At 44.8% G+C, this 72089-nt stretch overlaps 1 protein-coding gene across 1 annotated transcript; it reads left to right on the top strand.

The window, feature by feature from the left end:
• Positions 1 to 18403: 18403 nt before the first annotated feature.
• CDK13 (cyclin dependent kinase 13) lies at positions 18404 to 64694 on the top strand. Its single transcript, XM_075586603.1, has 14 exons — positions 18404 to 20808; positions 35086 to 35682; positions 36589 to 36753; positions 37344 to 37483; positions 38226 to 38396; positions 41760 to 41949; positions 43943 to 43999; positions 46647 to 46748; positions 47261 to 47338; positions 51565 to 51681; positions 53006 to 53137; positions 55661 to 55866; positions 57997 to 58443; positions 59905 to 64694. Exons 1-14 carry the CDS (start codon positions 19820 to 19822, stop codon positions 60723 to 60725), a joined length of 4212 nt encoding a protein of 1403 aa, XP_075442718.1. The 5' UTR covers positions 18404 to 19819; the 3' UTR covers positions 60726 to 64694.
• Positions 64695 to 72089: the final 7395 nt, after the last annotated feature.

Here is a 72089-nt window from a genome sequence, read left to right as displayed (position 1 = left end):
AACACAGACAGTACAAGGGGGGGCAACCACAACTGTGCTGGTCTCTGAAGTGGGTATTTGGGAAGGAGTGTCTGGGACATCAGAAATGACTATAGATTCCAAGAAAAGGGATCTATGCTCAGAAGCAGGGATTTCAGCTCTCTGAGTGACAGACGGGGTCAGCGAAATACCTAGGAGTGGGGATTCTGCGAACAGGCTTAGGGAAACAAACGGTTCCTGAATACTTTTAACTGAGCCAGTATTCTTGCCGAAGGTTCAGGGGTTAAGGCAGATAGTACCAGAGAACCAGAAGGGAGACTTGTCTCCAAAATTGGGGACATAAGGGGTTCATCCTCTAAAGCTAAGGAGGTGTCCTTGACTGGCGGACTACAGGGATTTAAAGTGGGGGACTCATAGGCCTGACTAGCAGGGGTTAAGACAGGAATAACCTCTGGGACAGAACCCAGGGAGGTTAACTCAGGACTAGGGACCGTGGCAGCTTCTTTAGGCTGTAGAGACACCAAGACAGTAGGGCTATCCTGAGGTGCGGGAGAACCCCCAAAGGTTCAGCAAAAGGGCTTGAGGGAAAGTGGGTGTAATTAGAACGTGCGTAGGCAGCGAGGAGAGGATCCCGTTGTATAATGGAGTGGTTGAACTCTAGGCAAAGCATATGAAACGCATCACGGGCCTGGGCCAGTACCCTAAGATCCACAGTCTCCCAGTCTAGAGTGGAAGTAGAAGGGTACAGTTGGGGAGCCAGGCGCTGTTTCATCTCTCTATGGCGCTGAGCTTGAGTAAGGAGTTCATTACGAACCAGTCTTTTCGAAAGGGTTAAACCTTCACACATACCCACAGTTTCAGGCAAAGGCAGTCTCTCAAACAGTTATTGTTTTTCAAACAGGGACTGGTCCGCAGCCTGGGACATATGTTCAGTAAAACATTTACCGACCCCCGCCACGGTCCGGTTTTGTGGGGCCGAGCATACTGTTACGATTGTGCTCGCCACAAACCGGTACCGGACTGCGGGGCTGAGGTGGGGTTATATAATCACTGACCTTAGTCCGCGCAGACTGATCCGGAGTGAGCAGTTCCTATTCGTACATAGCAGGGTCAGGATTGGAGAAGGCAGCATCGTCGTTATTCAAGCAGGAGTTCGGCAACAGGTAGTCAGAAGTTCCCCGCTTCAGCTTAGGAGAGTGAGTGCGGGAGTGGCCTTTGCACCAGGAGCAGGCTCGGCCCATGACGCCGGTCTCAGCAGGGGGCAGCGTCGGGGAAAACCAACGCTTCAGCACAGAAGTCCAAAGCAGGTCTCTGCGTGGAGAATAGCAGCAGACCTCAGGAAACTATGGGTAACCTCTGCTAGGGGAGAATGCAGCAGGTACCAGGAACCAGTGCTGGCTAAACAACGCTTCAGCACAGGAGTCAGGATCAGGCCTCTGCGTGGAGAGTAGCAGCAGACCTCAGGATACTCAGGAAATACAGGCCTCTGCAAGGAGATTAGCAGCAGGCCTCAGGGTACTCAGGTCTCTGCATGGAGATAGCAGCAGGCCACAGGATACTCAGGCCTCTGCATGGAAAGTAGCAGTAGGCCTCAGGAACTCAGGAACTACTAACGAAAGTAGAGAGGTTAGTACACAAGGAGACAAGCCAGGTGGCTTGTGGCAGTGACACTAACGTCCAGAGAAGGATTATGCTCGGCAGAGAAGCATTGTGTGAATGCAGCATTTAAAAGGCAGCGGGCCAATCCCCGGAGGAGGGTGTGAGGACACTGCTCCAATGACTGAGTACAAGGCTAGGTTGCAGTGATAGCCCACACAGCTGCTGTTGATGGCAAAGAGGGAATTAGTGAGAACAACAGCACCCTGCAAGGCTATGAGAAAAGCCAGGAGTGGATTCCTTACAATTATACCAGTGTGTGTATATTTATTCCCTAACTGTATTGGGTCCTGTGAGGGGTTATTCAGCTGCGCTAGGATTTCTCCCAGGTGGAGGCGCTGTCACCAGGGAGAGAACACAATCACCCCAGGCTCCCTGTGGCGGATGATCAGGTCTCCTGTACGCCAGACAGGTACTCAGCACGCGTAGTTCCCATAGTCATGGGGAAGGGGGCTACACTATGTATTGGGTTTATGACGGGTCAAGAGTTTTCCTGGATCTGTGCTGGTCTTCAGAGAGGACTTAATTGGGGCGGCCTATCACGGATGGCCCACTAAAAGTGACATGTGTTGTATAGAAGGTCATAAATGATAACTACAGAAGACTCTGTCAACTTCAAACAAAACTAAACGTTTGTGATAGATTACTGGCCCATTGCAGAGAGAGGTGACACACAGGTTTATACCTCATTGGAGAACTTTATTAAAAATGAAAATATCATGTGATGTCATCTACTGTACATACTAAGCGTTACATATCTGTAATCGTGGCACAGAGTGGCATGCAATGAGACCACACATTGCATGGGTAAGAGGTGCCAAGGACAGATATCCATTTGTTACTCAACTTTAGAATCAAGACGGTGGTGATTAATCTAGTTTAGTCCGTCATGATCGCCTGAATCTGTTGATGCAACTCATGTGTGTCTAGGTATTAGAGAAGGAAAGTTATGAGTGCGTTTATATATTGAGGAAAAACTTAAACGTCGTTTGGTAGAAGTTTTTTCTCTGTCGTAAAACTGTCAATCTAGCAGCTGATTTACGACAGGGGTGGGCTTATGTTGTTTCAATGGGGAAAAAATAGTACATTTAAAACCAGAGACAGAACATGAAACACAGACAGAGCTCAGTGCTACATCCATTAACACAGATACACGGTACAGTGCATATATATATATATATATATATATATATATATATATATATATATATATATACAGTGTTCGACAAACCTATACATTTGCACGCCCCGGGCGAGTGGATTTAACATCGTGGCGAGCTCCTATTGGCCCAAGCAGCACACGTGTGGTACTAGGCGGCGAGTAGATTTTTTTGTCCGGCGAGTAGATTTTTGGGTGATTTGTCGACCACTGTGTATATATATATATATATATATATATATATATATATATATATATATATATATATATATATATATGTAACGGGTATTCCCCCCCCAATCGCAGATCTGATGTGGGTGCAAGGAACATACGGTGTTACCATAGGTGTGGTGCATTACCTGTTGGCTCGCAGGAGGGCTGAGCTTCCGCCACGGGGAACCTGGGGCAATTATACTAGGGGTAACCACTTACTCAATTCAGCGCCTCCACCTGCGATGGCTCCCACCAGAGGGGGAGTGGTTCCTCGCAGGACAATACAATAATCACATACACGGGTATATAATAACTAAGGACTTTACTAACATGCAAACAACATATCACGGCAGTACCACAATATAACCTGTGTCCCTCTCTCGAGGAGACACCTACTGCGTCACGCAGGACGCTTCCCCAACACCAGGTGATCCCACCCAGTGTCCCGAGAATCCCCACCCAATGTCCCGCACTCTTGCAGAGAGTCAATGGGTGACTGCGCAGTCACAGTTAAGCTAAGGGCCCGTTGGTGCACTTGTGTAGTAGATAGTACCTGCCGAGCACTCCCGTGCTCGGATCTCCAACGGACTTCACAAAGGATCAGTTGTAGGATGGCGTCATCTGATCCCCAACCGTCCTCCTTGCATGCGGACCGCCGAGGGCGATCCCACCCTGAAACAGTCTCTGTGGACCCCAACGTGGGTCCGAACCTTTTAGCAGGAACCGCAGCGTCTGCTGTGTCCCTGTCTAATCTAAGTGGTACTAACGTGACAGGAACCCTAACCTAGGGCCTGTCCCTGTAGTACAGCAATCTGTAGTGGCTTGGAGGAACTCCTATGGGCCTGCAGGGGTAATGACCTGTCCCACTCCCCTAACTACCCAAGTCCCTTCAGCCTCACTACTTGCTAACTAGTCCCAGCGCCTACAGCAGCAAGCTGTAGCTCACTGGAGGCTGCAGCCAACGTGCTGCGCAACAAGGTGCCTGCCTGTCAGACCTCACAGCACCAACGGCCGTGACTCTGACAAGGCAGCACTCTATGCTAAAGGGCAGCGTCCCTGTCTCGGGCCTCCCTAAGCACTTACCCACTAAACTAGTGGGGCGTTGGGGCCTACCTGGGGTGTAGGTACCTATATGGGGCAGAAGCTGCACTCGCTCCCCGCACCCTACTTCCCTACAGCTCCCTGACTCCAACTCTCTGTAACCTTCCTTTCCCCAGCTCCCACTAATGTAAGTGGCAGGGTCCCTAACCTGAGGGCTGCCCCTGGCAACACTCACCTTACTGGGGAGCTGAGCTATCTCGGGCCCTGGGGGGTGCTGGCCTAGTACAGGGAGTCCCTGACTCCTGTACCCTACCTCCTTCCCTTGGCTGCTCCGGTCTCTGACTGATCTAACGTGCTCCAAGCCCGCCAAATGTATCTCTTTTCCCAGGGGTCTCCTAAGCCCTATTGGCTCCCTGGGGTCACATGGGGCTCGCAAAGGCTCTTGGGATATGTAGTCCCAGCTCAGAGCCTTCCCTGGTAGGCTAGGGGTTCGCGGGCTTTTCCCTACCTTCACTGCGCTTGCGCAAGCTTTCCCGGGCTGCCTCGACCTTCCCTCAGCTTTCCCTGCTCTCGCGCGAGCTATCCCTGTCTCGGGGGCTGTCCCTGCGCCTACGCGTCCCTGCGCATGCGCAACAGTGTCCTCAATGGCGGCGCCCTGCTTGTCCGGCCGCCGGGACCTTAGAGACGCGATCGCGGCCTTAGCAACCGCCCGATCGCGTCCCCGGCAACCGGCCGCAGGCAGGAGAAGCCGCGCTGCTCCCTGCTCCAGCCCCCACCCTTGGAAGCAGCCGTCGGGTCTCTCGACACCCGCGACCGAGCTGCCCAAGGGGAGGGGGATCTCCAGGAGCCACGGGAGCTCCAGGCTACACTCTCCTCCTGGTGAAACTCCAACGACCTCGCTTGGATGGCAGACATAACCTGGTACACAGTTATACAATGAAAATGCAGGGCATATGTACAACCTATCACTGGTGACTTTAGACATCAGGTTACAATACAGTTCACATACCATACCCGAGGCCAGCTGAGCGTCAGCTGTTTGCTGAGACCATTTGTGGGGTGCCCCTAACTGATCAGGTGGGGGTACCTCACTTTTGCGTCCGTGAGCCTCCCCCAGAAAAATTTCCTGAAGAGCACACCGGAGGGCAACAGTCACTGGTTCCTCGCTACTTCCTCCCCCTGGTGGACGGAGTAGCACAATGTCTTTTAAACAGGCCTTTACCCGGTTATCCGCGGTTTGGATGCGGTAGACCAGGAGGCCAGGACCTTTCCCGCGGTCCACTACATGGTGAACGAAGCGTTCCTTTTTGGGCTCCAAGGAGAAAATTTTCACTAACTCCTTCGCTACACAGTCCTGGTCCCTACCGACTGGCAAGGCTTCCACTGGGAAGCTAGAAATGAACAACGTCTCTTTTCTCACAGTCTCTGTTTCACCTGACAGGGGGTAAAGGGTAGCTATCTTACCACTGCGGTGATTCACGGTGGCCAACAGGTCCTCGGGGACGCTGTCAGTTCCCACCTCGGCTATCTCAGGACCTGCCCCCGGCACTTCTGGGGCAGTCCACTTACTGGCTTGAAACTCGGGAGCGTTGGATTCCAGTCCTGGGATCATCATTTGGGTTAGAGCACACGGGCTCATACTCAGTTCAGGAACCATAACTCTGGCCTTTTTCACGACCACCTCCATCGGAGCCTGTGGGGGGCAAAGGGGTTCCTTACCACTCTGCTGGCTTGCAATGGTTTTCTCTTCTTCTGGAACACTGTCAGGTATCTTCTGTGCTTCACCTGACACCACGACAGAGCTGACTGTTCTCTTCAACTGAACGGTAGGCGGTAGATACTGGTCCACTCGCATGGCGGAACAGTTTTCTTCTAGGGGGGACACCTCCGCCAGGACGCGATGCAGAGGGGAACCCTTCGCCCAGGTAACCAGACTTAAGGAGCCATCGTGCTCCGCGGTCACCTGGAGGCTCACCCCCAACACCCCTGGGGCAGTCAACTCACCCTTGTCGTCGCTAACCGGTACTGATCCTACGCCTGGGACCGATGGTACCTCTGTGGGCCGGACGGGCCGTGGTAGGGCACACGGGCCCACAGCACCTGAATACACTGTAACCAAAGTAGGTGATTCTTTGGCCCCAACTTCACTGGTGTGGTCCGCCGGCTGGCGCATCACCACGAGTGTCTGGCGGCTGACTTCACTGAAAGAAAATGGGGGTACAGACACCTTACCCTCTGATTCCTCTGTCTCACTGCTGGGGTGGTTCGCCGGTAGGCGCATCGCCACCGATGGTTCGTCCTTTTCCGTAGCTGGCTGGGCCTCAGTCCTTCCCTCTTGGTTGCAACGGGGGACTAAGGCAGCCTTGTCTGTCAGCTCCTCCACCTCCGTGGTTGAGGTAGAGCAAGTAACAGCATCTTCATCTCTGTGTTCTGCCATCTGAGATTCCTGCTTGGGATCTTGGACTGTAGACTGCAGCAGCACAGGCTTTAGAAACTGTGCCCCGCAGCTGGCACACTTGGGGCCCCAGGTTTGTTTGCCACCTGGGAAGTCACACTGATTACAAACACATCGTATACACCCCTCGTCCTCCACCACAGCCACCCGATATTCTATTGGTAGCCTAAAATGGTTAAAGTCCATACCACCAGATAGACTCAAGTCCTTTTGTAGGCACGGGCACACCAGAAAGGATATTTTCCCTCCTTTAGACCGCCATGCTCCATATAAATGAGGGTGTATTTCTCTGCATTCTGTACTGTTTTTAATGGGAACAGCAGTTGCTGATGGTTGTTCACTTTGCTTGCTCCCCCTGGTGGAATGTAAAGGAGGGGCTCGCTCTATCACTGAGTCACTCACATTGCAGGGGCGGAGCTCTGGTTTTCCCGCCAGTCCCGGACGGATTTCTGCAACACAATTTGGTGCAGGCTTGCAGACAGCAGCACATGTGCTCTCCTGCTTTGGCGGGAGACGCCATTTTAGGTGTGACTCCCTTGATGAGGGAGCCTCCATTTTGATCACAGTTCTGGTAATCTCACTAAGGCTCTCTGAGTATGCAAGAGGGTAGCCTTCTGGTGGGGCCCCTGGGAAATGTAAGGTCGGAGGGACATTTTCCCGGCATATTTCCTGATCCGTTACTAGCCACAGTCTACAACACTGGTCAGTGGGGTCGTACCGGTGCTCTATCCTCTTCCACCCTTGGTCTATGCCCAGGAGTCTCCCTAGGGCCTCACAAATTTCCCTCAACTTCACGGCACTACTGGGAACATCCCCTACTACTAGCACATGTCGCGGGGATACTTCTGTCCTCTTGGTTCGTTCGTGGGCCTCATGGCTTACAGGCCCAAACATGGTGAAAAATCTAAATTGGGCAATTTGGAAAAAATGAAAACAGGGCACCCCAGGTCTATCTCAGCAGCGCCTCCAATTGTAACGGGTTTTCCCCCCCCCAATCTCACATTGGCCCGGGTAATCTAACCAGTCCCCATTACATGTTCGTGTCTGGTGGTGCACCTGTAGGCAACAGGGCTCCTGAGTCTCCCGCTTGATGGTATTAGGGGATGTCATCCAGACAGGCAGCTGAGGTAGTGTGTGCGAGTCCAACTTACTTCATGTGCAGCGCCTCCACCTCATCAGGATCTGTGCTTCCGCAGGGAGATGGTCCTGGTGAGGAACTCCTTCTTGGTGGTGCCATCCACTGCTGAGTAACTTCACACTCACACAGTGGAGGTATATTCGAACAGGGCATCTTTATTGATGGTTGGTATGGGCAAGCTGCCCCTCACAGATAACAGCTCAGCCACTCATCTCCTTGCAGCATTCCATTAGGAAGGTCCCTTACCCTAATAGATCTGCTTTCCACCTCTACTCTTAAAGAGATTCCCCAGCTTCTCTGGCTGCTGTAAGCTCCTCTCTTGAGCTGCTTTGTCTCTCTCAGCTCCTCTAACTGTGCTGCTCTGTTCACTGAGAGGCACGTGAAGGTCTGCAACATTGTTGCAGTGTCTCCTGCTAGCTGTGAGTCAGTGAGCAGAAGCAGCAGAGTTAGAGGAGCTGAGAGAGACAAAGCAGCTCAAGAGAGGAGCTTACAGCAGCCAGAGAAGCTGGGGAATCTCTTTAAGAGTAGAGGTGGAAAGCAGATCTATTAGGGTAAGGGACCTTCCTAATGGAATGCTGCAAGGAGATGAGTGGCTGAGCTGTTATCTGTGAGGGGCAGCTTGCCCATACCAACCATCAATAAAGATGCCCTGTTCGAATATACCTCCACTGTGTGAGTGTGAAGTTACTCAGCAGTGGATGGCACCACCAAGAAGGAGTTCCTCACCAGGACCATCTCCCTGCGGAAGCACAGATCCTGATGAGGTGGAGGCGCTGCACATGAAGTAAGTTGGACTCGCACACACTACCTCAGCTGCCTGTCTGGATGACATCCCCTAATACCATCAAGCGGGAGACTCAGGAGCCCTGTTGCCTACAGGTGCACCACCAGACACGAACATGTAATGGGGACTGGTTAGATTACCCGGGCCAATGTGAGATTGGGGGGGGGAAAACCCGTTACATATATATATATATATATATATATATATATATAAAAAGATATCTTTTGATATCCATGCTCACTAGCACTCCTCTTTGACACCTATACGCATATATATATATATATATATATATATATATGTATATGTATGTATGTATGTATATATATATATATATATATATATATATATATATATATATATATATATATATATATATATATGAGACAAACAAAACAATGAAGCAGCGCCTAGTGAGGGTGTCAATGTGAATAAATTATATGCTAATTAATTATAGCAAATATTGAATACAATTATATAAACATATAAACTAATAGTCTATACTAATATTAATTAAAATAAACAGTGAATAACCTATGAGTGATATACAATATATTGACAATTACTAAACAGATAAATATAATTAGATAAATAAAATAAAAAACAAAAAAGAGGGTAAAAACCAGTCCTCAAGGTATTAGTCCAATGATGAACAATAAAAATGGGTATAGGGGGTCTCCGGCTGCTCTCAAAGGATTAACCACATCCGAATGGAATCTGCAGAAAGGAAAGAGGAGAGAGCGCACGCCCCATAGCATAAAACCGTAAATTTATTGAAGGGGAGGGGGGGAGGGGGGTAAAAAATGCACTCACAAGGGTACAAGTATTAAAAGCATTTCGTGATCATAATCACCACCATCCGGTACTGCAATCGATTCTTTGAAGACCTTAGATCCCGAGGATGAAGGAACCACACTCTAGCAAGATCTCCAGTGAAATGGATAGTTCGAAATGAGTTCCAGAGATCCCAAAGATAGAAACCTTGCTTGCAGGTCTCTGTGGCGTCTGGCGCTCGAGTAGGTTGTCTCCTGCGCTCCGTGATGACGTAGTGTCTGTGCGTCTTGACGTGATGACGCTCCCAGACGCACAGACACTACGTCATCACGGAGCGCAGGAGACAACCTACTCAAGCGCCAGACGCCACAGAGACCTGCCAGCAAGGTTTCTATCTTTGGGATCTCTGGAACTCATTTCGAACTATCCATTTCCCTGGAGATCTTGCTAGAGTGTGGTTCCTTCATCCTCGGGATCTAAGGTCTTCAAAGAATCGATTGCAGTACCGGATGGTGGTGATTATGATCACGAAATGCTTTTAATACTTGTACCCTTGTGAGTGCATTTTTTACCCCCCTCCCCCCCTCCCCCTCAATAAATTTACGGTTTTATGCTATGGGGCGTGCGCTCTCTCCTCTTTCCTTTCTGCATATATATATATATATATATATATATATATATATATAGTGGTTATTTTGGGGGTTCAATATGAGCTTATTGGGGTTCTGTATGCTTCGCAAAAAAATAGTACATAAGACTTAGCAAAGTATTATGAAAATCAGATTTCAACAGAGGTTTGTTTTGAACCAAACACGGGAAGTCTCATTTCTGCGCCAGTGACCTCTCTGTGAGAAAATCCTGACATATGGTAACATGTATAAGGATTCCTATTTAATGTTTTATCCTGTTATTTTAAGAAACAGTCCTGCATTTACTGTAATTGTATGTTCTTGTAATCCTTTTTCTGTAATCTAAGCACTGTATTTGTATATACAGTATATATATATTAAAACATTTAATAAGTGATGCTTTTGGGCATCTGAATGAACTGTGTTTAATTCCAGTGCACAAATTCACTAACACACTAATACGCTGATGCATATGCAGTACATATACATTAATAAACTGATACACAGGTCTGTCGTCAGGTTTCCTGGTGCCCAGGGCTGAAAGACTTACCTGGACCCCGGGTCAAGCGGGGAAGTGGTGCATCTTGGCAGGGGTTAAGGTCTGGGTCATCTGGGCCAATTTCATGATGGAGGAAGACCCAGGCGGCAGAAGGGGGCCCAGCTGGCCAGCCACAGAATCTGACCCTGAAATCTGGAGTTGGCTGGCCAGGTCTCCTCAACTGTTGGTAGGCCCTGGAAGTTGGGTCTGAACTCTGGAGTTAGCAGGCTGGATGCCTTCAACTGCTGACCGGCACGGACGTCGGAGACCCTGTACATTGATGAATACTATATACCTGTGATGGTTCTCGTCTCCGATCAGGAAGCGGACCCGCAGGGCTGAGGTAGGGATGCAGAATAACCGACCAGAGCCCAGGGACAGAGACCTGTTAAGAGTATCCATAGTCGGTATGCAGGCAGGAGGTCAGGGCTGGTGGCAGTGGTGCACAGTCCAGTCACAGGGAAATGGTCAGGGCAGTGAAAAAAAGTGGTTTTTGGCACTCCTATACAGAGGGTGTAATAGCGATAAAATTAAAATAACAAACATACAATCACTAAGAGGTATAAAAATTGCACTAATTAACTTATCTAAGTGAAAGTGCAAATGTATGAAATAAATAAATTGAAAAAATCGCAGCTCAACCCTATGAAGAAAAGGTCCAAATTTTCCTCTAGACGATTGTGTAGGTAGCTTTGGGGAACGCAGGTATCACCATATATGGAATGAAGAAAATAATTTACATAGTGTAATATGTTTCAGAGATGTTTATAATATATATTGCTGAATCCTAGAAATTATAAACATCTCTGAAACATATTACACTATGTAGATTATTTTCTTCATTCCATATATGGTGATACCTGCGCTCCCCAAAGCTACCTACACAAAAGGTCAGGGCAGGCAGAAATCAGCGAGGTCGGGGTCACGGTCTGGGTTCAGCAACAGAGGAATCCAAACAGGTAACAGGGAAGCCACAGGAACAGGCAAGCCACGTGAACAGGCTAGCCTCAGGAACAAGGAAGGCTCAGGAACTAGAACCCAAGGTGGCCAGGAACATGAGGAAAAGCATACAATGCTCAAGACAGGGGTTGGAAGTCACTGACTGCTATTTAAGCTCTGGAACAGGTGCAGCCAATAACAAAGTTCAGGAGGAGGCTTGCCAGCAACCAAGATGTCCACAGCAGCCAGGTAAATGCAGGTTTCAGCCAAAGGCCGAGTCCATAGAAGGACAGGTCGCGCTGAGCCGTGCGGACGCTCCGCGCTGAGCCCCTGCATCCTCAATGAGGATGCCTTGAGAGGGGGCTCACGCGAGCGTCCGCAGGCGTGCTGAGGCGCTGGAGTTTTCAGCCGAGCGCCAAGCTGTTTTTCAGCGCGCTGTCGGCTGAAAACATCCAATCAGCGCGAAGCTGCGTCAACGTCACGGCGCCGTGACGTCGGCGCCGTGACGTCGACGTCAGTGCGTCGCGGGCGATTGGACCAGCGACGTCACTGCCCCGCCTCCCTTAGTCTCCCCCCGCCTCCGATCGCGCCCGCTGGCTCGCCTGCATGGGCATGAAATCGCACAGATTTCAGCAGGCGAGCCTCAGCGTCAGCGCGGCTCGGCTCAACCCTCTATGGCCTCAGCCAAAGCTTGGACTGGAACCCTTACAATACCCTGTAATGTATATGCTCAGACGTACAAAGAAATGCACATAGTGAGTCATGATAATGTCATGAGTTATTGGGTATTTTTAATCCCTTTGGTGCTTGAGGGGTTAATGAGCTACACGTGTGTACAAAATACCAAATGCTGAGTCTGAAACTGGGCAGGACTGTTTCTGTCTGCTCTGACTTTCAAAGTATTCTGTAGAAAGGGGTGGGCTTATGAAAATATTGTATCTAAGTCTGGGCCAGGTTGTTACTGGGCAGATCTGACCAGGGGCATGCTTGGATAGCATGTCAGACCTCATCCTCTGAACCAGTGCCTCTCTGGGGAAAATCCATAGCATGTGGTAACGTACTGTATAGGATTTTCTGTTTTACCCCTTTTATTTTAAGAAGCTGTTCTGCTTATATTGTAATTGTATGTTTATTGTTTAATACCTTTTCTGTAATTCAAGCACTGTATTGTTATATATATTAAACCATTTAATAAGTAATGCTTTGGGCTCTGAATGAACTTTGTGCACGCTGGAGAGAATTACTTGCTAAATTCAGGCACATGTTACTACAACTGATTGTGTGTTAAAGTGCATAGGTTTTCCTATAATAAACCGGGACCCGAGGCCCTGGCGGATATTTTAGTCTAAGATCTTTTATCCTATCTGCATAACCTCAGGTGGTGGCAGTGGGTGGTTATGATGTGCAATTGGGTAGGGGTTAATACAAACTCGCTGGTTCCTTGCAGAGGAGAAAGGGGGGTTGCTAGAGAAGCCTTTGTGTATTAACCCTGGTTGCATATCTAAAGTCACGTGCTCACTTGTGTGCTGTTCGTGGCGGTGGTATATTGGGACGGCTTGAGGAGAGATACAACTCATTTGAGGGACCCCTGAGTGGGTGAAGAGTGGGGCAGCTTGCGGGTTGTGTATTGATCCTTGATCCTGTAAGAGGGGATACTGTCCATTTGACGGACCTTTGCGGCGGTGAATAGTGGGTGCGCTTGCGAGCGTCGGTATTAACCCTTGTTCTGTATACAGGTCGCGTGCTAGCAGGAGGTCGTACGTGACAGTGACATAAACCGCTAAATCTGTAAGCCTGTGCCTTTATGTTCATATGCTATACTCCTGTTCTATTATTGTAAGGGCCACCAACAGTGGGGGAGAGCCGGGACAAGTGTCCCTGGCTCGCTGGCTGTGGGGGGCCTGGCTGGCTGGCATTGGAAGTCTGACCATGCCCAACTTCTTTGCTCGACTGCCGGTCCTCTCGTTGTTGCAGAGCCCCCGCTCTCCCCAGCTGTGGGCCTCCCTCACTGACATTGTCCCACGCCGAGCCTCTAACATTGGGCCTCTCTCTGACGTCGGCGCATGCTAGAAGCTGGGCCAGCTTCCGACGTATACCGGCATGAGAGAGTTCCAGCACGCACCAGCGTCAGAGACTCTGCATGGGACAGTGTTAGTGAGGGAGGCCCGCAGCTGGGGAGAGCCGGGCCCCAGGTCTCCCCATCTGCGGGCTTCCCTCACTGTCCAGTGTAGGGCCTCTCTCTGTCGCCGGCGCTCACAGACATGGGAGTGAGGCCCATACAGCGGGGGAAAGAGGGCACCAGAGACCTGAGACCATCCCCAAGGTAGGTAAGTGTATTTTTTATTTATTTGGGGGTGGGTGTTTTTTTGTGTGTATGTATTTGGCAGGGGAGGTTTGCATGTATTTGGGGGGAGGTTGTGGGGCAGGTTGTATGTATTGGGGGGGGTGGGAGGCGGGTTTATATGTATCTGGTGTGTGTTTGTTTAAAAAATGTATTTGGGGGGGTTGTATGTATTTGGGGATAGGGGATTGTATGTATTTGGGGTGGCTGTATGTATTTGGGGGGTGGGTTTGTATTTATGTGGGGGTGGGTGCGGAGGTTGTATGTATTGTTTTTTTTAATGTATTGCGGGATTGTATGTATTTGGGGTCTGGTGGGGGGTTGTATGTATTTAAAGGATGTTTTTTAAAATATATATTTTTGGGAGGTTTGTATGTATTTGGGGGGATTGTATGTATTTGGGGAATGGTAGGGGGGGTTGTATGTATTTGGGGGGTGAGGTGTTTTTTTGTATGTATTTAGGGGATGGGGGTTGTATTGGGGAGTTGTATTTTGTGTGGGAGGGGTTAATTATTGGGGGGGGGGTTGTGTATGTGTGTGTTTGTGTGTGTGGCAAGGGGGGGAGGGAGGGAAAGAGGATGTCCCTCCTCACCAGTTTATACTTTTAATCCACCATGTTGCAACATTCAGGGTCAGGTGCTGGCTATGTGCCCAGCCCCTGATAGGTGGGTAGAAATGCAACATTACAAAGAGCGACATACAAACGGTTACTTGGAAAGATGCAGACAATCTTTGCAACTTTCCAACTGAAACACAATGAACCATTATTAACAGGTAGGGGTAATGGCAGGATTGATCTGTATTAACAGCTGCTATATTTACCCCTACCATCACACTGACCACAAGCATATTGCTGTGTTTCAAATGCTTACTTTTCGATTTGAAAAAGGGAAGTGTTTCTGCTTTTATGCAAAGCTTTGGTTAGGCCAGTTGTGGAGAATGGTGTCTGGAGTTCTTATCATCAATTTACAGAAAATAAAAAACACTATAGAACTAATAAAAGTACAGAAATTAGCAACTGAATTAGTGAAAAGCTTTGAAATGTACCTTTTGCTAGGAATATTTAAAATGTTCTAAATGTATTTGAACAATACATAATAAGGGTAGTAGGATTATTTATGGTCAGTAAATATATGAATGTAAAACAGGCATTAAATGAATACTTGATCAAACATGGAAAAGAGGCAGGCATACTGTGACAAATACAAAAACAAAAGAAAAATATTAATTGTAAGAAATACCTTTTCAATAAGCAATAAGATTGTAGAAATGTCAAAATTGAGAAATTATTAAAATTGGGAAACTGTGTATACTGTGTAGGAAATGTAAATATTTAGTTGTAGAAATATGTAACTCTGTCTTATGATCCTGTATTAGTTATTGTGTTAGGGCACAGAGAGCAATTGTCGCGGCCTTATTTTGATCTAGTTCTCTACGAAGCAGCTCAGTAGTAAGTGAAATAGGTAGCACAAACACAGTACTCGCGCTCACGCTGGCCGCTCTGAAACACATTGAGGCAATGTGTGTGGCGAGCGTAAGCGCCTGTGCATGCTCAGCGCTTAGATGCTTGCAGAGCAAGTAAATTTGATTTTGCATCAACATCACGTGCCCAACGCACGTTTCCCTCCAGCTACGGAGCTTCGTCAGGGACAAAAAATAGCTGGAGGGAAACGTGCGTTGGGCACGTGATGTTGTCATTAGTCTCCGTTATGGAGATGTTTTAATACAGTGTTCTCCAGCCAGCTGATCAGTGCTATGGCCTCTATATACTACCATTTGTAACCTAACAGAGAGGGAAGTGTACCTGCCGTCCAGTTAGCAGTACTGGTTATTCAGTGTGCCCCTCATTGGTGCTGTTAATATGCTATATATGCATTTATACAGTGCAAGGGGGATATAAGACGGTCTGTCCGGCTGTGTAATTTGACTGCACCAGTGCTGCATTATATCTGTATACCTACATCTACTATTTACTGTAGGATAGTGTGGGGAGCACTGATTTGCCCTAAGGGGGTACTTATCAGTGTAGGCACTATCCCATCTCATTTGTTAGTACTATTCATACAGCATTTGAGCCATTCACTGAATTGGTGGGTTCTCTCACCCTGGCTGATTGCACTATTTAGCCTCTATCACCCTACTATTAATTGCACGTAGGAGTGTTTATATATGAGAGGAGACCTCGGTGCATGTGTTATTTGATTTAATTTATTTTTAACTTTGTTACACACACTCTTGGTTATATATGTTTTAAGTAATTAATAATAAAAGTTATATCTTAACTATTGGTGTGCATTTAAGTGAATTTTCTTTGGGGTACAATCATTTTTGTACTCCTCATTTTTTACTTTTTATAGGTTCAATTGTTGCACCCATTTCACAATTATCGATTGGATTTGTTTATTTATCATTTATCATCACAATTAGTATGGTTTAGTTGATCACTCCCTAATCCTCTCCCCTTTTTTAACAATTGAACCTAGCAGCTGGTAAGATATGCAATTAGGTAGATATTTAAATGCCTTTATCCACCATTGGGACCAGGAACTCTGCGTGAAGTTTTTCTTTGAAACAGCAAAGCTCCCCACACTCTCCAACCGTTCCAGCAACTGGATCCCTGCGTAGTTATGGTTAACCTAGATACACGGCTTCCGTCTCAAAGACGGATCAAGAAAAAAGATAAAAACAAGCGTTGAAATAGAACCCGGTACCGGCAACCTGCTGGATCATCCACCGTCAGCTGGAGTAATAGGAAGTCAATGTTCGCAGACATATTGTTAGGCTACGGCCCCTGTGTCGGCGCCGCATGTCATCCTTATGTCAGAGTTCACTCATATATATATATATATGGGGTGCCACTGAATAGAGGGAGAGCGAGGACTGGGAGGGCACACTCTCGCATGGGTCTGTCTGTGTCTATACACGGAGGTACAGGTTTGTGGGACCAGCAGAAAATAATGTAGTTAATTCAAAGCACATTCTTTATACATTGAAACATGTTCTTCTTCATATTTATTTATTTATTTTTATTTATAAAATGTTTTACCAGGAAGTAACACGTTGAGTTATTTCTCGTTTACAAGTCTGTCCTGGGCACAGTTATGATAGTACATGGCTGCATTAAATGAACAGTGGTAATACATTCAATGTACAGACATTTAATGGACATTTACAGATAATATATGATTATGGGCATATGTAACAGTTAAAGACAAGATTACAATTGTGTTAGAAGGGGTAGGATAGGCCTGCAATGTGCTGTGTTAGGCCTCGTTCAGGGTGCCAGAGGCAGGAGTTGGAGGGCGCGCGTTCGCGAGGGCGGGCGGCAGTCTGCTGGGCGATGTGTGTTCATCCTCCCCAGCAGACTTTTTCAGGAGTTGAGGAGGCGGGGAGGGGGCGGGGCTACAGACCTGAGGTTAGGGATCGAAGTTGCAGTCTTGAAATCATTCTTTAAAGAATGATTTCATTGGCTGCCGAGGTCCCAGTGACGCTGCTGCAGCAGCTTCAAAAAACGACTTGGGTTGTTTATTGAAACTGTAGCCAGCGTCAACTCCGTACTTCGGAGACAGGGCAGCTGCTACCCTGACAACCAATATTCAATTTGAATACATTGTGTCCCACGGCAGCTCGCACGTAAAGCACGCCCTCCCTCCGAAGCCAGCACCCTGAACGAGGCCTTAGGCCTCGTTCAGGGTGCCAGAGGCAGGAGTTGGAGGGAGGGCGTTCGGGAGGGAGGGCGGCAGTTTGCTGGGCGATGTGTGTTCATCCCCAGCAGACTGTTTCAGGAGTTGAGGAGGGGGTCAGGGCTACAGACGGAAGCTTAGAGATCCAAGTTGCAGTCATTAAATCATTCTCAAGAATGATTTCATTGGCTGCCTTGGTCCCTGTGACACTGCTGCAGCTTCAAAAAACGATTTTTTCATTTATTGAAACTGTAGCCAGCTTCAACTCCTGGCTTCGGAGATAGGGCAGCTGCTACCCTGACAACCAGTATTCAATTTGAATAGTTTGTGTCCCACGGCAGCTCGCACGGCAGCACGCCCTCCCTCCGAAGCCTGCACCCTGAACGAGGCCTTAGGCTGCGCTTATAGTGCCTGGCGACGTCGCTACAAAACAAATCAATTGACTCCGTCGCAAGCGCTTATAGTAAGCGCGACAGCGACAGAGCGACGTCGCGACCAAAAATTTGGAAGCCGGGTTAATTTGATTATTTAGAGTCGTCACATGTGGGTGTATCTAAACCAATCAAATTGCACGGCCCACCCCTTTTAGTGGCGTCACTGGCCTTGTCGCCAGCACCGTTGCTAAAAATCAAATTGCAACTTGTCGCCAGTGGCGACAGCGACGGGTGACGTCATCGGTCGCATTGCTGTCACTATAAGCGCGGCCATAGTGCACACAACACATTGCCTGCACATCATGTAGCTCCACAATTCAATGTGCTTATAATATCGATGTACAATGCTAAGTAATTGTCAGTGTTATATAAAAATATATATTATTCGTTGTCATATAAAATCAGATTGGTTAGTCTGTTTCCACCTGCCCAAAAAAGTCTAACAAAACACAGACATCAGCTAATATTTAAAAAAAAAATTTCATCAACATTTCGTAACATTTTTTTCTTAAGGGAAAGTTTTGTGAAATCATGAGAGAAATGAATGAAACTGAAACCAGACACAAAAAGAAGCAGAAGGGAAGAAGGTGGAGACAGAGAAGAGGAGAGGGAGGGACAGTCATTTAACCCCAAACTAATCCCTTCCCCCTTCAGAAAGCCAGTGAGAGGAGTCAGCCACAGATCCTCCTGTGCCATCTACAGCAATTCTCAGGAATAATATTACTCATCGTGGAATTCATAGCAAGAGAGGAAATAGGCCACGGGATCAAGGTGTCTCCATGATGTACGCCACCCCCTTCTGCCTTCATGGACTGTCATTTTCCTCTCTGACCAGCCCATTTCCATGCCATGTGCTAAAGTGGGAGGTGTGAGAAGAGGTGAAGTGTCTGTGAAGAGCCCATGGAGCAGGCAGGACTTCCGCGTTTAGCAGGCCTGTGAGACCTGCAGCTGGTTGACACATGAAGCAACAACATCACAAGGCGACCAAGTTTTGCTGTCCATTCTCTGAGCACTTGTTCTCTCTCTGGGGACATGCAGGGCACCAGTTGGGCACCATGAAGAGAGCCATCCTCATCACATAGGAACTTGGAAACTACTGCCTTGTGGATTTCTATTTGGATTTTTTCCCCAATCTTTTATTATTTTCACTCTTCCTCTTCCCCTTTCTTGCAATGGACTGACTTCTGGAAACAAGGAAATACTACAACTATACGGGGTTTTTTTTTTTTAATTCGGGAAAAACATCCCTTTTAATTTTTTTTTTTTAAATAACTGATTACACCTTATTTCAAACTCCTTCCTGACTGTAGATACAATTGTCTAGACCTAGATAGTTACTATATATATATATATACAAAGTATTTTGATTTTGTGTGCTTAAACTTTTTTTAATTACTATTATTTTTGTCTAGTTCTGTGATCCTAGAAGACGTTTCAGTATTAATGAGTTGATTTCCTGGGATTAGAGTAGTCAAGTTGAAGTGAAGTGACAGGAGGATAGCACATACAAGAGGGGGGGGGGAGATAGATATAGATATCACGTATTTTGCACACAAATACATATCATCTTTAGATTTGTATTATACATATATACACGCTAAAAAGTGTAATTTTGTATAAGGAAAGTCCTGGAGACTGAAATAGAGGAAAGGATAGTGGTACAAGAGAGGAGAGGTAGAAAGGGGAGAGGGCTGTAGATCAGACAGGGAGCCTGGAAGAAGTGGAGTAGAAGAGAGCGAGTTAGGAGAGGGATAGGAAGACATTAAGGGACAGAGAGGGATAGTGAGACTGCTATAGGGGAAGAGAGAGGGATAGTGACACTTCTATAGGGGAGAGAGAGAGGAGCAGAGAGGAATAGTGGGACTGCTATATGGGAAGAGAGGAAGGAGCTGAGGGATAGGGTTAGAGAGGCCGCCACAGTGAGGAGCGGGGTAGAAAGACAGGACAGTGACAGGTGAAGAGGGGGGTTAGTGAGAGTGGAGGGCCAGATTGACCTGGTGTGAGGGAGGAAGGAAGAGGGGTGGTATAGTTTGGGGGATATTTTCCTCCCATCACCCCGATGCCGGGCAGCTCAGACCCCGCTCAGCCCCCGGCCCTCTCCTCCTCCTCTTCCTCGGCGGCCTCCTCAGTGTCCGAGCAGCAGCAGCGGTGGAGGAGGAGAAGGCCGCGGGGGGACTCGTCAGGGAGGAGAAAAGGCCGGCGGCACCAGCGGAAGAAGAGGCCCCGCGAGCAGCCGGAGATGGGCCTGATCGGAGGCGGAGAGGCCCCGGCGGCTCCCCCCCCAGCAGGCAAACCACGGCACCGGGACAAAAGGAAGCGGCGGAGGGACCGCGGGAAGGGGAAGAGGAGCGGGGGGAAGCGGGAGGAGGGACCCGCCGCGGCGGTGGAGTACGACGACGTGAGCTCGCTGTCCGAGGGAGCCCTGTCGGAGGCCGAGAAAGGCCCGGCTCCCCCGCCCCCGTTGATGGGACTAGGCCGCGGTGCGTCCTCGACCTCTTCTAGGTCGTCGTCGCCGGCCCCGCTGCTTCCTCTCCCGCTGGCGCTGTTACGCCAGGCCGGGGATCGGGAGTGGAGCGGGAAGAAGGGGAGAGGGTCTGGGAGACAGGAGTCTGGTCACCGCCGGAGGGAGGCGGCGGGGGGGTCCCGAGGAGGAGGCCGCAGCACGGAGGAGTGGAGGAGGAAGGACACGGGAGGAGGAGGAGGCCTGCTGGTCCCGGGGCCTCTGCTGCTCGCACCGCCCTGGCGGGTGCCAGGGGAAGCTGGGAAGAGGCCGGAGCTGAGGCCCGCGGCTTCCCCCTGGTCCAAGAGAGAGGAGGCCGCGGCCTACAAACACCCGCCGCCCAAAGCCTACCGGGGACCGCCGGGAAATCACCGCCACAACTCGCCCAGCCCGGCCCGCTCCCCCAGCCCCGGCTACAGCGGGCACCGCCAGGCCCGGCGCTCACCCAGCTATGGAGCCTACGACAGGGCCGAGGCCTCCCCGCAGCAGCAGCAGCAGCCCGGGCAGGGCCGGCGGGGGGGCCGGAGCCCGTACAGCCCGGCGGGCAGGTGAGAGGCCGTTATTAGTAGTGTTATTAGTATCATCACTATTATTCATACTAACAGTTATCATTATTACTTTTAGTATCATCATTCGTATTCATACTATCAGTATCATCACTATTCGTACTATCGGTATTATTATTATTCGTACTATTATTATTATTCATACTATTAGTATCATTATTATTCGTACTATCGGTATTATTATTCATATTATTCGTATCATTATTATGCGTACTATCGGTATTATTATTATTCATACTTTTAGTATCATTATTATTCATACTATCTGTATTATTATTCATACAATTAGTATCATTATTATTCGTACTATCGGTATTAGTATTATTATTATTCATACTATCGGTATTATTATTCATATTATTCGTATCATTATTATTCGTACTATCGGTATTATTATTATTCATACTTTTAGTATCATTATTATTCATACTATTGGTATTATTATTCATACTATTAGTATCATTATTATTCAAACTATCTGTATTATTCATACAATTAGTATCATTATTATTCGTACTATCAGTATTATTATTATTATTATTATTCATACTATTAGTATCACACTTATTAGCATTATACTTATTAGCATCATAATTATCATTCTTGTTCTTCTGGTATCTAGAAATGCTTCTAAAATCCTCATTGCTGCTATTTTTTGATTATCGTTATTATTTTCGGGTTCATCTGATTTACTATTTTAATAGTGTTTATTATTAATTGTAGTTGCTTGTTATGGTTTTTTATTTAGCCTTTATCATTGCTTGCTGTTATTAATATTTGTAGTTGGTGGTTCGGTTTTTCTTTTAAATAATTTCTATAGCTTCTTATTACTGTCATCTTTCGTGTTTTGAGAGGTGCTTCATTTTCCATCTGTGACAACTTCATGTTATTGTCACGCCATTATCATTTATTAAGCTACTTAAAAGTTTTTTTTTCTTTACCCAATGGTGCCTCTTAAAATTATTAGACCGTTTTTTTTTTGTTGTTGTTTTTTTCAACCTGGGTTCCTAGGACCCTTCAGGTCACTGAAAATTGTACCAAATACAGAAGAATTTACAATGCATCTTATCTCAGACGCGCTATTAAACAGGGTTGGGGTTCCTTACAGTGCATCTGATCTCAGGTGTGCTATTAGAGAGGGTTGGGGTTCCTTACAATGCATCTGATCTCAGACGCGCTATTAGAGAGGGTTGGGGTTCCTTACAATGCATCTGATCTCAGGCACGCTATTAAAGAGGGTTGGGGATCAGCAGAATTTCACAATATAATAATAGGGTTCCTTAACCAACAGAAGGGTGAACTCTGCTGCCCTACAGTATTTTGATATCATGTATTATGTAGTGGCAGCATTGTACACATCGCACTGCAGCAGAGCTGCCTGTATTTGTTACAATGTTATTATGTTGACCGTGACAATGATATATGTAGAGGGTTTTATTACACAAAGTTTTTATTGGATTTTAAGCAGAAATATACAGAAAATAAAACATTCAAAAGTGGGTATTAGGGGAGGAGTGGATGGGTACAAAAAAGACTTTATACAGATTTAAGGTCGAGTGGTCGGTATGACTATCGCCTGGCAGCTTCTCCGACTGGACTAAACATCCGGTCTGAGGGCCTTAACTAACTACAGATAGGATATAATAGGGAGACACCTGTGCTTTCTATGAAAGGAGAGTGAGACTAGTTGGTCTCGGGGGTTATAAACTCAGAGAATCCAGATCTATATGAGGACTACCTGCGTGAGCTATCCAGGGAAGCCAGACTTTCTGTAAAATGTGGTATGTATATTTTTGAAAGCTAGTCAGTTTTTCCATCATACATATAAACCACCGCTTGTTTCTAATAGACAGAATTGGTAGAAGTTTGTCCAGCTTCCATAGACTCGCATTGGCGCATCTTGTCGCGGTGGTAATATGGGTGATTATCTTATTTGTAGCCCTTGTGTGTTCCTGCAGTGGATTGTTTAGAAGAAACAACCAAGGGTCCATGGGAATCTCTGGTCCCAGGATCCGCTGGATCCAGGACTTCACCTGTCTCCAAAGGTCATGCACCATAGGGCCACTTCACTGCAGCCTTTGGGGCTCAGGGGAGAGTAGCCCGGGACATATTTAGCAATATTCTTGGGGGTGTTATACCAGCGAGTCATAACTTTTTATATGCGTTCTCCCGTATAGTTGAGCAATTAGAGCTTTTAGCCACTGATTCAAAAATCTCCTCCCAGTCGTCCGCCTCTAGCTCCTCCCCCAGATCACTTTTTTCATAAAATTAAGCTTATCCTGATATTCTGCAGCTGGAAGGGAGAATTGGCCATATTCTTTAGAGATTAACCTCTGGTGAGAGTCTGCTTCCTGACAGAGCTTCTCAAACAATGAGGCAGGTTCAGTGGGCATAACTTTGAAATAGAAGGCCCTAATCTGGAGAGAGCGAAAAATCTCACCCAGCGGGATTCCTTTATCCTTTACCAGTTTGTCAAAAGGAGCGATCTTAAGGTCATGGCCAATGTCGAAAAGTCTATTAATGTTTGCTTGTCTCCAATTTGCGAATATTTGTTTGGAGCATCCTGGTAAAAAATCCTTGTTCCCAAAAATGGGGGTCATTAGAGAGTTTGGGCTACTACGCTTGTATTTGAACTTGAGCCTGTCCCACATTTTGAGAGTGTGTGAGATTGTCGGCAAGGAGGGTGAGTCAAAAGGCCCAGGGGGGAGCCAGAGAATCTTTTCTATGCAGGTTGGTTGTATAAAATTCGCTTCGAGAGAACCCCGTCTCTTAAGTGATGGGTTGGCGTGCCATGCTACCCATTGACTAGCTTGTGCTGCCCTGTAGTAAGAGAGTAAACGGGAGCGCCAGACCGCCTGCTCTAGTGGATCTAGACAGGGACGCCGAGAGAGGGGGACAACTGGGGCTGAAGTCCCGGGCCCGCTGAGTGGTGGGGCCCAGCCGGCCGGCACTGCAAATTTCCCCCGACCTCTGGCCAGGCCCTGCTGCCGGTCGCGGCTGGGCCCTTGCTCTCGGCAGGATCTTTCCTCTCTCTGTCCCACGCCGCCGAGCTTCCACTGCCGGCACGAAATGGGGCTCTGACAGCGCGCTAGAAGTAAGCTTGGCCCAGCTTCCGGCGCGCCACATGCTGACGTCAGAGCCCCGGCACGCGCCGGCAGTGGAAGCTCGGTGGCGTGGGACAGAGAGAGGAAAGGTCCTGCAGGCAGCTGAGATTTGGGGCGCGACCAACAGTAGGGCCTTGCCAGAGGTCTGGGGAAATTTGCAGCGCTGGCCGGGCCCCCCAGCCGGTAGACACCGGGCCCGGCTTGACCCAAGGTAAGTTTGTATTTTTATATGTATTGGGGGGCTTGGGGGTATTTTTATATGGGTTGGGGTATTTTTTTATATGTATTGGGGAGGGATTTTTTTTTTATATGTATTTTATTTTTTAATGGATTGGGCTCTTTTTTTTGATGTATTGGAGTCTTTTGTAGAAATGTAGTCCTGGGCCCCGGGAAATCTGTCTGCGGCCCTGGGTCTAGATAGCAGCCTAGGCGTGAGTCTGGGTCTCTTGTTCCAGATAAATTTAGAAACTAAAGATTGGAGTTTGACTATATCTGAAGGTACAATAGGAATGGGGAGGGTTTGGAAAAGTTAGAGCAGCCTTGGTAACAGATTCATCTTTATCGATTGGACTCTCCCCATCTAGGATATATTGAATTTGGTCCATACCAAGAGGTCGGCCGTCAGTATTTTCAAAATGTTGTCATAATTAGCCTGGTAGAGGGCGTCATAGTCCTTAGTTAAAAATACTCCTAGTTATTTCAAAGAGGATTGTTGCCATTTGAAATCTAAATTGAGTTTGATTAGTTTGACTGTTTCTGTCTTAAATTGATATTTAAAGCCTCTGACTTCCTGTTGTTAATTTTTAAACCGGATAGTTTGTTGAAGGTGGCAAGTTCGTCGAACAGGTTTGGAAGGGTTGTTAGAGATTTTGCTACCGTTACGATTACATCGTCGGCAAATAGGGCTATTTTGTAGGATTGTTCCCCCATCTCCAATGTTAAAATTTTGGCGGATATGTGCCGCTAGAGGCTCTATACAGAGGGCTAAAATAAAAGGGGATAGGGGACATCCTTGCCTCGTGCCACTCTATCTCAAATTGGGATGAAGGAAAACCTTGGCTTTTAACTATCGCTGTGGGATTGGAATAGAGGGCCATAACTGCTTTAAGAAAAATACCTGAGAAACCGAAAGCCTTCCCTATATACCCAGTCAATTAAATCAAAGGCCTTTTCTGCGTCTAGGCTGAGCAACATGGAGGGGACATCGCTCTGAACTGCCCAGACCGTAAGGTCTATAATTCTCATATTGTCAGCAGCTTGCCTGCCTGGGATAAAGCCCACCTGGTCGGATTGGCCAAAGAGGGGAGAATCTTTACCAATCTATTCGACAATATCTTGGAATTGTTTTTTTTTATGTATCTGTGTTGATCAGAGATATTGGGCGGTAGCTCCCATAGAATTTGGGGTTCTTCCCCTCCTTGTGGATAAGGGAGATAGAGGCTTGCAGCATACTCGTGGGGAAAACAGCATCTGCCATGATAGCGTTGAACAATAGAAGCAGATGGGGGAGAGGGAATTGCTGACTTTTTTTTATAATATAAATTTGAGAACCCGTCTGGGCCTGGGGCTTTAAAAAACTTTTAATAACCATTTGAACTTCTAATGTTATTCGCTGGTTGAGGGCTTCTTGTTGAGCCTCTGATAGAGTTGGCGGCTTGAAGATAACTTATTTTATCCCCTGATTGGGTGTCATGTAGTACTTTTTTTCCCATTATACAATTTATTATATTATTTTTGGAATTCTCCCACTATTGCTTTTGGTTTGAGGTTAGGGAGCCTGATTGGGTTCTGATTGACTGAATACTGTAGGAGGGGTGTCTATTTCGTAATTTGGCTGCCAAGAGAGAGTCCGCTTTATTAGCTTTCTCGCAGAACTTTCTCTTTGACCAATTTAGAGACTGTTCTGCTCTAGCAGTTAGAAACATATTGAGCTCCGCTCTTGATTCTTTAAGAGTTTGCAATATGGCTGTGGACTGGTTATTTTTATGTAGTATAGAGAGAGAGCATCAATCTTGGCTTGGAGGGTATCTATCCTCAACTGTCGGGCTCTCTTTCTATTCAAGGGCAGCGATATAAGGCAGCCCCTTTATCGTAGCTTTGTCCGCCTCACACAGTACTGCTAATGACGACACCGTGCCCACATTGGTCAGGAAAAAAGCTTCTATTTCCCTATTGATTACACCCTGTACCTTGGGGACCTTGAGTAGCGATTCATTCAGTCTCCAAGCTGCCCTAGGCATCCTAATATTCAAGTTTGTGATTGTGGAATCTACTGGGGTATTGTCTGATCAGGTTATATTATGAATATTTGAGTTGCTTACCTGTGAAATCAGGCTTATATTGTCGATGTATGAGTGTTGTGGAAATGAGTAGAAGGTGTAGTCCCTCATCTGGGGGTTCAGTTCCCTCCAGATATCTACCAAATTAAGGGATGAGGCCCCGTTTAAGGGCTCTTTTACCTCCTGGGTTCTAGAATTCAGAGGGCCAGGTTTCGATTAGGGGGGGGATTGGTCTAGGGCTGGGTGTATAGTGAGGTTGAAGTCTACCCCCAGAAAAAAAATTTGGGGGCAGTTTAGACCCTTTACATTTAGCGAGATTACTTTAAGTGACATTACGAGTTTGTGTAAGCTCCGCTGGTCGGTCTGGTGGAATTATCACATACTGCACCTTCGAACCGTGGTCAAACCTATCACCTATTAGCTGGACCAGAGCATGGGGTAGGGGTGGGGTTGAAAAATAGAACCAAAAGGGGGGGGGGGGGGGGGAAAGAACGTGAGTATGGATGTGTTTCCCGAGACATTGTCCTAGTGCTCACCTGCCCTTGGGAACAAAATTTAGGAGGGGGGGGGGGGAACAAAAAACAAGGGCAACTGTGTTTCTAAGAACACCGACATATATTTGGGGGTAGTAGCCAAGACCGAGAAAGGTCCGTCTACCCAGGCTCCGACCTCTTCATCGCTTTGGGCCTATTATAACAATAGAATTGGTCTATACCTACAACAATAACATGGGCTTTGCTTATAAACCAATAATAGCCTAGCCTAAACCTGAAAACTTAATACAGATTCGTAACCTGTTGAACCTTTCTATAAACTCAATCATAAAATAGCTAGGGTATAAACACATTATAACAGTCAATATTTAGTATTTTCATGGTTGATCCTCTCATGCTAGACCTTCAGAGGTCTGCGGGTCAGGCAGCTCCCTGGTCCTCATCTCTGGACGCTCGGGTCTATGTCACGCCTTGTAAGGGGCGATCTGCCCAGAGAGCCACCTTCAGTGTTGGGGTTCCAGGGCAATGGGAAATATGAAATGGTAAGATTTGGAGAACTGCCTGTAGAAAGGGGAGAGGTCACATGGTGGGATACAGATCCATCGTGTGGCTTAGGGTTTCGACCCTTCGTCGGGTGGTTTCACCGTGGATTCCCTGTGAGGGGATCTCCTAGGGTAACTGTTGACCAGGTAGAATTCAGGGCTGAAGGAATTCCGTAGCGGGTCCAGAAGGGAGGTGGTCCAGACCCAGGTGGTTCAGAAATGCCTCTCTGTCGTCTTGGTCCCTGAGCGTCTGTGGTCTTCCATTTTAAACTGCTCGCTTCTTTTGGCGAGTGTGGAAGGCGCCAAGTCGGCATATACCTGTAGAGGTATATTTTGAAACTTGAGGTCCCTGGAGTTCCTTGCCACCGTGTTGAAGGCCTCTGTTTAGTCTTGAAATAATGTAATCTTAGTACCACGTCCCTTGGCCTATCTCCCAGTTGGGGTTCTCATTCTTAGAGCTCTGTGACATCTGTCCAGGGTCACAGACTCCTCTGTGACATCAGGGAATGTTGATGTTGGCCATTTGCCCACGAACCCCTCAATATGTTTCAGATTCTGGGATCCCCCTAATCCGAAGGTTGTTGTGACGATCTCTGTGCTCAGCATCTTCCTGTCTTTTCTTGACCTCTATAAGCTGGGCTTCAGAGTCCATAAGAGGATTGTCTGGTGATCGTGGCGTCTACCTTGGTTTCTTGGGAGCTGGTGCGTTCCGCAAGGCAAGAGATCTCCCTTTTTTTTTTTTGCCGTTTGCATTAAAAACTCTCTTATCTTTTATAATAAAATAGAGTCTGTCTTGGTGGAGAGATTCTCGATCTCCACACCGAGCTCAGAGTCTGATTGTTCCGTGGGGAGAGCCTCCTCTAATTCGGCATTTTGTGAGGATGGCCGGCCATGTTTTCTGAAATACTCTCGCGGCTCACTCTTTTTTTTCTTTTCTTTTTGGTAGATTTAGTGATTTTTTGAGGCCATGGTAGTTGGGTCTCAGATGAGATGGTTTATATTTAGAGAGTTAGTTAAGGCTAATTTGCTGGCATAGGTTTAGAGAGAAGGATGCCAGGGGTGTTCATGGAGCATGAGTTTCAAGACGCCATTCTAGCTTGCTCCTCTGGTCAGGCTCAGACATGTTTAGAGCCCTTTTGTTGGGGACGCATAGTCTCCTGTGGGGCGATCCCAGAATACAGGTTCGATAGTTGTGTTTTGTGCCTTCCACTTCAATGGGGAAGGGGGGGGTGCTGCCGTTGGGGGGTTGAGTCCTAGTTTGTAGAGCGTTTATATAAGGTTAGTGGGTTGTGGGGTTCTCAGCTACTGGTTGTTCACCATTGTCTGAGGCTTAATGTGATCTCCCACAATGTCCTAGAGGCCTGTAGCGGCCATCTTGAGTAGAGTGAGCAACCTGTGTGGCCTCTGGGTCTTGTCCTCCGCACACCACCGTGAGCTCGGGCGGATCTGCACAGGGAGTGGGGGGAGGGGTCTTGCTGTAGTCAGTCAGCCTGGTAGAGACTCAGAGCAGTGATTAGCCGCGGGGGGGGGGGTGGATGGGGGGAGGGAGTAGAGGGATACACCCTTCTGTTCGGGTAAGATGGCTACTCCTCTGCGTTAGTGGGGCCTCCACAGCGAGTGCGCCTGGCAGCTGCCGTCATTCAGGGGCTCTCCCCAGCATCGGCGCAATGGTACCCGACCGGGAGCCTCCCCACGCCATGTTCAGCCTCCTTTCCGGGATTACCTGCTCCAGGCCTCAGGGGATGACTCGCGCCGCCGACCGCAGCTCCAGCCCTCCACTCCCTGCCACACTGACGCTCCCCGCACTCACCTGAGCAGCACCCGGTGTCTGTCCAAGCTCCCCGATCGCCTCTGGGTAACCCGTCAGTCTCGGCTCTCCCAGGCTAGTGGGGTCGCACGAGTCTGACGGCCATCTTGGGCATCCCAAGGGCTCTTGCTGCGAGGAGTTCACCCAGAGTTTTCCGTGCGGGGGATCGGTAGCAGGGGGGTCCCTGGTTCGGGCGAAAGTTGTCAGTTAGCTTTGGAGGACTAGTCCCCTGAAATTGGTGCCCTTCGGTATATTTTTGGGGGTGTTTTGATAAGGTTTTATGCCTAATTTGGGTCAGGTTTTGAGGAGCTGAGCAGAGTTGCGACTGCACAGCTCTGTGTCCTGGCCACGCCCCATACGTAGAGGTTTACGCAATAGGCAATCTGTTTCTGTTGTCTGTATCTTGAAGAGGATCCGGACACACGTGAAACTTTTGTATCCACGACTAGATTGTAATTAACGAATTGCGTTTTACCCAGGTCTGTGTTCTAGGGAGAAATACACAACTTCAGATTTAGCATAGAATTTGCCGCAGGATGAATTACCAAAGGAGATTCTCGGATGCACAGTTTGATGGATCTCATTGTAATATGTGTGGCCTGTTTCTAACCTCTCCCGTTGCGTCACATACAGATGTAGCAAATGTTATTTACCCCCGTCAAGGTGGAATAACATGCATGAAACTACGTGCCAGCGGTAACGCAGTGCATCTGGTTAATGGCCGTGGTAACGTCTGCTACATGTGCAGTTGCTCCCCATAATTCGAGTATAAGCAGTATGAAAGAGAGGCTACATTTCACAATATATTGATGCAGGTTCAGAAAGCCAATCGGCATCCGTTTTCTGGCAAAATCAGGTTTCTATACATTTCTCACTTTAAAGTTTTGTGGATCAATTAAATAATTTTTTTATGCTTTGAAATTGATGTCCAGGGGTATTTTTACTTTGAGTCGATATATGCTTTGGTGCCATTATGAGACATTCGAGAAGAGTGAAGCAACACATATTACAGGGGTGTTCAACTCCAGTCCTGAAGCCCCCCCCCAACAGGTCAGGTTTTCAGGATATCCCTGCTTCAGCACAGGTGGTTCAGGCGAAAACGTGGCCTCTGAGCCACCTGTGCTGAAGCGGAACTTACTGAGCCACCTTGGGACTTATTGAGCCACGCACCGCCAGGACGCAAGGCGGGCGCGCCGGCGCGTGCATGGGACCTTAGCTTAAGGGTCTGGTGAGAGGCACACGCCGCTGGCTGCAGCGGGTTCCTAGCCTAATGTGAGCGTTGCATACTGTTGATTGGAAGATTTATCTGGTGTTGCGTTGTGCGTGGGTCTCATTGTTTGCTAGCATTAGTTTTTTGTTGAGGATGTTAATATGCTGCCATATGAGATTTAAAGGGGCAATCCCTCTTAGGACCAAAGTGTACTAGTTTAAGAGGTTAAATATGACTGATGCCTTTTTTTTGTCATCAGTCCAACACCTATAAGTCATTTTTAAATCATGACTTATTAGGTGACCTAAGATTTGGGAGGCGTTTGATTTACCTCTGGCTGCTCCCTTGTGTGATGTCACTGTGTGTTCAGCAAGTGCTTGTACAGCCAGGGTCCCCATCTTCCCTTATCCTTATCTCCCTATGGGCTCTGTGATGACAGGGTGGTGGGATACAGGCAGAGAGAAATGTTGATTGATAACCATTACTTCATTCAGAGGCCTCTGAGAAAATTATATTTTTTTGCTTTTTCAAAGAAACAAAATCATTCCAAAGTTTGCATTTATTTGTTTATGGAAATGTAGTAGATTCACCTGTAACTGTGTTTTCCCCCACCCTCAGGGAAATTGTACCATTACACGGTGTCATGTGCTGGTTACCTGCTGGCTTACAGGATACTGAGTGGTCTGCCGGTGGTGTTGGGGACATCAGGACAGACTTCTGGGGTATTAACTGGTTCTTACGGCAATCCCTGCAGGAGAACTTCTTTCCACTCCCCCTGATAGATTGCAAACTCAGGCAGCAATATATTTTATAACAACTGGACTTTATTTTCCAACAGCATACAGCATATACCGGATATATTAGGTCTCCAACCTCCAGATGGTCCCTGGACTTCCAGGCCAAGGGCACATGGGGCAGTCTTTGCTCTTTCCTGACTCCCTAATAGTCAGGATAAGGTATCACCCCTCACTCCACCAAGGGGAGGGGACAGTAGGTGCCAATGCTCGTTACACCTCTGTGTGAGTACCAGTCTCTCTCAAGGGGGGGAGAGACACTGACTAAATTTGAGTGTGCAGCAACTTAAGTACAGAGGAGGAAGGTCCAAAGTCTGTGCCCAGGATTGGGCAGAACACGGGCCTTAGCCCGCCTCCTCCCGTGTCACTCAAGGAAGCTGCTTTCTGTGGGGAAAACCCATGATTGGTCCTTACACTGCCTGCACTGTTACCAGGGTTTGCATGTCAGGGAGGGCAGACTAGTAGCCAAGGCAGGCATGGCTACACCCCTCTTTACAAAAATGTTGCTTGCAGGACAACTACCAGGGATTGCAACTTGAACTATTTGTATAATGTAGCTATTGGGTGTGTCCTCCCGTTGCTACACGTAAACTGCTCATTAACAGGAGAAGTGAAGGAAAGCAGCACAATTCATTGACTCATCTCCTCATTCTGTGCTTCTCTAACCTCTCCTTAACACCCCACCTGAGCTGACCAGATTTATGAATACATATTATATTCACGTGCAAACTAGCTCTATTAATATGCGGGCACATGCATTGCCGAGTCAGATGTAACTGCTGTTGCCTGGGGAGAGGCTTGAGAGACGAGTGTAAATTATTGGCTTGCTGTCAATTTTACCATGTTTTCGCAGCCAGTTAGGGAGAGGGTTAACATTATAACAGTCATGGGGTGGAAAAATCCTGGGCGACTTTTTTGCGGTCGTGCTGTTATGGGCAGCTGCGGTGACTGAGAGGTCAGTCATTACAATGCCGCTTCGTGTGACGTGCTGGGGGCAAGAGTGCGCCTGGACACTCCAGGACTCTGCCCACCCCTGCTTTCAATTCACAGTGGGGGGAGAGGTCTTGTCTGTATCACACACACACACTGCGACACAGCCACGGGGGGTTATCGTAATGCCGACTCCCACACTTAACAAAACGCTGGCTCCTAAAAATTCTGCCTGTTTTGTAAGCATTTTCTATTTTTTTCCACCCCTGCAAAAATATTTAATATTTCAGCTTTGGTTGCAGAGTAAGGCTAAGGCCCCGTTGCACCCGTCCGCACGGCTATCTGGGCGCTTGCAACTCACTGCACTGCGGTCTGTAGGAAACTTTTTCCGGCGTGGGGGGGGGGGGGCGTGGCCAAACCGGGTGGGGGGCGTGGCCATGACGTGAGGGGGGCGGCCATGACGTGAGGGGGCGGGACCGCCCGTCAGTCGTTCAGCCCCTCAGCCGCTGAGCCCCTCAACTCCTCACACACAGACAGGCACTCACGCACTCAGGCACACACGCAGACAGGCACTCGGGCACACACACAGCCGAACGCACAAAACAGACACACAAGCAGCTCTCCTCCCCTCCTCCCCATTGGCTGACTCGCGTACCACGTGACGCGTCAGCGCTGAAAAGCACAATCCGGTTGTAGCTCCAGCAGGCTGACGCGTCACAGTACGTAGTCAGCCCTGCCGGACGGAGGCAGCGAGGGCAAGGACCATTCGATTAAGGGTCTGGTGGCGCGCCGCCGGCCGCAGCGGGTTCGCAGCCTAAGGCCGCGCTTATAGTGCTGGTGACGCGACCGATGGGGTCACCCGTCGCCACCACCGAAAGTTATAATTTGATTTTCAGCGACTGTCGCCAGGGACGTCACGTAAGGGGGTAGGCCGCGGTCTCTGATTTGGTTTAGAGACAGTCACATGTGGCGACTGTCTCTAAAAAATCTAATAGACCCGGCTTCAAGATTTTATGTCGCTCCGTCGTGCCGTCGCGCTTACAACGGAGTCAATGTATTTGATTCGGAGCGATGTCGCCGTCGCAAGGCACTATAAGCGCAGCCTAAGTCCCTTGCTATGAAGAGCTTGCACTCTGTTTGAAGCCTGTTGTGTAATTGAGGTGAAAGATTGTTTCAACCCGAAAAATATAATTAACGCTCTTGTTTCTAATAAACAAATGTGTAACTGCAAGGGAGACAAAACTGGGCGATTTCAGATTCCTTCGGATTAATTAAAGGGAAGTACCGCTGCCCATTAGGCTCACGTGGGAACGAGCCTTGAAGCGGTCCATTACCCCAAAGCATTGCCCCACTATTCTAATCACTGATTGCTGTTTCTGTTCCTATAGTTGTGTTTTTTTCTCCCTCTGTATTAGTCCTGTTCTCTCCATCATTTTTCTGTACCATTTATTGGGGATTTGCTGTATACTATATATTTTCTTTGTACCTTTCTCTTTATGTTCTGGTATTTAGATGGTGGATGTGCACTGCATTTCTGTTAGTACATCTTATGGCTTTCAGCTGCCTTATTATAGTATACTTTGATTTATTTTAGTGCTCCTTTACACAGTTTCATCAGCATGCTGCTGTTTGCTCTGGGTAGTTACACTTGCAGCAGTTATGCTCATTATAGCTAGTTTTTCGGTGTATAACTTAGACTTATAGCTGTCCTGTGAGTGGTGTATTACAGATTGTGTACTGATGTCTATTTCTCTGTGTGCATTTTAGGCACTTGGTTTATGCATTAAGGCTTATACCACAGATTGTATACTGGATGTGTTGTACTTTCCACCTGTTATCATTGTACAGCTTTATTTCAGATGCGTTGTTAATTAAACGCTTCATTATGAATAGTAGTATTTAATTCTTTAGGGGGTTTTCGTTACCCCAGTGAGTTTCTGTTTGAATGCTGTGGACAATTGGTTTAACAAACAAATATAGTTTGATGAGGAATATTACTTGGTATTAATGTCTCCTGACTTGTGGATTTCAGACTAACTAACTGAAATGTGCCAACTATAATTTACTTTGAGGGCAGTTTTTTTGGATCTCAAATACCCCTTTTATTGATATCTTTTTACATGTTTAAAGCGAAGGAGCTTTAGTTTTTAAGTGATAACTATTTTAATAAGTTGTGTTTTTAGGAATGGCCTTTTTGCCATCTTCCCAAGTGCGTGATTGAATGGATATCTCTTCCTTCAGTGTGTGACTTTTGGAGTTCTTCCCCACTCCTCACCTCCATTTTTGATTTGTGAAAGATGGTGGTTAAACTTTTTTTTCCTGAGTAGACTTTCCTTTTGTGGGTTTAATTTTTCTCTTATTCAATACAATAAACCCACAGATGTTAGAAGCATGCCTAAGGTGACCTTTAGCTTTTAGACCTATATTCTATATGTTGTTTTGGAGAAGAGATCAACTCCGTTCAAATGAATGGCAATAAAATCTTCTCCGGCACAGTGTAGTTTCGTTACAGCGTATTGAAATAGGGGGGTTTGAGATAAAATCTCTGGTTTTAACTTGAGCCTTCCGCTGCCCCTTTGTCTGTCATTGGGTTAAGAAAAAAGTTGAGAGCATATAGGACCACACTTAAAGAACCATTTCCTTCCCTCCCCCCCAAGAAGGAAGCAGGGGGTATCCGGAGCTGAACCACATTAATTTAATCTCTGTGGACCCCATGCTTCCCGAGAGACATACCTCTAAAGGTGCTGGCGGTATCTCAATCCTGTATTAAAGGTCCCACATCACGTGGGCCAGTAGGAAACTGCAAGAGATGATGTCGCTGGTTCCTATTGGCCTGCCGGACCTTTAAACCGCCGTGATTGCGTACCCAGCCAGGGCAGCCTTCAGAGTTTAGTATCTCGGGGAGCAGGGGGTCCCTGGAGCTGAAATTAACGCGCTTCAGCTCAGGAGACCCCCTGCTTTTTTGCAGTATGACCAGACTAAATGGTAAATGTAGCCCTTTATGGCCCTTTTAAAGTGAATGGATTGTAAGGTGTCTTCTAGTATGGTAGGTGTCTTGGTAAATATGGCACATAATGTGTTCTGTTGTGTCTTTAACAGGCGGATGGTGAGGTCAAGGAGCAGAAGTCCTTACAAGTCACGACGCTCTCGGTCTCGCAGCAGACACAGAGCTCCCAAGTCTAGAAGTAGACAATCTAGCATCTCCCCTTGCACCCTGACCTTGAAGGGCAGCCTAGCAGCAGAGCTGAACAAGAACAAAAAAGCCAGGGAAGCTGTAGCCGCCAGGGCCCTAGCGAAAGCTTCCTGTACCCCTGCCCCCACCCCCACCCCCACCAAGGGGCACTCGGAGGCTGGCAGCAGCACCCATCAAGCCAACAACGCCAAGGAGCTCAAGAAAACAAAACCGGACAGGCCCCCGTCTCCTCCCCCGAAGATCGACAAACCCAAACCCAAAGTCAAAGCACCGGCTCAAGAGCCTAGAGTGGAAAATGACCTTCCTGCAGAGAAAAATGCTAAGCATGCAGCGAAGGGGAATAAGGCGGATGTTGCTGGTGTAGAGGCACCAGCTCGGAAAGAGAAGAGCAAAGCACATAAAAAGGTCATGGTTCCCACTGAGAAGGTTAAAAGTCTAGCACCGGCGGCCTCTACGCTTCCACCACTGCCTCTTCCTCCCGTCCTCTGCGGTGATGGGGAGAGGTAAGACTGCGCATAATGTTGGTCATACCTTTACCGTGGCCAGGCAGCATCACTGCAGTTACAATGGCTGAGTATCTCTGTACAAAGCTTCTTAAAGCCACAGTCACATTATGTGATGTTATGTTTAAAAAATGCAACACTTTGTGTGATCTGTATCAGGATGGGCCAATTTGATCTAAAATACGTCTGCGTCAATTTGCTCAAGCGACATATATATGAAGCTTGTTAATGTTGTTGTTTTTATTTGTACATTTAGCCCAGCTCTCTCAGGATCACCTCAGTCCTGGCACATTTATTTAACACAGAGAGAGAAAAACATCACCAGTTCAAGGCGCACATTTTGATACCGCGCATTATAATGTTGTGCGGGCTGTCTCTTCCCTTACCCTCCTGTAACTGCTCCCCAAAATGCTCACTGGCCCAAGTGGATAACACTTGGTGCATAGCACCTTGATGCAGAGTGAGATGGAGACAAAATAATGATTTTAGAGTTTGACCCTTTGAAACGAGTTGACTCAGCTGATAATACTGAAACAGATTTATTATTTTGCTGTAATTTGCCACCCCAGTGACATCATGCTTTCAATGTACAGCCATTTAATGTATAATACGCAGGTTCTCTGCTGCCGTTTGTTCCCAGTATTGCCTTGTTTGTAGAGCATCCGAAGCTTACCTTCTGATTTCCTATTTTAATTGTGAGAATGCCCCCGGGGTTCCTGTGAACTGTAAAACGGCTGTTAACTCAAACGGAACCCCAAGAGTGAAAATCCTAGAGAATCGATGTTTACAACCGGTAAACGTAACCGCCTTCTTAAGGATTTTTAGTTGTAGCCGGCAAACCGAGATGGCGTTTCTGCATTAGTAAAGGTTTACTCGAACGTATGTGTCCTTGTCTTTTGCATCTAGTTTCCGCAGCTGCATCCCAGGCAAATCGGTGGTGAAGGAAATGGAGCGAAAACTCAGACACTTGCTCTCAGACTTGCCTCTCCCACCTGTGCAAGCTGGAAGTGAGGAGTTGTCAAGTAGCCCGGAAGGGAAGAAAAACCAGTCGCGGAGCAAAAAAAGGCCCAAGTAAGCTTTTTGATAATTTCTTGAGGAAATAGAGCATACCACAGCGCATGTCAGTGTAGCTGTGGGGGGTTGGTATTCTGTTAAAGATCCCCAAACATTTTTTTTTTTTTTAAATTCCCCATTTTAGTTTCTCTTACATATTCTGATGAAGGAGAATTTGGATTTCCTTTTTCAGATAAACCGTGAGAATCAGACGAGCAGGGGATTCTGGAATAGGAAACCGCAATTATATTGTCCGCTGATGCAACAGTAGATTTTTGTTTTAGTGGCAATTCTACCTGTCCTGTCTGATGTGTTTACTCAAAGTTGACGGGGTGCAAAGTTGATTGCATCTTTAATTATGATATCTTCACTCGTGTTCTTTATTGGAGAATTCAATTTTAGTCATATTTGTTTTATATGTAGCCTAAATCGAAATAATTGTACCCACTACTTGATGGAGATAGATTCATGTAACAGTTCATTTACTTAAAAATGACCAAGTTAGCTAAAGTGCATCTGTTGGCAATTGTTAAAAATGGGCCTAATAGTGTTATAGGCACGTGAAATCCATCAAAACATTTTAATGTTTGTTCATTAATGTATAAAAGGATTTGCGGCCCACGCTGTGGCGAAACCCACGAGAACGAAATCGATTGGGGCAAGCGCTGTGTGGATAAGTTTGACATAATTGGAATAATTGGAGAAGGTACTTATGGACAGGTCTACAAAGCCAAAGATAAGGATACAGGTAAGTTGGAGACCAATGCCCAGATTCCCTGAATGGTCCTAAGCCTCAAGGAACCTTGCTGCCTATTCATTAAAACATGGCCTTAATATCTTAACGTTCGAATGAAATGATACCCATAAACGTGTGCAGCAATATAACAAGACCGCTCTATTCAATGTGGGATTCAGTCGCTGCACTAACCTCTCTTATTCCAACTTGTCCTCTGGAAAGTAAACATGCTGTGTTGTATAGTGATGCTAGGATGCCAGGCTCTCCATGTAGGTTTCGGGAGGTGCATATGCCCATTAAAGTCTCCTACTTTATCAATACTTCGAGAGGGTCAAGGGTAATAGAGATGAGTAGCTGACAACAGTAGATTATTATTGTTGGAGAACTTCATTCTAGTTTTTCGGGGTTGTGTTCTTACTGGAGAAGCAGCTTGAAGTCGGTAGAGATGTGTAGTCGCTTTAGGTATTAAATGATGCTGCAGAATTAGATGGGTGCCACCTGTTCTTATGCTACGGAGATGACTACATAGAAAGTGAGGTCTTGTTTTGCAGTCAGCCGAGCGGTTGTTAATCCCGAACTCCATTGCTTCCAGGCCTCTCTTGTAGCAAAGCGGTTAGTAATAAACTATGCCATATTATTGAGTGAGCAAAAGGTAATTGTAAGAAAGGGGAATTAAAGAATGCTTGAATAGAACTATGCAGCGGCTCCTGCATTTGCTTCCTGTATGTAGATGCACATGTTTTTCGTTTTGCAGGAGAGATGGTGGCTTTGAAGAAAGTGCGTCTGGACAATGAGAAGGAAGGTTTCCCGATCACAGCCATTCGGGAGATTAAGATCCTTCGACAGCTCACCCACCAGAGCATCATTAACATGAAGGAAATTGTCACTGACAAAGAAGACGCTTTGGACTTCAAGAAAGATAAAGGTGTGTACATACATCAAATAGCTGGCCTGAAACTGGTGGTTTGTATGTATGTTTTTAATAGTGTTCAGATCCAAAATGGATGGGTAATCATTCGTACCTGCAGGCCTATTCAGCAGTGAGTATAAGATGCTGTTAATAAAAAAAAACAAAAAAAGTTTGACAGCTAAAATGTTTGCTTCCTAATTTAAAGCAGTAAAACGAGTTAACTTTATGGGGAAATAATAAGTAGTAAGTATGTTAACCTGTTTTGGTGCTCTAAAGGTATCCAGCTTTGTAAAGGGCTTCATGTATCTTCATTAAATAATACAGTACATTAAATCCTTCTCATTAGACAAACGGCGTGTTTAGTGTACATCTCCGTAAACACCACTGAAACTTAACTTGCCAATGTGCAGTTCCTTTCTCTTCCTTGTATTTTAAAGTATACAGGTTTTTCTACTTGTAATATCTGATGTTTCCATCTTTTTTTTGTTGCTACCAACAAGTGTCTGGGGGGTTACGCTGGATCCACTTTGCCCGTTTTAAAGGTTATAACTGAATCAATCCTTTTACAATTTTTTGTATGATTGCCAGAACACTTGGTGTGCGCGGGAGTGGAACACATTTTCTCCTGTAAGCCGATGTTTTCTTCTATCCTTGGCCACTAGCACACAGAAACTCGGTATTCGAAAGTATACCACCTCAGCATTGAGGATAGCCTCCTTCTATTGATGTCATTTCCCAGAATCCCTGGCTGTATGAGAAGAGATGATGGTGAAAAGCAGGGTTGCAAACCTGTCAGAGATGGGAATTTGCTCACAAGTGATATTTTTATTTACTGCACGGTGGAGAGTTTTTGTCACCCTCCATAACTAATTTAATAATTGATGGAAGACAAATAAGATGCTAAGAATCAATCCTATGCCATTGCAGATATTTCAATATAATTAGCATTGAGTTAGTCTTTGCAGTACAGTGAAATACATACATAGTGACGGCTGTATGACTTGCATTAAATGTAATATACAACCGCTTTTCAAAAGATTGATGGGAAATATTAAGCGTGCTTAACATAAATCCTAAAAAGATAACATTTTACTACATGTTTTGTTTTGTGTGTGTATATATATTATGAAAAGAACCATGGCTTTTACAGGAGCTCAAGTAGCTACATTGATCCTAGAAAATGATTATTAGTAGGCTGAGATACCTTTAATTGGACCACCATTAAAATAATTTATAGGGGTTAATACACGTGAACTTTTGAGGGGGCAAATGTTCCCTTCGTTACAATATCAGAGTATAGACTTCATGCCTAAATATATCTGTGTATTTATTTTCATGTTGGTCCATGGAAAGTTACCACAATCTACAAATAATTGAAATTCATTAGTTTAAGATGTTGAAAACATTGTCAATGTTCAATGTTTGTAAGCCAAACTCCTAGTGACACAATGGTGCATATCATAGAACCATGAAAAAAAGCACAAGTGCGCACCATGGTAAGAGTATGATGGTATAATATGACAACGATAATAAAAAACTTACATATCAGTAAAACTTAATTCATATCCAGGTCTGAGCGATATCCTCGTCTCTTACGCTTCACCTTAGATCAGGCAAGGGGGCAAAGTCCAATTCTTATCAGGTAGCAGTCCCGCGCGCTGGGGCTGTCTCCGTTGCAGTCACTGCAATAGCACCTCTGCGTGTGTCAGCGTGGTGTGTAGCGCAAGTGCGCATGTGTGGAAATAAAGCCCCCTATATAGCCGTCCGTTGATGCCAGTTCGTTTGAGGGATCGCAGACCGGAATGGATACACTTAGTGTATGCCAGCCACCAAGGTTAAGGTAGGCTGGTTACACAATTAGCGACACGTTTCGTTTAGCAAGTAAACTTCATCAGGCAGTAACCTGGGCACCTATGAGGGGTCCTTTATATGCCATTCAAGCTACATCATTGGTTGTTCCTGTAAAGATGCAAACCAATCATGAGGCTGGAGGGGGTGAATACATAGATTTTAAACACTCTTTGTTGTCTTTAATCTGCAATATTAATCGGACGGCTATATAGGGGCTTTATTTCCACACATGCGCACTTGCGCTACACACCACGCTGACACACGCAGAGGTGCTATTGCAGTGACTGCAACGGAGACAGTCCCAGCGCTCGGGACTGCTACCTGATAAGAATTGGACTTTGCCCTCTTGCCTGATCTAAGGTGAAGCCTAAGAGACGAGGATATCGCTCAGACCTGGATATGAATTACGCTTTACTCATATGTAAGTTTTTTATTATTGTTGTCATATTATACCATCATTCTCTTACCTTGGTGCGCACTTGTGCTTTTTTTCTTGGTTGCCTGAATCCGCCGACAGTCTTCCGCCAGGGTCCTTCTTGGAGTGGGGGGGAGACACTCCAAATCACAGGAGCAGCAAGAGGAAGGAGAGAAATTACTTTTCTGCATTCATAGGAAGCAAGAGCGCGGACTGAACACTCTTTGACTCATATCATAGAACCATGTTAGCTGAATTTGTGTTACCGAGTGGTGGATGGTTCTTTGTTGCCCACATATTTGGGTGCGTAGCTCAGATTCAATACAAATAACTATTTAATTCCTGAGACGTAACTGCAGGACACAGAAACTGAATGGCGTAACAAGTTTAGCTTTAGAGAAAAACACTGTATACTTGATTAATTTAAGTATGGACGTAAAAAAATAAAAAGTAACCTCTCTGCTGGATAAGCATGTGACACCTAATGCTTTTTACGGCTGCTACGCTATTATTTAATGCATGAGCGTCTCGCCAGTGCACCTCGCCATCCTGTGTCAGGAAGCAGCTTGAAGTTCCTCCTCCAGCCCCCACAAGATCAAGATAAAGCATTTGTTAACCTCTTCTTTGATCAAGCGGCTCTGTTTGACAGGCTAATCAGTGAAATGTTTTTCGTAATTCTTTATTAATTGCAGCATAACACAGACGGACAGATGCGACTATTTGTTCACATTATTTAGCTACAATATTATTTGTTTTAGCTTGACAGACATATGCCCACTTAATGCTTGAATTATTCAAATGATATCCTACATACAGAAATAGAAACAACAAGAAATCAAGTGGATCAGATATACATAATACTAGAATGAAATAAAGGTAAAACCTATAATATTATAATGCTCAAAAAGAACATGCACAAAATAAACATGGGCGACAATACAGTAATGAGTCTATTGAATGAGCTGTCTACTCGAGGCAGGAGTTCACATCTAAATGTTTACTATATCCTATGCCCCTTTTTTTTGTATTGTCTTAGAGGTACACTGTGTATCTGCATTCTTCTTCCAGTGTGAAGCTTTTCACACAAAACTCAACCCTCTTATTCCCTCCAGGAGCATTTTACCTGGTGTTTGAGTACATGGACCATGACTTGATGGGTCTCTTGGAATCTGGATTAGTGCACTTCAATGAACTTCACATTAAGTCCTTCATGAGGCAGCTGTTGGAAGGCTTGGACTACTGTCACAAGAAGAATTTTCTGCATCGAGACATTAAGTGCTCAAATATCCTACTGAACAATAGGTATGTCAATGCGTGTCCGTATCAGTGTGTTAATAATTGCATTGCATTTTATTCGTTGTCACGTCTTTACCCCTTCAGTGCCAGAGATTTCAAGGTGCATTTACTCTTACACATTTTGGGACAAAAGCAAGGCTGTTATGTTCTAATACACCTGCCTCTGCACGTACCTTTTATGACTATATTACTAGTGCAAGACATATATTTAAGATGGCTGCCAACATGATCATTTCGTTTTTGTATCCGGTTTCTGCAAGTTGTTTGTGTGTATAAATGAAGATGTTTTTGATAAGCGCTCTCAGGCTTAGATTGTGCAATATTCTGCAGGGCAGGGGTGCTCAACTCCAGTCCTCAAGATCCCCCAACGGGCTAGGTTTGGAAGATATCCCTGATTCCGCACAGGTGACTCGGTTGAGGATTGAGCCACCTGTGCTGAAGTAGGGAATCCTGAAAGCCTGACCTGTTGGTGGTCCATGAGGACTGGAGTTGAGCACCCGTGCTGTAAAGTAGCACAATGATGCTTCAGCATTATCCTCATACAGCAGACAATAATGTTATCAGTCAGAGGCCGCTCTGCTAAGTAGCTTATTACGTCATCTGGGTGCGCAGTCTGGTTCTCTGTGGTCTGGTCCCAGAGATTCGAGTCCACGAGGACTTGGGTTTGTGCAATATTTATCTGGGTACTTCCACCTACCACTCGCATTGTGCAAAATAATGAAGCGCTGGGCAGCTCCATATCCAAGCGACAAATGTACTAACGAGATCGACGCATTGGCACTTGGCTAGAACCTTCGTCGGGTTCTTTGCTGCGTCCGTGCTCGCGTGCAAAATATGTCTTGGATATGGGCTCGCCCTGTTTTCCAAGTAAATGTTTGCAGGAAAAAAAGATGTTTGTAACGTATTTATAAGAGGAGAAGAATATTTCTTGTTACGAGATTGTTAAAGTGAATGGTTTCATGTACAAAATGTTTTAGTTTGACATGTCGCACCCCGAAACCCTGCGCTGGCATTTATGGATGTTTCCTATGCGCTTTCATCGTGATCCCTTTCAGTGCAAGCGCTAACAAATACTGGGGTAGGATCGTGCAAGTGCCACCTTGAACCAACAGATGTAGCAAAATTTACTGTCCCAGGCGTGAGGACAAAAAAGTACAGAGGAGCCACCAAATTAATAAAGGGGGTGGACAATCTGGCTTATGCGGAGACGCTAGCTAAATTATATTTGTGTACGTTAGAAAAGAGGCGTCTAAGATGGGATATGATAACTACAGTATATACAAATATATTCGGGGACAGTACAAGGAGCTTTCAAGCAAAGACAGTACAAAGGACACGGGGTCATCACTTAAGGCTGCGCTTATACTTACGGCGCACAGCACCGTTGCGGGTGCCCATAGTAGGCACGACCGCGACCACACTGCGTAGCGACCTGAACCTCTGAAGACAAGTGATTTTGTCTTGGAGAGCAACGGCAGAGTCAGCGTCACGTGAGCGGCTCAGCCAACGAGGGTGAACTGCTCACGGCCACGCCCCCTGTCGCTTCCCGAGGTCTCCTGAACCAAAGTGCAACTATCGCTATAGCAATGGTGACGTGTGACGTCACGCAGTCGCGAGCACGTCGCCGCTACTATAAGTGCGGCCCAAGGTTGGAGGAAAGGAGATTTCACCAGCAACAAAGGAAAGGGTGCTTTACAGTAAGCGCAGTTACAATGTGGAATTCATTACCCATGGAGACGGTGATCATGGATACAATAGATATCTTCAAAAAAGTTGAACTTGATAGACCTGTCTTATTTCAACCTCATCTACTATGTAACAAGAAAAAATGTCTGCTTCGATTTTCACTGCGGGGTGGGGAGGTCCATGCTTCCGAATGGGACACCGCGCTGCATTAATATTTTGGTGCCGTGACTGCGCAGCGAAGGTATTAATACTGTCTACATCTGCACCATGCGGGGTTTCTCACTGAGTTACTCTACACTTTTATTTCCACTAGGGGGCAGATCAAGCTTGCAGATTTTGGCCTCGCAAGACTTTACAGCTCCGAAGAAAGGTGAGGCTTTCAAATCCAGCGTCTGTGCGGAGGAGATGTGATTTGCTGCATTTTTCCAACCGTGCCACTTTGTTTTCTCATTTTTAGATCTACTCAATTTACAATTTTGTTCTGGGAATCTTTATTTATTAATCCTTGTATAATCAGGTTCTTAAAAGGAAACGCAACACATTTCATTTTGACTACAGAATTAGAGTAGAGCAGGGGTGCTCAACTCCAGTCAAGGGCCACCAACATGTCAGGTTTTAAGGATATCACTGCTTCAGCACAGGTGGCTCAATCAGTGGCTCAGTCGTTGACTAGGCCATCTGTGCTGAAGCAGGGATATCCTTAAAGGAGCAATCCAGGTTTTTTTAATTTCATTTTGTAATTCAGGTTTGAAGGGGGGGGGGGGGTAAGGGGTGTCTCCCTGCCTCCAGAGATGCCTACCTCATGTAGCGGTGCCGGTATCTCTGCAGTAAGAGAACTTGTGTACCTAACAAAATAGCAGCTTAAATGTCCCGCGTTACACCAGCCAATAGGAAGCTGTGATGTCATCTGTTGTGGCTTCCTGTTGGCCAATGTGACTGGGACATTTTAACTTCACAGTATCTCATCTCTGGAAGCACCGCATCTCTGGAAGCACCGCATCTCTGGAAGCACCGCCTCTCTGGAAGCACCGCATCTCTGGAAGCACCGCATCTCTGGAAGCACCGCATCTCTGGAAGCTGGGGGTTCCCAAAGCTGTTGAGCTCCAGAGACCCTCGCTTCAAACCTGTAATTAAAAATAATAATTGAAACCACAAATGCAGCCCGTGCAGCTGCTTTAGTCTATATTTTAAACACGAATACAAATTTCTTGTGCCTTTTCTGGAAAAAAAATCAGCACATTAATTGTAGCCGTATTGTGATTGCATTTGCAGCTAATTAAAAAAACGTGAAGTGTAAAATATAATAATATATAATACGTGACCTTTTGGAGCGTCTGCAGCTCTGGTGAAAGGGATGGCTCAAGAACCCCCAAGAACTAGCAGATAAAAACACAAAAAACACAGCGCACAACGCTCGTAGTGCATTAAAAATGATATTAACATATACAATAGGTAAGGTGAGTATTGTGCGTACATCAAGGTAGTTTTAAACAAGCATTTCAGGGATATAGGTTACCCAAACACCATGTGGAGGCCTCTCCCTGATGAAGAAACCTACGGGTTTCGAAAAGCGTTGGATAGTGTACTAGCTCCCTATACACTGCCCCACTATTGTAAATTGATCCAGCAACCGGCGCGAGTATCGGCGAAAATCTTCCGGTTACGTCATCAACCCGGAAGTGCCCGAACGGAGGAGAGGGAGAGGAATCCAGCCGGTGTGGGTTTCCCTCTGGAGCAGATATCTCTGTGTGAGCTGTAGATGTGCTGGACTTTCTGTGGGAGCAGGGATTGTGAATAGACTCCATACTTACCCAATAGGAACCGGTGGTCACGAATCAGTCTCCAGAACCTGTGACGACATCTTATCCGGCCTCCACATGGTGTTTGGGTAACCTATATCCCTGAAATGCTTGTTTAAAACTACCTTGATGTACGCACAATACTCACCTTACCTATTGTATATGTTAATATAATTTTTAATGCACTACGAGAGTTGTGCGCTGTGTTTTTATCTACGATTTAGAAATGACCCTTGCCTTTGCATAGTGTTTGCTGTGTATAGGATTGAGACTAAAATCTTCTGCAGCATAGAAAAGCGGCTTCACAGAATAGTAAAATATTTGAATATGGCTCAATTAAACAGATGCAAAATGTAACATTTGTTCAGTTATTCATTTTTGTTGTACAAACGGCGAGTCTAGACTGCAGTAAATTGGCGCCAAAAAGTACTGAAACTTGTATGCTTAGGGAAGCCCCTCTGAAATAACCCTATTGATTTGCTAGCATGATGGGGCTGCTATTGCACGAGAGAGTTATTTTATCTGTGTTGACAATGCCTGCCCTACATTAATAGTGGCAGTTCTGTTCTCCATCCCTCTTGCTGACATTACGTGCACTATATTGTCTGTAGCATGTACATAAATATGAAATATGGAGGTTTTTTTTTTTTTTACACCCGCTATAACTTTTAATGTCTGGTTATACCCATGTACCAGCTTCACATTGCTTAGCCAGCAACCAATCTCACACTGATGAGACCCAAAAGGTCGAAACTGCTGTCTGTGAGTAGGGTTACTGGCTATGCAATTCTTTAACCCAGGCTGTGGGGAAAAGCTGTGTAATGCGGCAAGCATAAGCTTGTAGGGGTCCATATAAAAATAAATCGGCAGTAAAGAGTGACACGCTGTGCTCATTTGCATGTCGTTGCCCAGTGAAAAGCAGGATTGCAGACCTGTCTGAGACGTGATATTTTTAATTACTGTACAAAGTTTTTGGACCAATTTACTAACCTTTTTTGTACCTTGAGACTCCTGGTGCAGGAAGACCCCTGTTAGCCGATTCACTTGAAGTGACGCACGGTTGGCGCCAGAAGGTGTATTATAGAATAACACCTCTTTGTAAATAGGAGCCTAAATGTATTATAGGAATGGTAAAACACAGCAGTTTAGATGTCATTTTTTAATTTATTTTTTATTCAAGGCTACGAATTACTAATCTCTATTTCTTTTTATGTACAGCCGGCCTTACACCAACAAAGTCATAACGTTATGGTATCGGCCACCTGAACTACTGCTTGGGGAGGAGAGATACACACCAGCTATCGATGTCTGGAGCTGTGGGTAAATAAGCACCTATGATCTATTCGGATCACTAAAATGGGCCCGTGTCAACTAAGCGGCATTCTGGTTTGCACCATCATTTCTTTTGAACCATACAGTACATTATTCAGTACCTGCAGTATTTTACCCTTTATCGGTACTTCACCAGATACCGATCTGTATAATTGTAGATGTCGTTGCAGCTGCTCATACTCCTCCTATAGGTTTTTTTTTTATGACTTGCACTACATATCATTATTCTTTTAGATGTAAACGCAAGGATGGTCCCTAAATTTGTGATCCAGAAGAAAGCCCCCCCATATAACTGCACACACACCTTAATGTAATACAACATCATTGTTCTAATGTCTGAATAGGGTAGTCACAGAAAATAAAATATAGTAACCACACTCAACAATGAACTTCAAATACTTTCAAATTTTCTTTTAATTCTACAGAGGTATCTAGGGACCATCTTTTGTGTTTTCGATCTCCGTTCACCCACCCTTTTAATATAGTATTTATTCTTTTAGATGTATCCTGGGTGAGCTGTTTACAAAGAAACCAATCTTCCAAGCAAATCAGGAACTTGCACAACTTGAACTTATAAGGTGAGGACCTTTTTACGGGTGTAAAATTAAAATAAAAAAAATGTCCATCAGAAAAAAATGGTCACTCAATCACTCCAGTTCTATTTGGCTGAAATCTTTGATTTGTGATGAGATCTGTTATGTGATCAGTGAAATTAAATACCCCCCTCCCCCTGCCCAGCTTTTGTTTCCTCGCTGCTGATGTGTAAATTGCTAGCTGTGCATACACTGCAAACGTCAGAAGGATTTTTTGTACGTTTACAGTAATGTTTGTCTCTGATTTTGCATATTCTATGTTGGAAATTGCATAACAAATCAGAGATGGCTGCTCACCTTGCTGAAGAGTCACATGGTTGAAAACCACTGTTCTAATGGTTTTTCTTCCCTCTGAAAATATACATTTTGCCGAGGCTTCTCTATCCATGAAAGATGAAATGGCAGAAAATACATTTTCAAGGAAATCAGTATAATCTTAAAAGGGAGGTGAACGTGGGGAACAAGTGTTGGGGATTGGAGAACAGAGTAGATATGAGAGGAGAAATGTTTTTTATACAGTGTGTGCAGCATTGTATGAAGAGTAGTGAATAAAATGTTATTGGGAGTGTGATTACCTCCTTTGACGTTCAGCACGGCAACAGCATTTGTGGAGGTTGATGTGCTTTAATAGATATTCGAATCCGGATTTGTAAATTCCTTTCAGCTGCGGATTTCCACGTAGTCCGTCTAAAAAAAAAAACCCACAGATTATTTTTCTTTCTTTTTGTTCTGTAACTGAAAATCCACAGTCCTGATTTTGGATTTTTATTTAAAAAAAAAAAAAGCCCACTGAATATGTTTGGGGGATCTATACCCCATTCCTGTCTCTGAACTCCAACTTCTAGACAGGCTAGGACTTGAGGCATGTGTGGATCTGCCTGTAGAGCTGATCCTATGGCTCCTGGGGGCTCTCCTCATAGGCAACTCTGTGGCATGCCTGCCTGCCTCTTCTGTGAACCATTGGATTCACCTTAGCCGTATCTTAGGACCTTATCTGAAGGGGCACTGTCCCTATCTAGACCACAATAAACAGGGGCTGGTATATCCTATGCACTTGGGGACATACTTAACTATTTACACCGAGGTTCCTCTTCTCCTCCAGGAACCTAACCTCTAGAACCTTCTCCCTAACATATATTTCCCCTGTGATGTCCTTGACTCCAGGCAACACAGGATGGGGCTTAGCATTTCTTGACTCACCCCAATCCTGTGGAAAGTATCATGTTCTTGGTGGGTCCGCACCATGAACCCCCTACAAGGCCATGGTAGTCCCATAGTGGGGATATATATATATTATATTTATATATTATATTATTATATTTATATATTGTATTATTATATTTATATATTATTATATTATGGACTTGAGACAAAAGGTGGCATTGTGTGCTCATTTGCATGTCATTTCCCAGAATCCCTTGCTGCAGTGGAAACACTGTATGCTAGGTGATAATGGTGAAAAGCAGAGTTGCAGACCTGTCGAAGACATGTGAATGTGCTCACAAGTAATATTTTTATATCATCTCTCTCTCTCCCCCCTCCCCCTCTCTCTCCCCACAAATAACATATGGAGAGTCACCTGTGCTCAAAAAAGAGCACACCTTAGATACCAGGGAGATATGCAAAGGATAACAGCTCTAGTAGTTTGAGCTAACCCAGCTGCTGGGTAGCTCTACTGCCACAGCATCCTTTTGAGCTCGACTTCTCACTTTAAAAGCAGACCACTTCCTCTTCCTGGTTGCCAGCTCAATGTTCCTTGTGGACAAAAAGGAGCACTCATTAGATACCTTTGGGATATGCTAATAGCCAGTGACAGTGCGCTACCCAGCAGCTGGTTTTGCTCACGCTGCTAGAGCTGCTGCCTGGAATTGCTGAGGTTGTAGGCTCTGATTCTGTTGGACCTCACACCAGTGCCCCATTCTTCACAAAGTGCCTTAGGTTTGTCAATATAGGTCTTATGGAAATCCTATTAGGAAGTGTGGCATGTGAGTCATTTAAATATACTTTACATATCTCCCATGTATCTAAGGTATGCTCCTTTTTCAGCACAGGTGTCTTTCCATGTGTTATTTAGAGACCAGCTTGAGGGGATATTTATAGTGCTTGAGACAAGGGTAAAATAGGTCGCCACTCCAACAAAAGCCATATTTTAAGGATTCAGATTTAGAAAAATTCACAATCGGATTTAAGATCAAATCCAATGGTGGATTTCACAAAATCGGGGCAGATGCGGACATATCTGCCCAGATCTTTTAGTACCCAATGCGCATTCGAATTTCCTTATGCGGATCGGATTTTGGTAAAAACAGTGCGGAAAATACAGATCGGATTTTGACAGTTTCGTCCATCTCTAGTGTTTTAAACGGTGTACCATGGTTGAGGCTGAATAGGTAGATCGGCAGTGAGTTGTGGCATGAGTTATCTGGTCATAGTCAGATTAAAGGGGTTGTTCAATTGGGAGGTTGGGGGGAGGCAGAAGGAAGAGTTATTGAGAAAGAAAGGAGGTGGTGCTGAGAGTTGGGATCTGGTGTGTTAGAGGGAGCAGCCACAAGAGAAAACAAGATCAAGTCAGTGACCGTCATAATGAGTATGAGAGTTAGTCCACTGGGTGAGACAAAGGAGAGGAGTTTATAAACAGCTGGGAAGTTAGGGTTGGCGCTGAAGTTGGAGAGGGGGCTGAGAATGAAAAAGAGGAAGAGCCAAGTGGCAAAGGTATCAAAAAAACTTGGGCAACATATGACAGCAACACTGAAAGAGACTGAAGTGTAAGCTTGAAAGGAACACAATGAGAAGGAAGGAGAAGGTGATAAAACCTAAAAAGTGCAACTAGGAGAGAGCATGATGCCTACTCTCCCACAATGTTTGACACCAGACATGGGTTTATGACTGAGAGGGCACCATAGGAAAGTTAAGCAGGTGAGGCAATGACCTTGACATGTCCCAGTGATGGCCAGAAGGTTGAAAGAAAAAGGTCATGAACAGTGATTAGTTGGTTGCACACAGATATGAAGTCATTAAAAGGCTCAAGTAGTCACATTGGTGATGAAGAAAAGATGGACTTCAGTCAGGGTCTGAGACCTTTTATTTGGCCAACTTTAAAGTCCTTTTATTGAGGTTTCGAGTCAGTACAAGTCCTCACAGGACATTTAAGGAGTAGATCAGTGTGGCACTGAAAGCCAGTTACATCTGAGAAATATAATGATGGTTTAATAAAACCTACAAAAATATTTTAATCTTAATACAAACAAAACTATATGTATTTAGTCAAAAACATTGAAGCTGAGGAAACATTGTTTTTTTTTTTTTTTTTAGACTGCTACATCAGTCCAAAGTATATGATATCACCCATAGGTGCTTATTTATTAAACAGTGATGGTGCTAATTGTGTACTATGTCATCGAAACTCCTACAGGAGTTTCCATGCAACAGTGCCCTCTGCAGCACTATCGTAGTTTAACACTTTCAGTACTTTTATGATGTATCCTGTACATCATGAGGGCTAACACGGGAGAAGGGGGCCCTTATGATGTATAAGGTGCGGCCCTTATGATGTATAAGGTGCGTCATGCTATTGTTGCTTGTTTCCTAGGAGGAGTATGCACTCCCTGCTCCATAATAGCCGTGAATGCGATCGGAATGGTAGTGGAGCCCACTTCTCTTCCGCCCACATCACTGGGGGCTGCTTGGGTCAATGTGATTTGTACCTCAAGCGATCATGAGGTAGTGATACCGGAAGACCGGTGTCACCCTCTTGGCAGCCTAACGATTAATCAATGCCACCCCATAGTGCAGGGGTGGCCAACTCCAGTCCTCAAGGGTCATCAACAGGTCAGGTTTTAAGGATATCCCTCCTTCAGCACAGGTGCTGAAGCAGGGATATCCTTATAACCTGACCTGCTGGTGGCCCTTGATGACTGGAGTTGGCCACTGATGCCAATAGTGCTTTGTAACATGTCACATGACAGAAGTGCATTATAGCTAAATAGAAGGCAGCCACTAATATTGATAGAATGTGGATATCCCCGGTGATCTCACCAGAAGGTGGTCACAGATTGGAACTGTAACAATGGTTTTCTGTTGCAATAAACATTTCAATATTGGTGACTCCGCCATAACTATTAACTTTGCTAAGTTTTTTACGTTTGATTTATACTTTCACGTTGGCACTTTCCATGTGTTCTTTTCTTATTTTCTCCTTCTCTTCTTTGTAGCCGTATTTGTGGAAGCCCTTGTCCTGCTGTATGGCCAGATGTAATAAAGCTACCATATTTCAACACCATGAAACCAAAGAAGCAATACCGGCGAAAACTCAGAGAAGAGTTTTCTTTGTAAGGATGGAAACCATTTTTTGTAGTTTTAGCTGAAAGCCGTATTTATCCCGTCTGTCCCCATCATTGAACAGTTTGGTATTTAGTCACATTTAATAGTGATGGTAAAAGGATATGATGAAGGATTAGCCTGTTCAAATAAACAATAGGCACCAATATTTTAGTATGTATAATTTTATTTGTATAAGCAGTGTATGCAGCGCTTTACACAATAACAATACAAGGTAAATACATTACATACAGTACAATGGGAATACGTGCAACAGCTAAATGACAACATAAGGCAAAAGGAGACTCTGTCCCTAAGGGCTTACAATACAAGCATAATATTTTTCTGCACTTTATTTGTTTATAACTAAATACTAACTTTTTGTAATGTTCTTTGTTTCATTTTCTGTTTTTTTTTTTACCCATGAAACCTAGCTCATGAAAAATATATTGTTTGTTTTAAATGTCATTATTTTTATTATATTTATTTTGTTACACACCAATATTTATCTTACTTGAATCTATATTTTCACTGGACTTTTTTTGTGTGCTTGCTACGCTTATTCATATGTTTTTTTTTTGTTTTGTTTTTAAAGGTCCCAGAGCTGGCCACATAAACCCCTTCCCCATTGCAGACCCCTCTGGCAAATAAAGAATCATCTGCTAGTATTAGATGACAAAAGGGTGCCCACTGACACCTCTTGCTAAAGCTCTTATTCTACCTTTGATGTATTGTTCTAAGGCATGAGAAAAAATCTTACCGCCAAAAATGTTTCCTTAAATATGTTAAGCACTGTTGGTTGCTAGAAATAACATAGTATTGTTGGTTTAAGTTTTACCTGGAAAACAGCGCAGGCCACAACTACAATGCAATCAAGATGCTTAACCGCTTAGTTGATTGCTTTCAGTTGGCCACGGTTAGCTTAGTCATCTAAACTAGTAATCATTTGACAAGATATGCAAAAGGCGGATCGCCTAACAGTTGCTGAACATACTAAATTATCCTTTAGTGCTTTACCGCTGCCTACATTTAAGTATATATACTGCTCACGAGTACATCAAAGTAGAATAAATAATCTATCAGAAATTTGCATCCTTTCTGACTCACTTATTGAGTGATGCATTCGGCTGTTATGTAGTGACCTAAGAAAACTGATTGACGCAAACATTGAGCTTAAGGCTATTTTAATTAAAAAGATGTTGACCATGTCACTACATTCGGATACATACATACATATATATATATATATATATATATATATACGTGCGTTTGTGTTGGCAACAGTGTAATTAATAGGCTTTATTCCAGAATAAAATGTACTTTCCTTTTTGGCAGCATCCCCACTCCTGCGTTAGATCTTTTTGAGCACATGTTGGCTCTGGATCCTAGCAAACGTTGTACTGCAGAACAGGCTCTACTGTGCGAGTTCCTGCGGGAAGTGGATCCATCTAAGATGCCACCGCCAGAGTAAGTGAGATTTGTTTTCCATGGTGCTCACTACCTCAAATAGCCGTAGTAAATCTTAGTGGGGAATCTAAGTGGAGAAGCATCACATTTAAAAAAAAAAATATTCTAGGAAATATTTTCCGAGGCTTTCGATGGCTTTCTGGGCCTGGTTATCTGTAGTGCTGAAAATATGGTCTTGGTACATTTTCTCCTGGGATGTGTTTATCTGTTAGTGTGTCTCCTTTCGGGTTGTCTACATCTGATGAGCGCTCTAGGATTTGTGTAGGGTTGGTGGTTTTGTTCCTTGATCAGGTCCATCTATAGCTATGCAGGACAAACAGGTCTGTATTCTATGGTCTAACAATGTGGGGATTTCTGGATACATTGGTTTTAGCCACACACTTCCAAAATCTGCTAGCAACTCAATAGTTTAGTTTAGGGTTACAAACTACTAATCAGAAATGTGCAAGATGTACATAAAACATTTACTGATTTGGACCAAGCTCATCTGCATGAAAAATCACTTTCTTTGTCAGTTTCAGCCAAGAAAATGCTATAAGGGATATGTGATGAGGGATATGGGAATGTTCTATATGTATATCTTTATTTTATACTCCACGCTTTACAAAAGAGACCATATAGGACAGGGAATGATAATACAATAAGTGAAACAAACAAAATTGGATGATGGGAAAGGAAATCCCTGCCCTGGAGAGCTTATAATCGACGTGCTATGTTGGGAGACTTACAGAGACAGCATGTGAGAGAGAGAGTGCAGTAGATGGCAGTGCGTGGTCACAATGGTTGGTTGGAGTGACTGTGGAGCAGTAAGTAGTCATGGGTCCAGGCTAATGTAATGCTTGATGTAAGCGGTGATTTTTCAGATTTGACTTATAGGTGGGGGAGATACGGTGCTTGTTGTATACTTGGTGAGGGGAAAAGATTTAAGGCGAGAGAGAGAGCAGTAGAGGTGAAAGGGCTGGATAGCAGACCGTTCTGGGTAAAAAGAGATCAAAGCTGATATGTAGGGAGGAGCAGATGAGTGGGGAGCCTTGAAGGTAAGGGGAGAACTTTGCAGGTGATCTGAAAAGTGATGGGAAGCCAGAAGAGGGATTTAAGGAGGAGATGAGCCTAGGCTGTTTTGGGAGAACGTTGTGAGGCAGGGAGGCCTTTTAGCAGTATGTTACAATAATGCAGACGGGAAAGGATAAGGGCATGCATTAGAGTTTTAGCAGTAGATTGACACAGGAAAGGGGGTGGATCTTGGCAATATTACAGAGGAAGAAGTGACTAATTTATGCCATGAATGTGAATGGAGAAGGAAATGGAAGAGTCAAGTGTTACTTGGTGACAGGATAGATGGTAGTACCCTTTACTGCGATGGAAAGGGGGATATTAAGCCAGATTTAGGGGGAAATAGAAGGATTTCCGTTTTAGATATAAAGTTTAAGACAGTGACGCACCATCCACGAGAATGTAGCCAGGAGGCAATCCCAGACTGGATTGCAAGTGGTGAGCGTAGGGATAGATATAAATATCTCTATGTAGATGTTAGATAGATATGATACCTAAGGCCAAAGGAGTTGATGAGGTCACCAAATAATGGTGTGTAAAGAGATAAAAAGAATCCCAGAACAGAGCACTGAGATACACTAACAGACCAACAAGAGCCGAAGACCTGTTTGCAACAGAGACTGAAAATGTGCAGTGGGAGAGGTGATAAGAACCAGGATAGAGCTTTGTTGCTTTGTTAGAGCGTTTAGAATAGGAAAGAAAAGAGTGACGAACAGTATCACATGCAGCAGAGCGATTCAGTAGGGAGCAATTACCATGGGATTTTGCTTCATGTAGATTGTTGACTACTTTAGTGAGCAGTGTCTCTGTTGAGTGAGCTGTACAAAATCCAGATTCTAAAGGATCCAGGAGGGCCCGGGGAATTAAGAAAGTTGATCATACAAGAGAAGACCAGATGTTCTAGCAATTTGGAGGCAAAAGGCAGGAGAGATACTGGGTGGTAATTTCTAAAGCACGTAGGGTTTAGGGTGTTTTTGAGAATAGGTTTGACCACCGCATGCTTAGCGGAAGAGTGAAAAGTGTGAGAGTATAGGGGGAAGTTGAAGATGTGGGTGAACGTGGGCACTAAGAGAGGAGTAAGAATTCTGATAAGGTGTGAGGGGATAGGATCAAGAGGGCATTGGGTAGAGGGAATAGAGAAGATCAGCTTAGAAAACGTCTAACAGGAGAAAAAGGGTCGAGAGTGGAAGAAGATTTAGGTAGAAGCAGAGGAGGAGGCAGGGACCGAAGGAATCTCCTTGAGAATAGCATCCACCTTGACTGCTGATAAATTCATGTTTTGTATTTTCGGGTTTACGAATCTGATTCTACTCTCCCACAGAACAGGAGAATTGGTGTGCAAGTAGGGATAATGTATTGTGAACTGTGCTGATAAAAAAAGAGGGGGTTATGTATTTATCTGAGCCACTTAAGAGTGTGCAGGGGCCAGTGTTGTAATTGTCAGATTATTATTTCTTCCCTTTCCTGCAGCCTTCCTCTTTGGCAGGATTGTCACGAGTTATGGAGTAAGAAACGTAGAAGGCAAAAGCAACTGGGGACGAGTGATGATGCAACAGCACCCAAAGTACCTAGAAAAGATTTGTCTTTGGGCATGGATGACAGCAGAAATAACACGCCACAAGGAACGCAGACCTCTTCACAGCTAAAACCCCAGGGATTTCCCACTGTAGGACTAGGTGAGTGTATATAGTGCTACTCAGTGGCGTAACTTCAGCATAAGGGGCCCCAACGCAGTCACTTGTCGGCCCTCATCGCGGCGTCATGTCATTGTAACGCTATGACAACACAGCGTCACATGACGGCAACATCAATGAGGAGGGCTGCTCTCTTACAGAGGCCCTGGCAATCCGTTTCATTGCTGTGGGGAAGTTGGTGGGGCCTCTGAAACCGCTTGGGGGGCTCATCACGAGTCCGGAGAGAGGGCCCCTACATCTTCAGATCCCCCCCCCTCCCCTTGCTGGGCCCCCAGCTTGCTGCCAAAAGATATTTCACATTTGGGCAGTTCTTTATTCAAAATATGATCTTTCTTGTTTTCTCCATAAGGCTGAGTCCCCGCTGGCGCTGAGCTTGCTATGCGCTTGGCGAGCTTACCTTCTGCAATGTGGATCACAACATCCCCTCTCCCGCTGTGCTCACACGCTCATGCGCGTGCACACACGCTCTCCCAAGCGTTGTGCTTGGGGAGACAAGGGAGAGATACTTTCGTGCCGAGAGCAGGGTCACATGACCCTGCTCTGACCAATGGGAAAGGAGGGTGTGTTTTACTGTCACAAAACACAACATTAATTTTTTAGCCGAGAGGAAGCAGAGAGAAGTGGAAAGAGAGAGGGGGGGGGGGGGGCAAACGGACTGCTGCTGGGGTGGTTGGGGGGGGAAACGGACTACTACTGCTTGGGTGGTTGGGGGGGGCAAACGGACTGCTGCTGGGGTGGTTGTGGGAAGGGCAAACGGACTACTACTGCTGCTGGGATGGTTGTGGGGGGGGGGCAAACGGACTACTGCTGCTGGGGTGGTTGGGGGGGGAAACTGACTACTACTGCTGGGGTGGTTGGGGGGGGAAACTGACTACTGATGCTGGGGTGGTTGGGGGGGGCAAACTGACTACTGCTGCTGGGGTAGTTGGGGGGGGAAACTGACTACTGATGCTGGGGTGGTTGGGGGGGGAAACTGACTACTGCTGCTGGGGTGGTTGGGGGGGGGAAACGGACTACTGCAGCTGGGGTGGTTGGGGGGGGGAAACGGACTACTACTGCAGCTGGGGTGGTTGGGGGGGGAAACGGACTACTACTGCTGCTGGGGTGGCTGGGGGGGGGGAATGGACTACTGCTGCTGAGGTGGTTGGGGGGGGGGGGAAACGGACTACTGCTGCTGGGGTGGTTGGGGGGGGGAACGGACTACTGCTACTGGGGTTGTTTGGGGGGGAAACGGACTACTGCTGCTGGGGTGGTTGTGGGGTGGGGGGCAAACGGACTACTACTGCTGCTGGGGTGGTTGGGGGGGGGGAACGGACTACTACTGCTGCTGGGGTGGTTGTGGGGGGCAAACGGACTACTGATGCTGGGGTGGTTGGGGGGGGAGACGGACTACTACTACTGCTGGGGTTGTTGGGGGGGGGGCAAACGGACTACTGCTGCTGGGGTGGTTGGGGGGGAAACGGACTACTACTGCTGCTGGGGTGGTTGGGGGGGGAAACGGACTACTGCTGCTGGGGTGGAAGGGCAAACAGGTTGGGGTGGGGGGGGGGGCAAACGGGCTGCTGCTGGGGTGGGGGGGCAAACGGGCTGCTGCTGGGGTGGGGGGCAAACGGGCTGCTGCTGGGGTGGGGGGCAAACGGTGTGGTGGGGGCGGCAAACGGAGTGGTGTGGTGGGGAGAGGAGGGGGGGAGAAGGGAGAGAGCGAGGGGAAGGGTTAGAGAGAGGGGGGAGAGAGACAGACACACACAGAAACACAGACAGCCCCTATACAGCCAGTGACACACCCCCTCCCGTAATAGCCACGCCCTCCCCCCTCCCTCGCTCGCTCTAAAAATGTTGCAGGACACCGATCGCTCATGCTTGGAGAGTTGGTGACATCACCGCTCTCCAAGCATGAGCGAGCTCAGCGGCAGCGTGGACTCAGCCTTATGCCGCAAATATTTTGCTATTTAAATGGCACATTTTAATGAAAGAGGTTTATATTTAGGCATCTGATAGATCACGTTGGCAGTAAAGTATATTTAACATCCACGCTATCCGTTTCTGTGTCAAAATCCATCTCGAGCAATGCAGGCGTTGATTTGTCTTCTATACACGTCATGTCTTCTCTAGGGAACCCAGGTCCTGGCCAGCAATTCAACCAGAATGAAGTGGCCATCTTGCTGAATTTGTTGCAGTCTCAAAGCAGCGTCAGCATGGCTCATTTTGCCCAGGTGTTGAACATTAACGTGAACCCCGAGTCCCGGCAGCAGTTGAACGACATAAAACTCCCCGCTGGTATATTGGCAGCAGGAGACAAACAGCCAGAACAAAAACAGGAACCTCTTCATCCAGCAAACCAGTCCCAGGCGCCTCCTGCCCCAACATCATCCTTACCAAAGGCTAAACCGGATGTGGCTCAGGCTGCTGTGGAGAGTACTTTTTCCGTTTTGTTGTCCCAGTTACAAAAGGTGCAGGATTCAAAGCCAAGCGATGACGCCGCCACAGAGGAGACTGAGGAGAAGTCGAAGACTGATGCGCAGTTGCTGCCCAAGCGACCCCCAAGTCCTTCTCCAACTGGTAAGCTACAAGGTCTTGTGTTCTTAACCATTTTGCTGAGAGAGGGGCCTCCGATGTGCTGACTAGTCTGACTGCGAAAGGGTTAATTTATACCAAAAATTGTCTTGGCAAGCGTTCCCACAGTGTATATAGGTGAATTTATTAAAATGTGCATGATGATATCATTGCATAAAGGGCTTATTTTATTTAATCAACAATTGTGTAAAATCTCAAATATTTAGAGTGTGCACTTTTAATTTCTAGTATATGTGCTTCACTAATTATAATAACACACGTTTGTGATGGTTATCACACCAGTGCAACAAAATCAGCCACTCAGACCCTTAACAAGGAACCGTCTCCAGAGTTCCTTTACACATGTAGTTTTCTCCAAATGAAAGGGGAGTGTAGGGAGGAACCGGAAATAGGAGAAACAACACAGAAAACCAATAGCGCCATAACGTTTAAAAACATGTACGTGTGGTAGGATCTTGATGTGTCTCTTGATTGAAGAAAATCTGAGTCGATGTTTCAGAAGACGCATCAAGATCCTACCATACATACATATTGTTTTTAAACATTATTGCGCTATTGGTTTTCTGTGTGTTTCCTTCTATTCCGGTACCTTCCTACGCCCCCATCTTTTGGAGAAAGTGAAAGGGTTAAAGCAGTATTGTAGATAATACCATCAAAAGTAAAAACAATCCTCTGTGCACCTTTCATAAACCGCCAAGGATTTCTCCTCATTAAAGGAAGGTCACCCCTTTTTTAATTTTTATTATTATGATGTGATTTTGCACACTTCAATTTAAACTTCAGTCTCTCTGATACTTCATGACTAATCCTTCTGACTTCGACTTGTCCAGGAACAGAGCAAGTATTTCCGCCTTTTCTTTGATGTCAATGTGTAAAACGCAAGGCCGAAAAGGGCAGGTAGAGTGGAAAATGAACTTGTGCTGTTAAATACACTACCGCCTCTCTGATGCACTCAGTGTACAAAATGACATGACAGATTAAAGATGTCGGGCTTCTGGCATTTGTGAAGGTTGTAGCATGCCTTTGTCAGTAGATTTTATAATGGGGGGGGGGGGGGGAAGGAAATAAATTGTCTGTATATATAGAGATGGATATAGGTATCAATAACCCCGATGAGACCTTTTAAACATGTTTCTGCAATTAGTTCACTTTAAATCTTAATGTCTCTGGCTTGTGGATCTGTAATTGTTATTGCCCTGTCCATTCATATCTGTTAAGACATTGTGAGGCAGGAGCGTATGGTATCTGCATGTTCTATTTTTCACTGAAATATCAATGAATTATGATACTGCGGAATTGTTTAATAAGCATCGGATTGTGTGCTGCCACTTATATTTTCCTTGTTGTGTGTTGGCAATGGATTTAATGTAATCTATTCTTTAGTGGATGTCAGATTTAAAAAGTCAGCGGCATTGTTTAAATTGGTGGTGATCTTCTTTGTTCTAGATGAAAATGAGCTTGAGGAGCAGCATAATGCGAATCTCCAAACCGTATCGCCCGAACGAAACCTTCCTCAAATACTGCCTCCAGATCAGCGCCCCCCGGAGCCACCTGAACCACCTCCAGTCTGTGAAGAAGACCTCGATTACCGGATCGAGAGCCAGCACATACACAGCAACAGCATGTCTTCTCATGACCATCATGCAGAAGTTAAGGCTGCACTGCTACAGTTGCTTGCTCAGCACCAGGCTCAGGAAGAAGATACGGGGGGTACAGATTTCCCTGTGGGAGCCTCCTTTTCCAAGGCACCAGACTGCATAGAAACATGTGGGTCATCCTTCCTCCCGACCTCGTACAGCAGCGATAGGCCTCGAAGTGTGTCCTCTGGCATTTTGGAAAGGCACCCTGAAAACCAGCCTATCGATAACTACAGTACTGCTTCATCTCAGATTGGTAGTAGGCTCCAAGCGCCTTCTGCTTTTACAGAGCATTTTTGTAACTCTGTCACCACCTATGGGGACACCTACCTCAGCGCTGATTCCATGTTATTCAGTGGTGACAAGGACCATAGATTTGAATACAGCCGCAGCCCTACGGTTCTTCTGGGAAACAGCGATCCCTCCACCGGATTGGCCAACAGTCATTCTTTGCCAACACAGATGCATAACTTTAACTACAGCACTAACATACCAGAGAATTCTGGTCTACCTGCTCATATGCACGGACATGCTTGGACATCCCCTCTCCAGAGACCTGCCTTCTCTCAAGGACATAGAGGACACATAGGCACATATGTCAGAGGCCGTGGTAGGGGCTTACCATACTGAGATCTGTTTTTCCTCAGGCAAAATAATTTTCTTTTCTTTTGTAGCTGCGTTTTACAGCAGCCATGTACAAGACTTGAACATGAATTAGACAACGGCTTTATTTTTGTGTGGAATATGGTCTTGCAATACAACAGTAATTGAGGGGAGGGTGGTAATTACACAATTCACTCCGTTTTGAAAACGAGATAAAACTAATCTACAAATTGACAAATACTAGTTAAAGATCTTTATTTTATATTTTACCAGTTTTAAGTTGAATGTTAATTTGTAAGTGCATCCCTCTCTTCTCTTCTTTTTTTTTTTTTTTTTTTTTTATTTTTTTTATTTTTTACCCGCGCGCATCCCTCCACTCACCCCCTTTGTCTCCCCCCCCCCCCCCCCCCCCCCCGGCTCTTGCAAGAATTTTGAAGAACTTTGCACATTTGTGCTCATCTTTTGTACATTTGGACCAACATTTGGGCAAAAAGAAGGCAAGGCTCTGATTTTCTTTGGTATCTGTTTCTTTTTACAAAAACTATCTTTTAGTCAAAGGTCACTGTCGGTTTTTACACTGCTTTCAGTGTCATTGTGGAATATGTACCTAGCGCTCAACAAAAACACAACCTTTCTCTCGTGATGCAAACGTTTTATCAACTGTTTTTTTTTCTTTTTATGGATAAAGAAATAAATGTTGATCAAAACGCTCTCTAGTTTTGTAAATGGTCTGATTTCACTATACTGTGTGTGTTCTTAAAGAACAATCTTGTAATCAGAAGGTAGCAAGTTTAACAGGGTTTACTATAGTTCCCATAATGATTTGATATGCCACTTCTATTCACACCCATCTAATAACAAAGTACACATTGCTCGTATTTTTACTATTGCCACATTAAAATAAAAAATCTCCACAGGTACTCTTAACGTTTCATCTTTATGATAGAGTCCTGTGTTTGGCAATTTTTTATTTGTGACAATTGGATAGGATGGCTTCTATTTAGTCCAGAAAAATTGTTTTGGTTTAATATGTGTTCTATAAGCAATGTCTTACTATATTGTAAAAAAAAAAAAATTATCTCTCCCTCCGGGAGATGTAGCTCATCTATGACGAGACTGCTGGGGGAGAAAGGCAGAAAGAAGTGATGACTTTATAAGGTATTAAATGAAAGAGATGCAATGGAGAGAGGAGTGGGGGAAGATAGAGAGAAGGTGGGTAATGTAAAAAGTCAAAGCCGATATTATTTTGGGGAGTGCAGGATTGGCACACGCGCAAAGCGTGCATGGGCTGAGCCCTAGTTTTAAAAAGGGAAAGAGATTGCACATCTAGCTTTTTAGTATCACACGTAGCATATACACTTAAGGCCTTATTCAATATATTCCAAAGCGACCATTCTAACCATTCTTGGGAAAAATCTTTTATTTAAGGGTGTTATGATTGTTCATGTGAGATCATTGTGGTCAAAGCTCTTGGTCTTTTACTAGCTGATCAGCTTCTTTACTGTACTGTAAATGTGCTGCAGAAATAATTTTTCTTTATCCCCGCTGATTTAAAAAGATGATATTGTTCATGCACTAAACCCTTTAAAATAGCAAATTGACATGACGTGGAGTTTTCGCTGGGCCACTGATTTGATGAACAATTTTGAAATAGCAAGAGCTGTGAAAGAGAACTCTATGCATGGCTCGAAGATCTGTGCACTGTACATTTTTAGAGTATACATAAAAAAAATTCTATCATGCATTTGTGTAGTTTTTTTATTTATTTTTATTAACTCTTACAAACTTTTTCCCATTTTTAAGATTTTGGTTAAATAAATTATCCCAACATCTTCAAGTATTATAGTGTGCGAGTCTACCAAAAACAATAGCTTCTAGCATTTGGAAAAAAAGTGAAAGTATCTTTCTATATCTTGGATAAAGAAAATATCTGCTCCAAACCATTACAATATAGATTGGGTGTACGCTCTCAAAGATGGTGCTAAATTTTGAGATAAATACTAAATAAGTAATGAGTGCAAAAAAATCACCAGCACCCCTCTGTTATCAAAAACACAAATAATAACCATCCTTTATTATAATCCATTACAATTGTATGCAATATTAAAAACCTCAATATGTAAACTGATACCAGTTCTACAATTAAATGTCCATATCGCAGTACTCAAATATTGATTCAAGCATTAATACTTTCAGATATTTAATGTTTACTGCAGTTATTAAATGATAGGGATCTGTGTGTATCAAACTGAAATGTCTTTAAAAAAGGTTGCATAAATTAAACATCAAAAATAGTTTTCATAAATTCTATTATGAATCATTTAACAGTGTATTACGGTGTAATGCACTCAAATGGTATTATGACTTGGTTACATAGGTTTACACAATAACAATATTTAATACAAGATTCCCAGACATCTAAGTATAGTATTCTGATATACTTAAGTCTTGGTATATGTAGTTAGGTGTACCTTTAACCAAATAAATGTCACACCCTGCTGTATTAATTGATGGTCAAACGTAACGAGAAACTATGTACTTTTAAATGTAATAAGTGTAAACGTCTGAGCATTTCAAAAATCTAATCTCAAAAAGATCCATACATTCATTCTGAAATATAACCATAACATGATTGGCTATTATCTAAAAAGTCCTTGTACACAAAATGCAACCAAAATATTTTAGTAATTGTCTCCTTTATCTTGCTGTTATCCAAATCCACACTTAAGAATATTAACTGGAACCGAATGCTTAGTGTAGAGATCTTATGAAAGCGCCTTCTCAACTGCGATCCTATTGACACAAATCTGGGTTGGTTCCTGATGCTCGTAGTCCAGTCTGTAGTGGAATCAAGCTGGTATTATCTGCCAGCAATGCACAGCACCTTAATACATCGATTCTGGGTCTACTGATGCATCTACTTGTAAAGTGCTTTATTAAGTGTAATAGTTTTTTCTGCTATACGGCTATCAGTGTATGCAGCGCTGTACACAGAATTGTTGCTGGGATGGTTTCCTGCCCCATAGAGCTTACAATCTATTTTATGGTGCCTGAGGCACAATGAGATGAAATAACTTGCCCCAGGTCACAAAGAACTGACACCAAGAATTGGACCAGGTTCTCCTGCTTCAAACTCATTGTCCTCAGAGTCGGTGTCTATACTCAGTGAGCCACTCTAGCCCTTGTGGATCGTGTTCCTTTGCACCCAGACCATGGTTTGATTAGGCTGTGCTCATCTCTGTGACATCTTTGCTTGTACCAGATTTCTCTTCGAACTGAAAAAGCTCGGTCATTAAAGAATTGGTGCCATTTTTACATGGTTTTACTTATGGTCTACTTTACAATATAGTACAGTTGGAGCAGTGTTTCATGAATATTGGTGCAGAGCGGACTTTGCACTTAGGTTTGTGGTGAGCCGCTGGTGTGTAATCATTTCATGTATTACAGTAACGACACCTGGGTCCCTCACATAGTATAGAAACGCCTATCACATTAACATCTGTTCAGATTGTAGTTTTATTCAATAAATTATGCATTGTGTGTTATAGTCTACTTACTGAACCTTTTGCTGCATTGTTGCCTTGATGGATACACCAACATCCATCACCACGCTTGCTGCTAACGATATCACATAGCAAGAGATAGAGGTCAAACAATAACATAAAATTAAACGATAACAAAAACATTAAGACTAGCTTTTCTTAACAGAATCCTATTGCAACGGAGGTTTCCAATGTGAGTATCTATCTGTGGGAGGATTTTGTCAATATCCCCCTTCTGTATACCACTTGTTCTGTACTACTAACGTTCAAATCTCTATTAGAACTACTGTGATATTTGTTCATAATTTTGTGCCATCGAGTTATTTATGATGTCATTAGGGTGTTCCAATAGTTTCCTTCGTTCTCGTCTTTCCTGCGTATAGTTTGGGGGCAAGAACTCATTAGCAAGTAAATCGCATCACTGGTTCTACATTTAATAAAGGATTTCATTTTATGTACATGACTCCTATCACTATTTGTAAACCTCTTGGTCTCTAATATATATATATATATCTAAAAAGGAGGGAGAGTAGGGTCAAAAAGGTGCACTCAAATGCTGAATTATGAAAAATAGAAATGGACTTTATTAACAAAGAGTATAAAAAACACAAAAGACAGACCCACACAAATCACATGTCAGATCGCTATGCGACACAACGTAAAAACATCAAAGAGGTACAATTGGTCTGATAAGAGCCAAAGCAGGGTAACAATATATCATTACAAATATAACATAACAGAACTAGGGGAAAAATATTTCTCCCCAAGTAATGTTTACTGAGATCGGCCGATCCAGAACAAGAGTAGCAATGAATATAAATGGTAAGTAGATACAGACCACAAGAAAAAGATTGGATATATATTATAGTAAATATACATAAACCTCTTAATGATGATGAGAGATAGTTAGGCACATAGCTAGAAATACATAAAGTTGTGACCCTTAAATGTGCTGTAAATCAGCTGAATAAAGTGATGCCCAAATTGAGCTGCACATGTAAGATAAGTAGCAGCAGTGGTAGATCTATAAAGTGCACTGGTAGCGCTCATATAAAGTCCCCTGAGATACAGAGCTCAAAAATAATGAGCAGTGGTGGTGTGTGAATAACACAGGGACATAGAGCACTGCTGTGTGTGGTGTGCACAAAGCACTGAGGAAATCCAGTGATAAATACCAGCGTTACTCAGTCAGGCAGCAGGAGAATCAGATGATAAAGACCAAAGTCTTGCAGTGGGACATCAGCAGTAAAACGGAGGAAAGTCTCACGCAGTATGGTAAGGCACACGGGTCACAGGATGGAGGGGTGCTGTCACAGCTTTCACTAGACGTCATTATGACGGTCTAATTACTAAGTACCCAATTACACCGACATTATATCTTCTGCCCAAGATCCACAAAAACCTCTCCCACCCCCCAGGAAGACCAATCGTATCAGGTATAGGAGGGCTATGTGAGCCCATAAGCCGTTTCATTGATGCATTTTTACGCTCATCTGTAGAAACTTTACCTTCGTATCTCAGGGACAGCATGGATATACTCTCAAGGCTTGATAACGTGTTTGTTGACAACGACACTATATTAGCCACCTGTGACGTTGAAACGTTATATACTTGTATCCGCCATGAAGATGGCATCTTTGCCACAAAATTCTTTTTATCCATGCTGAACCTGAGTACAAATTTAACGAATACATTAATACATCTCCTGGATTTTGTACTAAGACATAATTATTTTTTATTTAAAAATACTTATTATTTACAGATCAGAGGAACGGCTATGGGTGCAACATGTGCGCCCTCCTATGCGAATCTTTTCCTGGGGTGGTGGGAACGTGAAGAGGTCTTTTCTGAAGCCAATAGTGAGTACACGTCCCATCTGCTGTTGTGGTTGAGATACATCGATGATATTTTCATTCTATGGCAGGGCACTGCATTAATGTTGCAACAGTTCATCGATGTTCTCAATCACAACAGCATTAACATCAGGCTCACCTACACCTCGAGTACTACTAATGTTAAATATCTTGACCTCAGTATTAGCATCGCCTCTGATGGTCGTGTAGTAACTGACATTTTCCGTAAAACGACATCTTGTAACACCTTACTGCACGCCAGCAGCTTTCATCCTGCTCATCAGATAAGGGGCATCCCCAATGGCGAATTTATCAGACTTCGCCGTAATTGCTCAACTATGGAGACATTTAATACCCAATCCATAGATATGAGCAAAAGATTTAAGGCAAGGGGTTATAGCCAATCGGCCATAAAACGGGGTCTTAAAAACAGTCAAAAACTAAACAGACAAACTCTACTGCAACCTAAACCTAAACCAACACCAACGAAAACAATAAGGTTCATTGGAACTTACAATAATAAATGGAACAGTCTCAAAAACATCCTTCAAAAACACTGGGACATACTTTTGGCAGATCAAGATCTCCAGGCTATTCTGGGTGACAGAGTTAGCCTCACTAGTAGGAGAGCACCTAACCTAAAGAACCTGCTGGTCAGGAGTCATTACACTACCCCTCCAAAAGTTACTTTCCTCAACCAAGTAAGCTTAAAAGGTTTCTACAAATGTGGACATTGTTCCGCGTGTAGACACATGAAGCAGACTGATGTCTTTCATAACTCTAAAGGCACCAGAAACTTCAGAATCTTTTATTTTCTAAACTGTAAATCCAAGAATGTCATCTACCATCTGAACTGTCCCTGCGGTCTGATTTACATTGGCATGACCACCAGGGAATTTCGTGTAAGGGTTTTGGAGCACACACGTAACATTAAAAATGCAACTAAAGACCTGGCGTGCTTCAAAAAAATCACCAGTGTGGCACGCCATTTTCGTGATGTGCACAACTCTGACCCCTCATCCCTGGTGGCCTTTGCCATTGATAAAATCAACATAGGCATCCGCGGCGGTAATGTGGAGCAGCTCCTACTGCAAAAAGAATGCAGATGGATAGTTCAATTAGGGACCATGATTCCAACTGGATTAAATGATTACCTCAGTTTTGCAATGTTCCTTTAGCTTTTCACTCATTTAGAGACTCTGTCTTGTTTTCTGTCTTGTTTTATGTAACTTACCCTGCTTTCCCTAGAAATCTTTTATTAAGTCTCAATCACAGCTTATGGTTCATCTCTCCTTTGATCCTCCATATTTTATGTCTCTGTGTAGTATTGTCAATACTTGGTATCTAACTTAGTATAATGCCATTTCATTGGACATTCTTCAAGATATTGTCAATTTAATCACTCTTCAAATTAGCTTTACTTATATTTTTATTCATGCCTCCTTGCTTTACAACACTCTGCTTAGCAATTATGCTGATTTTTAATCACATTATGCCACTTCCTGTGTCTTTTTATGTCTGTCTCTTTAAGGATTACTGCCTCCAAAGTTCTGCTCATTTCCACATAGCAACAGCTGACACGGTTCTATTTTTCAGAATTTCTTATTGGCTGTTGGTCACGAGTGAACTTTTGGCGGGAAAACGGAGCCCTTTAAGAGTGTTTGTTTATGCTGACACTGTATGCTCCCGGAAGAAGCCTTTTTGGCGAAACGGCCGTAGGAGCAGAGCTGTGACAGCACCCCTCCATCCTGTGACCCGTGTGCCTTACCATACTGCGTGAGACTTTCCTCCGTTTTACTGCTGATGTCCCACTGCAAGACTTTGGTCTTTATCATCTGATTCTCCTGCTGCCTGACTGAGTAACGCTGGTATTTATCACTGGATTTCCCCAGTGCCTTGTGCACACCACACACAGCAGTGCTCTATGTCCCTGTGTTATTCACACACCACCACTGCTCATTATTTTTGAGCTCTGTATCTCAGGGGACTTTATATGAGCGCTACCAGTGCACTTTATAGATCTACCACTGCTGCTACTTATCTTACATGTGCAGCTCAATTTGGGCATCACTTTATTCAGCTGATTTACAGCACATTTAAGGGTCACAACTTTATGTATTTCTAGCTATGTGCCTAACTATCTCTCATCATCATTAAGAGGTTTATGTATATTTACTATAATATATATCCAATCTTTTTCTTGTGGTCTGTATCTACTTACCATTTATATTCATTGCTACTCTTGTTCTGGATCGGCCGATCTCAGTAAACATTACTTGGGGAGAAATATTTTTCCCCTAGTTCTGTTATGTTATATTTGTAATGATATATTGTTACCCTGCTTTGGCTCTTATCAGACCAATTGTACCTCTTTGATGTTTTTACGTTGTGTCGCATAGCGATCTGACATGTGATTTGTGTGGGTCTGTCTTTTGTGTTTTTTATACTCTTTGTTAATAAAGTCCATTTCTATTTTTCATAATTCAGCATTTGAGTGCACCTTTTTGACCCTACTCTCCCTCCTTTTTAGTCATATTATTCCTTTGGGTCGGTAGCACCACCAGAGGGTTACCTTTTACCCTGACCTCTGGTTAACTGATTATTTAATCACACAAGGGTGATTTGATTGCGGCATCTATTGTGTGTTCCATATATATATATATATATATATATATATATATATATATATATATATATATATATATATATATATATATATATATATATCTATATCAACCTGTAACTCTCCCACACTTATAAGTTCCTTTACCTGCTTTAATTCTTAACGTAGTGTTTTTAAAACCTCTCCTTGTGACCCATGGCCACACCGGGTTTTGGGAATAACCAATGCGTTTGCATCTAGGTGAATGCACTTTCTTTTGCATATTAATAGAATATTTGGTGGTTGACGCAGAAACCCGGTGTGGCCATGTGTCACGGGAGAGGTTTGAAAAACACAGTTAATCAGTTTGCCATAGGTTGAGACAATAGAAATATTACCTGTTGGCAATTGAACCTTATAGAACTATCCCAATATTGAACTCAATCTATTCCAATGTGAACTGTATTTGCTTATAAAACAGAGGCTGGGATTCGTCTTAAAAACAGAGTAATAATCGCAATACAATGGGGGGAAAGGGGGTCCTACATTTCTACCATAGGGTTATGTAATATAAATAATTACAAACTCTGGTAGAAAATAGATTAACCCCCTTTCATGCCTGTGACTTCAAAGGTATACCACAGGCACCAAAGGGGTTAATATTGAACAAAACCTATACTACTTGCCTCCTGGGGTTACCTAAGAAGCCAGCAGGCTAGAGGCTTAAGACTTGCACCCTAAAAATAATGTTTTTTTTTGTTGTTGCTATAATACAGCATTTTTGGCCCTTCGCACTCCGATGATTAGGCCAAATTGTCTTGTCTTGTTTTTTTCCCTCTTTTGGAGACAAGAATGTAATTCCGTTTACATTGCTTCACTATTGAGAAACTATTTTAACCAAGTATTGTGCGCTCCCTTCAAAGCTTTCAGTAGTTTAACAATGCCTTACACAAATTGTGATATCTGCCAGGACCATCAGTATACTGTATGTTGACTAGTGCCATAATGAATACGGTTAGTAGCAGTCTTTGTATACTGCCATATTTTTCATGATTTTCAGTCTAAAAAAAAATAAACTATTGAGTCTTCACTAACATTACAGGTAAGTTTAAGATTAAGAAAATAACTCTGGCGCATAGATATCCTTTAAAATTAACCTTCTAATAAGACAGCTAATGCCAGAGAAGAGAAACTGATATGACAGCAAATGAAGAACAAAAATGTATTAAAAACTCATATACCTAAATCAATATATGGATTTTATAAAACACAACATTGTATAAACACAGTATAACAATAAAAGTCCTATGTGTTCTAATGGTAATGCATGTGCTGATATGGATCACTGTGAGAGAGTAATGAGGTAATTCTCCTTTGAGTTGGAAATGCATGTCTTTCCAGAGTGATGGTGTATGGATGGATATGTATGTACTCCAAAGTATAATTACTTCTTAGAATAATGTCCAACACAGAATATTATTGAAATGTCCTCCAAGTTTGATACTTTAAGGTGCACCTTTAGATTAATGAGTTAGAATCATATAGTCTCTCACAAGAACTGATGCCTTCAATGGATAAGGACATCCATATAGGATTGATTTATAATTGATCATACCTCACAGGGTATAATAGCCCTCCGCGCCGGCTGGTATACCTGGGAGTTTCCGTGTGCTCTATAGGTTGGCTTCATGATCCCGTGACCTCCCCGGGCTCCTATACTATTGGTGTGTGCTTTAGCTGAGCAGCACCTCCGCACCTGCTGCAGCAAGTTGTACACCACGATCGTGTTCTTCTGTTACTCTGGAGCATTTCCTGGTTTGCGCGTTAGCTGTTCTGCGTACTCGCTCCTGTTGTCCCTGCCCGCGTAAGGTATCTCCAACTGGATAGCAAAGAAGAATCGCTGTGTCCTCTCTACGGATCCTTCACAGGGTCAAGAAGGATAGAAAGGCAAACCCTACGCGTTTCACCATAGGCTTCCTCACGGGTTATGATAAAGTTCCAATCTGTGTTCTATTTAAGGAGATTGCACATTTCATTGCTGTCTTTGATTTGTCCATGATTTTAGGAGATGTTTTTTCTTTTAATTAGATAATTTTACATTTACAAATGGTACACAACATTTATTTAATTCTATGTTTTCTAGTGTCATCCATTTACTATAATAGAATCACATGCCATGCTGATATTATTTGTACTACTCTGTAGTACTAATCTAATCAATGCATGAAGGTCTTTGTGGGGCAAGGTATACAGGGGTGGCCCCTTCAGAGCTTCATGTGCAGCCCTCGAAGAAACAAAAAAGGGCTCTTAGTACAGACAGTCTAGAGGGGCAATAGAGAGATGGAAGAGGAGAAGCCAGGGTGCCCCTAACCAACGCCTTCCCTGAGTGCTTATGGACCACTGAGCCATAGTGGGCTCCCAAGCAGCACATGGTGAGTGTACACCCTGCCTGCTGTGCACTCCATCTTGGTGCTGGCTATGGACACTGGAGAGTAAGGTAAGGACAATCACCCCACTGCCCCTTGTCACCCACTGCCTTCCCTTTCCCTCCTATCCCCTTCCGTACCTCCTCTCACCCCAACTGCCCCATCACTGCCCCCTGTCACCCCCTTGTTCCCAACTCTCCCTTGTCGCTCCAACTACCCTTCCCTTGTTGCTCCAACTATCCTTCCCTTGTCACTCCAACTGCCCTTCCCATGTCCCTGCAACTGCCACCTTCCCTGTCGCTCCAAATAACTTTCATCGCCTCAACTGCCTCCCCCACTTTCCACCCTTACCTCCCTCCCACACTTCTCCCCCTCCCCATTTGTCACCCCTCTTGACCCCCCATCTCACCCCCTCTTGTCCCCCCTTCTTTTCCTGCCATTTCACCCCCCTTCTCCCTCCCATGTGTCACCACTCTTCTCCCCTCCCCGTGTCACTCCCTCTTAATCCCCTTCTCATGTTTTACCCCCTCTTCCCCCTCCCCATGTGTCACAGCCTCCTTCCAATGTCACCCCTTCCACCCCCCCATGTCACCCCTCCTTCCCTTCAAGCCCTCCTCCCCATGTATCACCCCTCCCCTCCAAGCCCTCTTCCCCATGTCACTCCCCTTCTCCCCTCCTCCCCATGTCACCCCCTCTTCGCCCACATGTCACCTGTCACCCCTGCTTTCCCCCTTCCCGTGTCACCCCTTTTCCCCCTCCCCATGTCACCCTCTTTCTCCCTCCCCATGTCACCCCCTCCACATGTCATCCCTCTTAACCCCTTCCCCATGTTTTAACCCCCTCTTCTCCCCTCCCCACGTGTCACAGCCTCCTCCCCAACTTATGTCACCTCCTCCACCCCTCCAAGCCATCCTCCCCATGTCAACCCCCCTTCTCCCCTCCATGTGTCACCCCCTCTTCTCCTCCAT

Source organism: Ascaphus truei, chromosome 2 (assembly GCF_040206685.1).
Source record: "Ascaphus truei isolate aAscTru1 chromosome 2, aAscTru1.hap1, whole genome shotgun sequence".
Classification (NCBI taxonomy): Eukaryota; Metazoa; Chordata; class Amphibia; order Anura; family Ascaphidae; genus Ascaphus; species Ascaphus truei.
Note: the sequence above shows the minus strand (reverse complement) of the source record. Positions and strands in the feature narration are given on the sequence as shown.

Bases quoted from the DNA above. Each gene is read 5' to 3' on its own strand.
- CDK13 (XM_075586603.1), top strand. From the start codon at position 19,820: ATGCCGGGCAGCTCAGACCCCGCTCAGCCCCCGGCCCTCTCCTCCTCC. The intron at 36,754-37,343 runs GTAAGCTTTTTG...AATGTATAAAAG, and splicing joins CGGAGCAAAAAAAGGCCCAA to GATTTGCGGCCCACGCTGTG. The intron at 37,484-38,225 runs GTAAGTTGGAGA...TTCGTTTTGCAG, and splicing joins AGCCAAAGATAAGGATACAG to GAGAGATGGTGGCTTTGAAG.